This window comes from Triturus cristatus, chromosome 1_1 (assembly GCF_964204655.1).
Source record: "Triturus cristatus chromosome 1_1, aTriCri1.1, whole genome shotgun sequence".
Lineage (NCBI taxonomy): Eukaryota > Metazoa > Chordata > Amphibia > Caudata > Salamandridae > Triturus > Triturus cristatus.
In genome coordinates this window covers 1,228,137,827-1,228,209,915 of record NC_140579.1, presented here as the reverse complement: position 1 = coordinate 1,228,209,915, position 72,089 = coordinate 1,228,137,827, and positions in this window count along the sequence as shown.

The window sequence follows — 72,089 nt, the reverse complement described above, 5'->3', positions numbered from 1 at the left end:
GGCTGGACTGTTCCCATGAGGCACAGGGTCAAGACTGATTTGCATATGGCCATGTCTGAACTGGGGTGGCGTAGTGGGCAAAAGAACGATGGATTTAACCCAGATCTCTTGACTGGGGGAGAATGTCTGCATTGTCAGCATTCCGTCCATCATTTGTTTGTTGTAACGCTTTTCGCCCTAAGTGGGATGGGTATTCTCAGACGTGGGACCCGTGCTCACTACGCCACTGGAGTCAAGCTATCCTGGCTGATGACTGCTGATAGCCAGAAACCGGTCCTAGGATGCTTGATTCAGGTCCAGGGAAGACTTGGCTTGGCAGTCCGGGCTGGACTGTTCCCATGAGGCACAGGGTCAAGACTGATTTGCATATGGCCATGTCTGAACTGGGGTGGCGTAGTGGGCAAAAGAACAATGGATTTAACCCAGATCTCTTGACTGGGGGAGAATGTCTGCATTGTCAGCATTCCGTCCATCATTTGTTAGTTGTAACGCTTTTTGCCCTAAGTGGGATGGGTATTCTCAGACGTGGGACCCGTGCTCACTACGCCACTGGAGTCAAGCTATCCTGGCTGATGACGGCTGATAGCCAGAAACCGGTCCTAGGATTCTTGATTCCGGTCCAGGGAAGACTTGGCTTGGCAGTTCGGGCTGGACTGTTCCCATGAGGCACAGGGTCAAGACTGATTTGAATATGGCCATGTCTGAACTGGGGTGGCGTAGTGGGCAAAAGAACGATGGATTTAACCCAGATCTCTTGACTGGGGGAGAATGTCTGCATTGTCAGCATTTCGTCCATCATTTGTTTGTTGTAACGCTTTTCGCCCTAAGTGGGATGGGTATTCTCAGACGTGGGACCCGTGCTCACTACGCCACTGGAGTCAAGCTATCCTGGCTGATGACTGCTGATAGCCAGAAACCGGTCCTAGGATGCTTGATTCCAGTCCAGGGAAGACTTGGCTTGGCAGTTCGGGCTGGACTGTTCCCATGAGGCACAGGGTCAAGACTGATTTGCATATGGCCATGTCTGAACTGGGGTGGCGTAGTGGGCAAAAGAACGATGGATTTAACCCAGATCTCTTGACTGGGGGAGAATGTCTGCATTGTCAGCATTCCGTCCATCATTTGTTTGTTGTAACGCTTTTCACCCTAAGTGGGATGGGTATTCTCAGACGTGGGACCCGTGCTCACTACGCCACTGGAGTCAAGCTATCCTGGCTGATGACTGCTGATAGCCAGAAACCGGTCCTAGGATGCTTGATTCCGGTCCAGGGAAGACTTGGCTTGGCAGTTCGGGCTGGACTGTTCCCATGAGGCACAGGGTCAAGACTGATTTGCATATGGCCATGTCTGAACTAGGGTGGCGTAGTGGGCAAAAGAACGATGGATTTAACCCAGATCTCTTGACTGGGGGAGAATGTCTGCATTGTCAGCATTCCGTCCATCATTTGTTTGTTGTAACGCTTTTCGCCCTAAGTGGGATGGGTATTCTCAGACGGGGGACCCGTGCTCACTACGCCACTGGAGTCAAGCTATCCTGGCTAATGACGGCTGATAGCCAGAAACCGGTCCTAGGATGCTTGATTCCGGTCCAGGGAAGACTTGCCTTGGCAGTTCGGGCTGGACTGTTCCCATGAGGCACAGGGTCAAGACTGATTTGCATATGGCCATGTCTGAACTGGGGTGACGTAGTGGGCAAAAGAATGATGGATTTAACCCAGATCTCTTGACTGGGGGAGAATGTCTGCATTGTCAGCATTCCATCCATCATTTGTTTGTTGTAACGCTTTTCGCCCTAAGTGGGATCGGTATTCTCAGACGTGGGACCCGTGCTCACTACGCCACTGGAGTCAAGCTATCTTGGCTGATGACTGCTGATAGCCAGAAACCGGTCCTAGGATGCTTGATTCCGGTCCAGGGAAGACTTGGCTTGGCAGTTCGGGCTGGACTGTTCCCATGAGGCACAGGGTCAAGACTGATTTGCATATGGCCATGTCTGAACTGGGGTGGCGTAGTGGGCAAAAGAACGATGGATTTAACCCAGATCTCTTGACTGGGGGAGAATGTCTGCATTGTCAGCATTCCGTCCATCATTTGTTTGTTGTAACGCTTTTCGCCCTAAGTGGGATGGGTATTCTCAGACGTGGGACCCGTGCTCACTACGCCACTGGAGTCAAGCTATCCTGGCTGATGACGGCTGATAGCCAGAAACCGGTCCTAGGATGCTTGATTCCGGTCCAGGGAAGACTTGGCTTGGCAGTTCGGGCTGGACTGTTCCCATGAGGCACAGGGTTAAGACTGATTTGCATATGGCCATGTCTGAACTGGGGTGGCGTAGTGGGCAAAAGAACGATGAATTTAACCCAGATCTCTTGACTTGGGGAGAATGTCTGCATTGTCAGCATTCCGTCCATCATTTGTTTGTTGTAACGCTTTTTGCCCTAAGTGGGATGGGTATTCTCAGACGTGGGACCTGTGCTCACTACGCCACTGGAGTCAAGCTATCCTGGCTGATGACGGCTGATAGCCAGAAACCGGTCCTAGGATGCTTGATTCCAGTCCAGGGAAGACTTGGCTTGGCAGTTCGGGCTGGACTGTTCCCATGAGGCACAGGGTCAAGACTGATTTGCATATGGCCATGTCTGAACTGGGGTGGCGTAGTGGGCAAAAGAACGATGGATTTAACCCAGATCTCTTGACTGGGGGAGAATATCTGCATTGTCAGCATTCCGTCCATCATTTGTTTGTTGTAACGCTTTTCGCCCTAAGTGGGATGGGTATTCTCAGACGTGGGACCCGTGCTCACTACGCCACTGGAGTCAAGCTATCATGGCTGATGACGGCTGATAGCCAGAAACCGGTCCTAGGATGCTTGATTCCGGTCCAGGGAAGACTTGGCTTGGCAGTTCGGGCTGGACTGTTCCCATGAGGCACAGGGTCAAGACTGATTTGCATATGGCCATGTCTGAACTGGGGTGGCGTAGTGGGCAAAAGAACGATGGATTTAACCCAGATCTCTTGACTGGGGTAGAATGTCTGCGTTGTCAGCATTCTGTCCATCATTTGTTTGTTGTAACGCTTTTCACCCTAAGTGGGATGGGTATTCTCAGACGTGGGACCCGTGCTCACTACGCCACTGGAGTCAAGCTATCCTGGCTGATGACGGCTGATAGCCAGAAACCGGTCCTAGGATGCTTGATTCCGGTCCAGGGAAGACTTGGCTTGGCAGTTCGGGCTGGACTGTTCCCATGAGGCACAGGGTCAAGACTGATTTGCATATGGCCATGTCTGAACTGGGGTGGCGTAGTGGGCAAAAGAACGATGGATTTAACCCAGATCTCTTGACTGGCTGAGAATGTCTGCATTGTCAGCATTCCGTCCATCATTTGTTAGTTGTAACGCTTTTTGCCCTAAGTGGGATGGGTATTCTCAGACGTGGGACCCGTGCTCACTACGCCACTGGAGTCAAGCTATCCTGGCTTATGACGGCTGATAGCCAGAAACCGGTCCTAGGATGCTTGATTCCGGTCCAGGGAAGACTTGGCTTGGCAGTTCGGGCTGGACTGTTCCCATGAGGCACAGGGTCAAGACTGATTTGCATATGGCCATGTCTGAACTGGGGTGGCGTAGTGGGCAAAAGAACGATGGATTTAACCCAGATCTCTTGACTGGGGGAGAATGTCTGCATTGTCAGCATTCCGTCCATCATTTGTTTGTTGTAACGCTTTTCGCCCTAAGTGGGATGGGTATTCTCAGACGTGGGACCCGTGCTCACTACGCCACTGGAGTCAAGCTACCCTGGCTGATGACTGCTGATAGCCAGAAACCGGTCCTAGGATGCTTGATTCCGGTCCAGGGAAAACTTGGCTTGGCAGTTCGGGCTGGACTGTTCCCATGAGGCACAGGGTCAAGACTGATTTGCATATGGCCATGTCTGAACTGGGGTGGCGTAGTGGGCAAAAGAACGATGGATTTAACCCAGATCTCTTGACTGGGGGAGAATGTCTGCATTGTCAGCATTCCGTCCATCATTTGTTTGTTGTAACGCTTTTCGCCCTAAGTTGGATGGGTATTCTCAGACGTGGGACCCGTGCTCACTAAGCCAATGGAGTCAAGCTATCCTGGCTGATGACGACTGATAGCCAGAAACCGGTCCTAGGATGCTTGATTCCGGTCCAGGGAAGACTTGGCTTGGCAGTTCGGGCTGGACTGTTCCCATGAGGCACGTGGTCAAGACTGATTTGCATATGGCCATGTCTGAACTGGGGTGGCGTAGTGGGCAAAAGAACAATGGATTTAACCCAGATCTCTTGACTGGGGGAGAATGTCTGCATTGTCAGCATTCCATCCATCATTTGTTTGTTGTAACGCTTTTCGCCCTAAGTGGGATCGGTATTCTCAGACGTGGGACCCGTGCTCACTACGCCACTGGAGTCAAGCTATCCTGGCTGATGACTGCTGATAGCCAGAAACCGGTCCTAGGATGCTTGATTCCGGTCCAGGGAAGACTTGGCTTGGCAGTTCGGGCTGGACTGTTCCCATGAGGCACAGGGTCAAGACTGATTTGCATATGGCCATGTCTGAACTGGGGTGGCGTAGTGGGCAAAAGAACGATGGATTTAACCCAGATCTCTTGACTGGGGGAGAATGTCTGCATTGTCAGCATTCCGTCCATCATTTGTTTGTTGTAACGCTTTTCGCCCTAAGTGGGATGGGTATTCTCAGACGTGGGACCCGTGCTCACTACCCCACTGGAGTCAAGCTATCATGGCTGATGACGGCTGATAGCCAGAAACCGGTCCTAGGATGCTTGATTCCGGTCCAGGGAAGACTTGGCTTGGCAGTTCGGGCTGGACTGTTCCCATGAGGCACAGGGTCAAGACTGATTTGCATATGGCCATGTCTGAACTGGGGTGGCGTAGTGGGCAAAAGAACGATGGATTTAACCCAGATCTCTTGACTGGGGTAGAATGTCTGCATTGTCAGCATTCCGTCCATCATTTGTTTGTTGTAACGCTTTTCGCCCTAAGTGGGATGGGTATTCTCAGACGTGGGACCCGTGCTCACTACGCCAATGGAGTCAAGCTATCCTGGCTGATGACGGCTGATAGCCAGAAACCGGTCCTAGGATGCTTGATTCCGGTCCAGGGAAGACTTGGCTTGGCAGTTCGGGCTGGACTGTTCCCATGAGGCACAGGGTCAAGACTGATTTGCATATGGCCATGTCTGAACTGGGGTGGCGTAGTAGGCAAAAGAACGATGGATTTAACCCAGATCTCTTGACTGGGGGAGAATGTCTGCATTGTCAGCATTCCGTCCATCATTTGTTTGTTGTAACGCTTTTCGCCCTAAGTGGGATGGGTATTCTCAGACGGGGGACCCGTGCTCACTACGCCACTGGAGTCAAGCTATCCTGGCTGATGACGGCTGATAGCCAGAAACCGGTCCTAGGATGCTTGATTCCGGTCCAGGGAAGACTTGGCTTGGCAGTTCGGGCTGGACTGTTCCCATGAGGCACAGGGTCAAGACTGATTTGCATATGGCCATGTCTGAACTGGGGTGGCGTAGTGGGCAAAAGAACGATGGATTTAACCCAGATCTCTTGACTGGGGGAGAATGTCTGCATTGTCAGCATTCCGTCCATCATTTGTTTGTTGTAACGCTTTTCGCCCTAAGTGGGATGGGTATTCTCAGACGTGGGACCTGTGCTCACTACGCCACTGGAGTCAAGCTATCCTGGCTGATGACGGCTGATAGCCAGAAACCGGTCCTAGGATGCTTAATTCCGGTCCAGGGAAGACTTGGCTTGGCAGTTCGGGCTGGACTGTTCCCATGAGGCACAGGGTCAAGACTGATTTGCATATGGCCATGTCTGAACTGGGGTGGCGTAGTGGGCAAAAGAACGATGAATTTAACCCAGATCTCTTGACTTGGGGAGAATGTCTGCATTGTCAGCATTCCGTCCATCATTTGTTTGTTGTAACGCTTTTCGCCCTAAGTGGGATGGGTATTCTCAGACGTGGGACCTGTGCTCACTACGCCACTGGAGTCAAGCTATCCTGGCTGATGACGGCTGATAGCCAGAAACCGGTCCTAGGATGCTTGATTCCGGTCCAGGGAAGACTTGGCTTGGCAGTTCGGGCTGGACTGTTCCCATGAGGCACAGGGTCAAGACTGATTTGCATATGGCCATGTCTGAACTGGGGTGGCGTAGTGGGCAAAAGAACGATGGATTTAACCCAGATCTCTTGAGTGGGGGAGAATGTCTGCATTGTCAGCATTCCGTCCATCATTTGTTAGTTGTAACGCTTTTCGCCCTAAGTGGGATGGGTATTCTCAGACGTTGGACCCGTGCTCACTACGCCACTGGAGTCAAGCTATCCTGGCTGATGACGGCTGATAGCCAGAAACCGGTCCTAGGATGCTTGATTCCGGTCCAGGGAAGACTTGGCTTGGCAGTTCGGGCTGGACTGTTCCCATGAGGCACAGGGTCAAGACTGATTTGCATATGGCCATGTCTGAACTGGGGTGGCGTAGTGGGCAAAATAACGATGGATTTAACCCAGATCTCTTGACTGGGGGAGAATGTCTGCATTGTCAGCATTCCGTCCATCATTTGTTTGTTGTAACGCTTTTCGCCCTAAGTGGGATGGGTATTCTCAGACGTGGGACCCTTGCTCACTACGCCACTGGAGTCAAGCTATCCTGGCTGATGACTGCTGATAGCCAGAAACCGGTCCTAGGATGCTTGATTCAGGTCCAGGGAAGACTTGGCTTGGCAGTTCGGGCTGGACTGTTCCCATGAGGCACAGGGTCAAGACTGATTTGCATATGGCCATGTCTGAACTGGGGTGGCGTAGTGGGCAAAAGAACGAATGATTTAACCCAGATCTCTTGACTGGCTGAGAATGTCTGCATTGTCAGCATTCCGTCCATCATTTGTTAGTTGTAACGCTTTTTGCCCTAAGTGGGATGGGTATTCTCAGACGTGGGACCCGTGCTCACTACGCCACTGGAGTCAAGCTATCCTGGCTGATGACGGCTGATAGCCAGAAACCGGTCCTAGGATGCTTGATTCCGGTCCAGGGAAGACTTGGCTTGGCAGTTCGGGCTGGACTGTTCCCATGAGGCACAGGGTCAAGACTGATTTGCATATGGCCATGTCTGAACTGGGGTGGCGTAGTGGGCAAAAGAACGATGGATTTAACCCAGATCTCTTGACTGGGGGAGAATGTCTGCATTGTCAGCATTCCGTCCATCATTTGTTTGTTGTAATGCTTTTCGCCCTAAGTGGGATGGGTATTCTCAGACGTGGGACCCGTGCTCACTACGCCACTGGAGTCAAGCTATCCTGGCTGATGACTGCTGATAGCCAGAAACCGGTCCTAGGATGCTTGATTCCGGTCCAGGGAAGACTTGGCTTGGCAGTTCGGGCTGGACTGTTCCCATGAGGCACAGGGTCAAGACTGATTTGCATATGGCCATGTCTGAACTGGGGTGGCGTAGTGGGCAAAAGAACGATGGATTTAACCCAGATCTCTTGAGTGGGGGAGAATGTCTGCATTGTCAGCATTCCGTCCATCATTTGTTTGTTGTAACGCTTTTCGCCCTAAGTGGGATGGGTATTCTCAGACGTGGGACCCGTGCTCACTACGCCACTGGAGTCAAGCTATCCTGGCTGATGACTGCTGATAGCCAGAAACCGGTCCTAGGATGCTTGATGCCGGTCCAGGGAAAACTTGGCTTGGCAGTTCGGGCTGGACTGTTCCCATGAGGCACAGGGTCAAGACTTTTTTGCATATGGCCATGTCTGAACTGGGGTGGCGTAGTGGGCAAAAGAACGATGGATTTAACCCAGATCTCTTGACTGGGGGAGAATGTCTGCATTGTCAGCATTCCGTCCATCATTTGTTTGTTGTAACGCTTTTCGCCCTAAGTGGGATGGGTATTCTCAGACGTGGGACCCGTGCTCACTACGCCAATGGAGTCAAGCTATCCTGGCTGATGACGGCTGATAGCCAGAAACCGGTCCTAGGATGCTTGATTCCGGTCCAGGGAAGACTTGGCTTGGCAGTTCGGGCTGGACTGTTCCCATGAGGCACAGGGTCAAGACTGATTTGCATATGGCCATGTCTGAACTGGGGTGGCGTAGTAGGCAAAAGAACGATGGATTTAACCCAGATCTCTTGACTCGGGGGAGAATGTCTGCATTGTCAGCATTCCGTCCATCATTTGTTTGTTGTAACGCTTTTCGCCCTAAGTGGGATGGGTATTCTCAGACGGGGGACCCGTGCTCACTACGCCACTGGAGTCAAGCTATCCTGGCTGATAACGACTGATAGCCAGAAACCGGTCCTAGGATGCTTGATTCCGGTCCAGGGAAGACTTGGCTTGGCAGTTCGGGCTGGACTGTTCCCATGAGGCACAGGGTCAAGACTGATTTGCATATGGCCATGTCTGAACTGGGGTGGCGTAGTGGGCAAAAGAACAATGGATTTAACCCAGATCTCTTGACTGGGGGAGAATGTCTGCATTGTCAGCATTCCATCCATCATTTGTTTGTTGTAACGCTTTTCGCCCTAAGTGGGATCGGTATTCTCAGACGTGGGACCCGTGCTCACTACGCCACTGGAGTCAAGCTATCCTGGCTGATGACTGCTGATAGCCAGAAACCGGTCCTAGGATGCTTGATTCCGGTCCAGGGAAGACTTGGCTTGGCAGTTCGGGCTGGACTGTTCCCATGAGGCACAGGGTCAAGACTGATTTGCATATGGCCATGTCTGAACTGGGGTGGCGTAGTGGGCAAAAGAACGATGGATTTAACCCAGATCTCTTGACTGGGGTAGAATGTCTGCATTGTTAGCATTCCGTCCATCATTTGTTTGTTGTAACGCTTTTCGCCCTAAGTGGGATGGGTATTCTCACACGTGGGACCCGTGCTCACTACGCCACTGGAGTCAAGCTATCCTGGCTGATGACGGCTGATAGCCAGAAACCGGTCCTAGGATGCTTGATTCCGGTCTAGGGAAGACTTGGCTTGGCAGTTCGGGCTGGACTGTTCCCACGAGGCACAGGATCAAGACTGATTTGCATATGGCCATGTCTGAACTGGGGTGGCGTAGTGGGCAAAAGAACGATGGATTTAACCCAGATCTCTTGACTGGGGTAGAATGTCTGCATTGTCAGCATTCCGTCCATCATTTGTTTGTTGTAACGCTTTTCGCCCTAAGTGGGATGGGTATTCTCAGACGTTGGACCCGTGCTCACTACGCCACTGGAGTCAAGCTATCCTGGCTGATGACGGCTGATAGCCAGAAACCGGTCCTAGGACGCTTGATTCCGGTCCAGGAAAGACTTGGCTTGGCAGTTCGGGCTGGACTGTTCCCATGAGGCACAGGGTCAAGACTGATTTGCATATGGCCATGTCTGAACTGGGGTGGCGTAGTGGGCAAAAGAACGATGGATTTAACCCAGATCTCTTGACTGGGGGAGAATGTCTGCATTGTCAGCATTCCGTCCATCATTTGTTAGTTGTAACGCTTTTTGCCCTAAGTGGGATGGGTATTCTCAGACGTGGGACCCGTGCTCACTACGCCACTGGAGTCAAGCTATCCTGGCTGATGACGGCTGATAGCCAGAAACCGGTCCTAGGATGCTTGATTCCAGTCCAGGGAAGACTTGGCTTGGCAGTTCGGGCTGGACTGTTCCCATGAGGCACAGGGTCAAGACTGATTTGCATATGGCCATGTCTGAACTGGGGTGGCGTAGTGGGCAAAAGAACGATGGATTTAACCCAGATCTCTTGAGTGGGGGAGAATGTCTGCATTGTCAGCATTCCGTCCATCATTTGTTTGTTGTAACGCTTTTCGCCCTAAGTGGGATGGGTATTCTCAGACGTGGGACCCGTGCTCACTACGCCACTGGAGTCAAGCTATCCTGGCTGATGACTGCTGATAGCCAGAAACCGGTCCTAGGATGCTTGATTCCGGTCCAGGGAAGACTTGGCTTGGCAGTTCGGGCTGGACTGTTCCCATGAGGCACAGGGTCAAGACTGATTTGCATATGGCCATGTCTGAACTGGGGTGGCGTAGTGGGCAAAAGAACGATGGATTTAACCCAGATCTCTTGACTGGGGGAGAATGTCTGCATTGTCAGCATTCCGTCCATCATTTGTTTGTTGTAACGCTTTTCGCCCTAAGTGGGATGGGTATTCTCAGACGGGGGACTCGTGCTCACTACGCCACTGGAGTCAAGCTATCCTGGCTGATGACGGCTGATAGCCAGAAACCGGTCCTAGGATGCTTGATTCCGGTCCAGGGAAGACTTGGCTTGGCAGTTCGGGCTGGACTGTTCCCATGAGGCACAGGGTCAAGACTGATTTGCATATGGCCATGTCTGAACTGGGGTGGCGTAGTGGGCAAAAGAACGATGGATTTAACCCAGATCTCTTGACTGGGGGAGAATGTCTGCATTGTCAGCATTCCATCCATCATTTGTTTGTTGTAACGCTTTTCGCCCTAAGTGGGATCGGTATTCTCAGACGTGGGACCCGTGCTCACTACGCCACTGGAGTCAAGCTATCCTGGCTGATGACTGCTGATAGCCAGAAACCGGTCCTAGGATGCTTGATTCCGGTCCAGGGAAGACTTGGCTTGGCAGTTCGGGCTGGACTGCTCCCATGAGGCACAGGGTCAAGACTGATTTGCATATGGCCATGTCTGAACTGGGGTGGCGTAGTGGGCAAAAGAACGATGGATTTAACCCAGATCTCTTGACTGGGGGAGAATGTCTGCATTGTCAGCATTCCGTCCATCATTTGTTTGTTGTAACGCTTTTCGCCCTAAGTGGGATGGGTATTCTCAGACGTGGGACCCGTGCTCACTACGCCACTGGAGTCAAGCTATCCTGGCTGATGACGGCTGATAGCCAGAAACCGGTACTAGGATGCTTGATTCCGGTCCAGGGAAGACTTGGCTTGGCAGTTCGGGCTGGACTGTTCCCATGAGGCACAGGGTCAAGACTGATTTGCATATGGCCATGTCTGAACTGGGGTGGCGTAGTGGGCAAAAGAACGATGAATTTAACCCAGATCTCTTGACTTGGGGAGAATGTCTGCATTGTCAGCATTCCGTCCATCATTTGTTTGTTGTAACGCTTTTCGCCCTAAGTGGGATGGGTATTCTCAGACGTGGGACCTGTGCTCACTACGCCACTGGAGTCAAGCTATCCTGGCTGATGACGGCTGATAGCCAGAAACCGGTCCTAGGATGCTTGATTCCAGTCCAGGGAAGACTTGGCTTGGCAGTTCGGGCTGGACTGTTCCCATGAGGCACAGGGTCAAGACTGATTTGCATATGGCCATGTCTGAACTGGGGTGGCGTAGTGGGCAAAAGAACGATGGATTTAACCCAGATCTCTTGACTGGGGGAGAATGTCTGCATTGTCAGCATTCCGTCCATCATTTGTTTGTTGTAACGCTTTTCGCCCTAAGTGGGATGGGTATTCTCAGACGTGGGACCCGTGCTCACTACGCCACTGGAGTCAAGCTATCATGGCTGATGACGGCTGATAGCCAGAAACCGGTCCTAGGATGCTTGATTCCGGTCCAGGGAAGACTTGGCTTGGCAGTTCGGGCTGGACTGTTCCCATGAGGCACAGGGTCAAGACTGATTTGCATATGGCCATGTCTGAACTGGGGTGGCGTAGTGGGCAAAAGAACGATGGATTTAACCCAGATCTCTTGACTGGGGTAGAATGTCTGCATTGTTAGCATTCCGTCCATCATTTGTTTGTTGTAACGCTTTTCGCCCTAAGTGGGATGGGTATTCTCAGACGTGGGACCCGTGCTCACTACGCCACTGGAGTCAAGCTATCCTGGCTGATGACGGCTGATAGCCAGAAACCGGTCCTAGGATGCTTGATTCCGGTCTAGGGAAGACTTGGCTTGGCAGTTCGGGCTGGACTGTTCCCATGAGGCACAGGATCAAGACTGATTTGCATATGGCCATGTCTGAACTGGGGTGGCGTAGTGGGCAAAAGAACGATGGATTTAACCCAGATCTCTTGACTGGGGTAGAATGTCTGCATTGTCAGCATTCCGTCCATCATTTGTTTGTTGTAACGCTTTTCGCCGTAAGTGGGATGGGTATTCTCAGACGTTGGACCCGTGCTCACTACGCCACTGGAGTCAAGCTATCCTGGCTGATGACGGCTGATAGCCAGAAACCGGTCCTAGGACGCTTGATTCCGGTCCAGGGAAGACTTGGCTTGGCAGTTCGGGCTGGACTGTTCCCATGAGGCACAGGGTCAAGACTGATTTGCATATGGCCATGTCTGAACTGGGGTGGCGTAGTGGGCAAAAGAACGATGGATTTACCCCAGATCTCTTGACTGGGGGAGAATGTCTGCATTGTCAGCATTCCGTCCATCATTTGTTAGTTGTAACGCTTTTTGCCCTAAGTGGGATGGGTATTCTCAGACGTGGGACCCGTGCTCACTACGCCACTGGAGTCAAGCTATCCTGGCTGATGACGGCTGATAGCCAGAAACCGGTCCTAGGATGCTTGATTCCAGTCCAGGGAAGACTTGGCTTGGCAGTTCGGGCTGGACTGTTCCCATGAGGCACAGGGTCAAGACTGATTTGCATATGGCCATGTATGAACTGGGGTGGCGTAGTGGGCAAAAGAACGATGGATTTAACCCAGATCTCTTGACTGGGGGAGAATGTCTGCATTGTCAGCATTCCGTCCATCATTTGTTTGTTGTAACGCTTTTCGCCCTAAGTGGGATGGGTATTCTCAGACGTGGGACCCGTGCTCACTACGCCACTGGAGTCAAGCTATCCTGGCTGATGACTGCTGATAGCCAGAAACCGGTCCTAGGATGCTTGATTCCAGTCCAGGGAAGACTTGGCTTGGCAGTTCGGGCTGGACTGTTCCCATGAGGCACAGGGTCAAGACTGATTTGCATATGGCCATGTCTGAACTGGGGTGGCGTAGTGGGCAAAAGAACGATGGATTTAACCCAGATCTCTTGACTGGGGGAGAATGTCTGCATTGTCAGCATTCCGTCCATCATTTGTTTGTTGTAACGCTTTTCGCCCTAAGTGGGATGGGTATTCTCAGACGTGGGACCCATGCTCACTACGCCACTGGAGTCAAGCTATCATGGCTGATGACGGCTGATAGCCAGAAACCGGTCCTAGGATGCTTGATTCCGGTCCAGGGAAGACTTGGCTTGGCAGTTCGGGCTGGACTGTTCCCATGAGGCACAGGGTCAAGACTGATTTGCATATGGCCATGTCTGAACTGGGGTGGCGTAGTGGGCAAAAGAACGATGGATTTAACCCAGATCTCTTGACTGGGGTAGAATGTCTGCATTGTTAGCATTCCGTCCATCATTTGTTTGTTGTAACGCTTTTCGCCCTAAGTGGGATGGGTATTCTCACACGTGGGACCCGTGCTCACTACGCCACTGGAGTCAAGCTATCCTGGCTGATGACGGCTGATAGCCAGAAACCGGTCCTAGGATGCTTGATTCCGGTCTAGGGAAGACTTGGCTTGGCAGTTCGGGCTGGACTGTTCCCATGAGGCACAGGATCAAGACTGATTTGCATATGGCCATGTCTGAACTGGGGTGGCGTAGTGGGCAAAAGAACGATGGATTTAACCCAGATCTCTTGACTGGGGGAGAATGTCTGCATTGTCAGCATTCCGTCCATCATTTGTTTGTTGTAACGCTTTTCGCCCTAAGTGGGATGGGTATTCTCAGACGTGGGACCCGTGCTCACTACGCCACTGGAGTCAAGCTATCCTGGCTGATGACGGCTGATAGCCAGAAACCGGTACTAGGATGCTTGATTCCGGTCCAGGGAAGACTTGGCTTGGCAGTTCGGGCTGGACTGTTCCCATGAGGCACAGGGTCAAGACTGATTTGCATATGGCCATGTCTGAACTGGGGTGGCGTAGTGGGCAAAAGAACGATGAATTTAACCCAGATCTCTTGACTTGGGGAGAGTGTCTGCATTGTCAGCATTCCGTCCATCATTTGTTTGTTGTAACGCTTTTCGCCCTAAGTGGGATGGGTATTCTCAGACGTGGGACCTGTGCTCACTACGCCACTGGAGTCAAGCTATCCTGGCTGATGACGGCTGATAGCCAGAAACCGGTCCTAGGATGCTTGATTCCAGTCCAGGGAAGACTTGGCTTGGCAGTTCGGGCTGGACTGTTCCCATGAGGCACAGGGTCAAGACTGATTTGCATATGGCCATGTCTGAACTGGGGTGGCGTAGTGGGCAAAAGAACGATGGATTTAACCCAGATCTCTTGACTGGGGGAGAATGTCTGCATTGTCAGCATTCCGTCCATCATTTGTTTGTTGTAACGCTTTTCGCCCTAAGTGGGATGGGTATTCTCAGACGTGGGACCCGTGCTCACTACGCCACTGGAGTCAAGCTATCATGGCTGATGACGGCTGATAGCCAGAAACCGGTCCTAGGATGCTTGATTCCGGTCCAGGGAAGACTTGGCTTGGCAGTTCGGGCTGGACTGTTCCCATGAGGCACAGGGTCAAGACTGATTTGCATATGGCCATGTCTGAACTGGGGTGGCGTAGTGGGCAAAAGAACGATGGATTTAACCCAGATCTCTTGACTGGGGTAGAATGTCTGCATTGTTAGCATTCCGTCCATCATTTGTTTGTTGTAACGCTTTTCGCCCTAAGTGGGATGGGTATTCTCACACGTGGGACCCGTGCTCACTACGCCACTGGAGTCAAGCTATCCTGGCTGATGACGGCTGATAGCCAGAAACCGGTCCTAGGATGCTTGATTCCGGTCTAGAGAAGACTTGGCTTGGCAGTTCGGGCTGGACTGTTCCCATGAGGCACAGGATCAAGACTGATTTGCATATGGCCATGTCTGAACTGGGGTGGCGTAGTGGGCAAAAGAACGATGGATTTAACCCAGATCTCTTGACTGGGGTAGAATGTCTGCATTGTCAGCATTCCGTCCATCATTTGTTTGTTGTAACGCTTTTCGCCCTAAGTGGGATGGGTATTCTCAGACGTTGGACCCGTGCTCACTACGCCACTGGAGTCAAGCTATCCTGGCTGATGACGGCTGATAGCCAGAAACCGGTCCTAGGACGCTTGATTCCGGTCCAGGGAAGACTTGGCTTGGCAGTTCGGGCTGGACTGTTCCCATGAGGCACAGGGTCAAGACTGATTTGCATATGGCCATGTCTGAACTGGGGTGGCGTAGTGGGCAAAAGAACGATGGATTTAACCCAGATCTCTTGACTGGGGGAGAATGTCTGCATTGTCAGCATTCCGTCCATCATTTGTTAGTTGTAACGCTTTTTGCCCTAAGTGGGATGGGTATTCTCAGACGTGGGACCCGTGCTCACTACGCCACTGGAGTCAAGCTATCCTGGCTGATGACGGCTGATAGCCAGAAACCGGTCCTAGGATGCTTGATTCCAGTCCAGGGAAGACTTGGCTTGGCAGTTCGGGCTGGACTGTTCCCATGAGGCACAGGGTCAAGACTGATTTGCATATGGCCATGTCTGAACTGGGGTGGCGTAGTGGGCAAAAGAACGATGGATTTAACCCAGATCTCTTGAGTGGGGGAGAATGTCTGCATTGTCAGCATTCCGTCCATCATTTGTTTGTTGTAACGCTTTTCGCCCTAAGTGGGATGGGTATTCTCAGACGTGGGACCCGTGCTCACTACGCCACTGGAGTCAAGCTATCCTGGCTGATGACTGCTGATAGCCAGAAACCGGTCCTAGGATGCTTGATTCCGGTCCAGGGAAGACTTGGCTTGGCAGTTCGGGCTGGACTGTTCCCATGAGGCACAGGGTCAAGACTGATTTGCATATGGCCATGTCTGAACTGGAGTGGCGTAGTGGGCAAAAGAACGATGGATTTAACCCAGATCTCTTGACTGGGGGAGAATGTCTGCATTGTCAGCATTCCGTCCATCATTTGTTTGTTGTAACGCTTTTCGCCCTAAGTGGGATGGGTATTCTCAGACGGGGGACTCGTGCTCACTACGCCACTGGAGTCAAGCTATCCTGGCTGATGACGGCTGATAGCCAGAAACCGGTCCTAGGATGCTTGATTCCGGTCCAGGGAAGACTTGGCTTGGCAGTTCGGGCTGGACTGTTCCCATGAGGCACAGGGTCAAGACTGATTTGCATATGGCCATGTCTGAACTGGGGTGGCGTAGTGGGCAAAAGAACGATGGATTTAACCCAGATCTCTTGACTGGGGGAGAATGTCTGCATTGTCAGCATTCCATCCATCATTTGTTTGTTGTAACGCTTTTCGCCCTAAGTGGGATCGGTATTCTCAGACGTGGGACCCGTGCTCACTACGCCACTGGAGTCAAGCTATCATGGCTGATGACGGCTGATAGCCAGAAACCGGTCCTAGGATGCTTGATTCCGGTCCAGGGAAGACTTGGCTTGGCAGTTCGGGCTGGACTGTTCCCATGAGGCACAGGGTCAAGACTGATTTGCATATGGCCATGTCTGAACTGGGGTGGCGTAGTGGGCAAAAGAACGATGGATTTAAACCAGATCTCTTGACTGGGGTAGAATGTCTGCATTGTTAGCATTCCGTCCATCATTTGTTTGTTGTAACGCTTTTAGCCCTAAGTGGGATGGGTATTCTCAGACGTGGGACCCGTGCTCACTACGCCACTGGAGTCAAGCTATCCTGGCTGATGACGGCTGATAGCCAGAAACCGGTCCTAGGATGCTTGATTCCGGTCTAGGGAAGACTTGGCTTGGCAGTTCGGGCTGGACTGTTCCCATGAGGCACAGGATCAAGACTGATTTGCATATGGCCATGTCTGAACTGGGGTGGCGTAGTGGGCAAAAGAACGATGGATTTAACCCAGATCTCTTGACTGGGGTAGAATGTCTGCATTGTCAGCATTCCGTCCATCATTTGTTTGTTGTAACGCTTTTCGCCCTAAGTGGGATGGGTATTCTCAGACGTTGGACCCGTGCTCACTACGCCACTGGAGTCAAGCTATCCTGGCTGATGACGGCTGATAGCCAGAAACCGGTCCTAGGATGCTTGATTCCGGTCCAGGGAAGACTTGGCTTGGCAGTTCGGGCTGGACTGTTCCCATGAGGCACAGGGTCAAGACTGATTTGCATATGGCCATGTCTGAACTGGGGTGGCGTAGTGGGCAAAAGAACGATGGATTTAACCCAGATCTCTTGACTGGGGGAGAATGTCTGCAATGTCAGCATTCCGTCCATCATTTGTTTGTTGTAACGCTTTTCGCCCTAAGTGGGATGGGTATTCTCAGACGTGGGACCCGTGCTCACTACGCCACTGGAGTCAAGCTATCCTGGCTGATGACTGCTGATAGCCAGAAACCGGTCCTAGGATGCTTGATTCAGGTCCAGGGAAGACTTGGCTTGGCAGTTCGGGCTGGACTGTTCCCATGAGGCACAGGGTCAAGACTGATTTGCATATGGCCATGTCTGAACTGGGGTGGCGTAGTGGGCAAAAGAACAATGGATTTAACCCAGATCTCTTGACTGGGGGAGAATGTCTGCATTGTCAGCATTCCGTCCATCATTTGTTAGTTGTAACGCTTTTTGTCCTAAGTGGGATGGGTATTCTCAGACGTGGGACCCGTGCTCACTACGCCACTGGAGTCAAGCTATCCTGGCTGATGACGGCTGATAGCCAGAAACCGGTCCTAGGATGCTTGATTCCGGTCCAGGGAAGACTTGGCTTGGCAGTTCGGGCTGGACTGTTCCCATGAGGCACAGGGTCAAGACTGATTTGCATATGGCCATGTCTGAGCTGGGGTGGCGTAGTGGGCAAAAGAACGATGGATTTAACCCAGATCTCTTGACTGGGGTAGAATGTCTGCATTGTCAGCATTCCGTCCATCATTTGTTTGTTGTAACGCTTTTCGCCCTAAGTGGGATGGGTATTCTCAGACGTTGGACCCGTGCTCACTACGCCACTGGAGTCAAGCTATCCTGGCTGATGACGGCTGATAGCCAGAGACCGGTCCTAGGATGCTTGATTCCGGTCCAGGGAAGACTTGGCTTGGCAGTTCGGGCTTGACTGTTCCCATGAGGCACAGGGTCAAGACTGATTTGCATATGGCCATGTCTGAACTGGGGTGGCGTAGTGGGCAAAAGAACGATGGATTTAACCCAGATCTCTTGAGTGGGGGAGAATGTCTGCATTGTCAGCATTCCGACCATCATTTGTTTGTTGTAACGCTTTTCGCCCTAAGTGGGATGGGTATTCTCAGACGTGGGACCCGTGCTCACTACGCCACTGGAGTCAAGCTATCCTGGCTGATGACTGCTGATAGCCAGAAACCGGTCCTAGGATGCTTGATTCCGGTCCAGGGAAGACTTGGCTTGGCAGTTCGGGCTGGACTATTCCCATGAGGCACAGGGTCAAGACTGATTTGCATATGGCCATGTCTGAACTGGGGTGGCGTAGTGGGCAAAAGAACGATGGATTTAACCCAGATCTCTTGACTGGGGGAGAATGTCTGCATTGTCAGCATTCCTTCCATCATTTGTTTGTTGTAACGCTTTTTGCCCTAAGTGGGATGGGTATTCTCAGACGTGGGACCCGTGCTCACTACGCCAATGGAGTCAAGCTATCCTGGCTGATGACGGCTGATAGCCAGAAACCGGTCCTAGGATGCTTGATTCCGGTCCAGGGAAGACTTGGCTTGGCAGTTCGGGCTGGACTGTTCCCATGAGGCACAGGGTCAAGACTGATTTGCATATGGCCATGTCTGAACTGGGGTGGCGTAGTAGGCAAAAGAACGATGGATTTAACCCAGATCTCTTGACTGGGGGAGAATGTCTGCATTGTCAGCATTCTGTCCATCATTTGTTTGTTGTAACGCTTTTCGCCCTAAGTGGGATGGGTATTCTCAGACGGGGGACCCGTGCTCACTACGCCACTGGAGTCAAGCTATCCTGGCTGATGACGGCTGATAGCCAGAAACCGGTCCTAGGATGCTTGATTCGGGTCCAGGGAAGACTTGGCTTGGCAGTTCGGGCTGGACTGTTCCCATGAGGCACAGGGTCAAGACTGATTTGCATATGGCCATGTCTGAACTGGGGTGGCATAGTGGGCAAAAGAACGATGGATTTAACCCAGATCTCTTGACTGGGAGAGAATGTCTGCATTGTCAGCATTCCATCCATCATTTGTTTGTTGTAACGCTTTTCGCCCTAAGTGGGATCGGTATTCTCAGACGTGGGACCCGTGCTCACTACGCCACTGGAGTCAAGCTATCCTGGCTGATGACTGCTGATAGCCAGAAACCGGTCCTAGGATGCTTGATTCCGGTCCAGGGAAGACTTGGCTTGGCAGTTCGGGCTGGACTGTTCCCATGAGGCACAGGGTCAGGACTGATTTGCATATGGCCATGTCTGAACTGGGGTGGCGTAGTGGGCAAAAGAACGATGAATTTAACCCAGATCTCTTGACTTGGGGAGAATGTCTGCATTGTCAGCATTCCGTCCATCATTTGTTTGTTGTAACGCTTTTCGCCCTAAGTGGGATGGGTATTCTCAGACGTGGGACCTGTGCTCACTACGCCACTGGAGTCAAGCTATCCTGGCTGATGACGGCTGATAGCCAGAAACCGGTCCTAGGATGCTTGATTCCAGTCCAGGGAAGACTTGGCTTGGCAGTTCGGGCTGGACTGTTCCCATGAGGCACAGGGTCAAGACTGATTTGCATATGGCCATGTCTGAACTGGGGTGGCGTAGTGGGCATAAGAACGATGGATTTAACCCAGATCTCTTGACTGGGGGAGAATGTGTGCATTGTCAGCATTCCGTCCATCATTTGTTTGTTGTAACGCTTTTCGCCCTAAGTGGGATGGGTATTCTCAGACGTGGGACCCGTGCTCACTACGCCACTGGAGTCAAGCTATCCTGGCTGATGACGGCTGATAGCCAGAAACCGGTCCTAGGATGCTTGATTCCGGTCTAGGGAAGACTTGGCTTGGCAGTTCGGGCTGGACTGTTCCCATGAGGCACAGGATCAAGACTGATTTGCATATGGCCATGTCTGAACTGGGGTGGCGTAGTGGGCAAAAGAACGATGGATTTAACCCAGATCTCTTGACTGGGGTAGAATGTCTGCATTGTCAGCATTCCGTCCATCATTTGTTTGTTGTAACGCTTTTCGCCCTAAGTGGGATGGGTATTCTCAGACGTTGGACCCGTGCTCACTACGCCACTGGAGTCAAGCTATCCTGGCTGATGACGGCTGATAGCCAGAAACCGGTCCTAGGACGCTTGATTCCGGTCCAGGGAAGACTTGGCTTGGCAGTTCGGGCTGGACTGTTCCCATGAGGCACAGGGTCAAGACTGATTTGCATATGGCCATGTCTGAACTGGGGTGGCGTAGTGGGCAAAAGAACGATGGATTTAACCCAGATCTCTTGACTGGGGGAGAATGTCTGCATTGTCAGCATTCCGTCCATCATTTGTTTGTTGTAACGCTTTTCGCCCTAAGTGGGATGGGTATTCTCAGACGTGGGACCCGTGCTCACTACGCCACTGGAGTCAAGCTATCCTGGCTGATGACTGCTGATAGCCAGAAACCGGTCCTAGGATGCTTGATTCAGGTCCAGGGAAGACTTGGCTTGGCAGTCCGGGCTGGACTGTTCCCATGAGGCACAGGGTCAAGACTGATTTGCATATGGCCATGTCTGAACTGGGGTGGCGTAGTGGGCAAAAGAACAATGGATTTAACCCAGATCTCTTGACTGGGGGAGAATGTCTGCATTGTCAGCATTCCGTCCATCATTTGTTAGTTGTAACGCTTTTTGCCCTAAGTGGGATGGGTATTCTCAGACGTGGGACCCGTGCTCACTACGCCACTGGAGTCAAGCTATCCTGGCTGATGACGGCTGATAGCCAGAAACCGGTCCTAGGATGCTTGATTCCGGTCCAGGGAAGACTTGGCTTGGCAGTTCGGGCTGGACTGTTCCCATGAGGCACAGGGTCAAGACTGATTTGAATATGGCCATGTCTGAACTGGGGTGGCGTAGTGGGCAAAAGAACGATGGATTTAACCCAGATCTCTTGACTGGGGGAGAATGTCTGCATTGTCAGCATTTCGTCCATCATTTGTTTGTTGTAACGCTTTTCGCCCTAAGTGGGATGGGTATTCTCAGACGTGGGACCCGTGCTCACTACGCCACTGGAGTCAAGCTATCCTGGCTGATGACTGCTGATAGCCAGAAACCGGTCCTAGGATGCTTGATTCCAGTCCAGGGAAGACTTGGCTTGGCAGTTCGGGCTGGACTGTTCCCATGAGGCACAGGGTCAAGACTGATTTGCATATGGCCATGTCTGAACTGGGGTGGCGTAGTGGGCAAAAGAACGATGGATTTAACCCAGATCTCTTGACTGGGGGAGAATGTCTGCATTGTCAGCATTCCGTCCATCATTTGTTTGTTGTAACGCTTTTCACCCTAAGTGGGATGGGTATTCTCAGACGTGGGACCCGTGCTCACTACGCCACTGGAGTCAAGCTATCCTGGCTGATGACTGCTGATAGCCAGAAACCGGTCCTAGGATGCTTGATTCCGGTCCAGGGAAGACTTGGCTTGGCAGTTCGGGCTGGACTGTTCCCATGAGGCACAGGGTCAAGACTGATTTGCATATGGCCATGTCTGAACTAGGGTGGCGTAGTGGGCAAAAGAACGATGGATTTAACCCAGATCTCTTGACTGGGGGAGAATGTCTGCATTGTCAGCATTCCGTCCATCATTTGTTTGTTGTAACGCTTTTCGCCCTAAGTGGGATGGGTATTCTCAGACGGGGGACCCGTGCTCACTACGCCACTGGAGTCAAGCTATCCTGGCTAATGACGGCTGATAGCCAGAAACCGGTCCTAGGATGCTTGATTCCGGTCCAGGGAAGACTTGCCTTGGCAGTTCGGGCTGGACTGTTCCCATGAGGCACAGGGTCAAGACTGATTTGCATATGGCCATGTCTGAACTGGGGTGACGTAGTGGGCAAAAGAATGATGGATTTAACCCAGATCTCTTGACTGGGGGAGAATGTCTGCATTGTCAGCATTCCATCCATCATTTGTTTGTTGTAACGCTTTTCGCCCTAAGTGGGATCGGTATTCTCAGACGTGGGACCCGTGCTCACTACGCCACTGGAGTCAAGCTATCTTGGCTGATGACTGCTGATAGCCAGAAACCGGTCCTAGGATGCTTGATTCCGGTCCAGGGAAGACTTGGCTTGGCAGTTCGGGCTGGACTGTTCCCATGAGGCACAGGGTCAAGACTGATTTGCATATGGCCATGTCTGAACTGGGGTGGCGTAGTGGGCAAAAGAACGATGGATTTAACCCAGATCTCTTGACTGGGGGAGAATGTCTGCATTGTCAGCATTCCGTCCATCATTTGTTTGTTGTAACGCTTTTCGCCCTAAGTGGGATGGGTATTCTCAGACGTGGGACCCGTGCTCACTACGCCACTGGAGTCAAGCTATCCTGGCTGATGACGGCTGATAGCCAGAAACCGGTCCTAGGATGCTTGATTCCGGTCCAGGGAAGACTTGGCTTGGCAGTTCGGGCTGGACTGTTCCCATGAGGCACAGGGTTAAGACTGATTTGCATATGGCCATGTCTGAACTGGGGTGGCGTAGTGGGCAAAAGAACGATGAATTTAACCCAGATCTCTTGACTTGGGGAGAATGTCTGCATTGTCAGCATTCCGTCCATCATTTGTTTGTTGTAACGCTTTTCGCCCTAAGTGGGATGGGTATTCTCAGACGTGGGACCCGTGCTCACTACGCCACTGGAGTCAAGCTATCATGGCTGATGACGGCTGATAGCCAGAAACCGGTCCTAGGATGCTTGATTCCGGTCCAGGGAAGACTTGGCTTGGCAGTTCGGGCTGGACTGTTCCCATGAGGCACAGGGTCAAGACTGATTTGCATATGGCCATGTCTGAACTGGGGTGGCGTAGTGGGCAAAAGAACGATGGATTTAACCCAGATCTCTTGACTGGGGTAGAATGTCTGCGTTGTCAGCATTCTGTCCATCATTTGTTTGTTGTAACGCTTTTCACCCTAAGTGGGATGGGTATTCTCAGACGTGGGACCCGTGCTCACTACGCCACTGGAGTCAAGCTATCCTGGCTGATGACGGCTGATAGCCAGAAACCGGTCCTAGGATGCTTGATTCCGGTCCAGGGAAGACTTGGCTTGGCAGTTCGGGCTGGACTGTTCCCATGAGGCACAGGGTCAAGACTGATTTGCATATGGCCATGTCTGAACTGGGGTGGCGTAGTGGGCAAAAGAACGATGGATTTAACCCAGATCTCTTGACTGGCTGAGAATGTCTGCATTGTCAGCATTCCGTCCATCATTTGTTAGTTGTAACGCTTTTTGCCCTAAGTGGGATGGGTATTCTCAGACGTGGGACCCGTGCTCACTACGCCACTGGAGTCAAGCTATCCTGGCTTATGACGGCTGATAGCCAGAAACCGGTCCTAGGATGCTTGATTCCGGTCCAGGGAAGACTTGGCTTGGCAGTTCGGGCTGGACTGTTCCCATGAGGCACAGGGTCAAGACTGATTTGCATATGGCCATGTCTGAACTGGGGTGGCGTAGTGGGCAAAAGAACGATGGATTTAACCCAGATCTCTTGACTGGGGGAGAATGTCTGCATTGTCAGCATTCCGTCCATCATTTGTTTGTTGTAACGCTTTTCGCCCTAAGTGGGATGGGTATTCTCAGACGTGGGACCCGTGCTCACTACGCCACTGGAGTCAAGCTACCCTGGCTGATGACTGCTGATAGCCAGAAACCGGTCCTAGGATGCTTGATTCCGGTCCAGGGAAAACTTGGCTTGGCAGTTCGGGCTGGACTGTTCCCATGAGGCACAGGGTCAAGACTGATTTGCATATGGCCATGTCTGAACTGGGGTGGCGTAGTGGGCAAAAGAACGATGGATTTAACCCAGATCTCTTGACTGGGGGAGAATGTCTGCATTGTCAGCATTCCGTCCATCATTTGTTTGTTGTAACGCTTTTCGCCCTAAGTGGGATGGGTATTCTCAGACGTGGGACCCGTGCTCACTAAGCCAATGGAGTCAAGCTATCCTGGCTGATGACGACTGATAGCCAGAAACCGGTCCTAGGATGCTTGATTCCGGTCCAGGGAAGACTTGGCTTGGCAGTTCGGGCTGGACTGTTCCCATGAGGCACGTGGTCAAGACTGATTTGCATATGGCCATGTCTGAACTGGGGTGGCGTAGTGGGCAAAAGAACAATGGATTTAACCCAGATCTCTTGACTGGGGGAGAATGTCTGCATTGTCAGCATTCCATCCATCATTTGTTTGTTGTAACGCTTTTCGCCCTAAGTGGGATCGGTATTCTCAGACGTGGGACCCGTGCTCACTACGCCACTGGAGTCAAGCTATCCTGGCTGATGACTGCTGATAGCCAGAAACCGGTCCTAGGATGCTTGATTCCGGTCCAGGGAAGACTTGGCTTGGCAGTTCGGGCTGGACTGTTCCCATGAGGCACAGGGTCAAGACTGATTTGCATATGGCCATGTCTGAACTGGGGTGGCGTAGTGGGCAAAAGAACGATGGATTTAACCCAGATCTCTTGACTGGGGGAGAATGTCTGCATTGTCAGCATTCCGTCCATCATTTGTTTGTTGTAACGCTTTTCGCCCTAAGTGGGATGGGTATTCTCAGACGTGGGACCCGTGCTCACTACCCCACTGGAGTCAAGCTATCATGGCTGATGACGGCTGATAGCCAGAAACCGGTCCTAGGATGCTTGATTCCGGTCCAGGGAAGACTTGGCTTGGCAGTTCGGGCTGGACTGTTCCCATGAGGCACAGGGTCAAGACTGATTTGCATATGGCCATGTCTGAACTGGGGTGGCGTAGTGGGCAAAAGAACGATGGATTTAACCCAGATCTCTTGACTGGGGTAGAATGTCTGCATTGTCAGCATTCCGTCCATCATTTGTTTGTTGTAACGCTTTTCGCCCTAAGTGGGATGGGTATTCTCAGACGTGGGACCCGTGCTCACTACGCCAATGGAGTCAAGCTATCCTGGCTGATGACGGCTGATAGCCAGAAACCGGTCCTAGGATGCTTGATTCCGGTCCAGGGAAGACTTGGCTTGGCAGTTCGGGCTGGACTGTTCCCATGAGGCACAGGGTCAAGACTGATTTGCATATGGCCATGTCTGAACTGGGGTGGCGTAGTAGGCAAAAGAACGATGGATTTAACCCAGATCTCTTGACTGGGGGAGAATGTCTGCATTGTCAGCATTCCGTCCATCATTTGTTTGTTGTAACGCTTTTCGCCCTAAGTGGGATGGGTATTCTCAGACGGGGGACCCGTGCTCACTACGCCACTGGAGTCAAGCTATCCTGGCTGATGACGGCTGATAGCCAGAAACCGGTCCTAGGATGCTTGATTCCGGTCCAGGGAAGACTTGGCTTGGCAGTTCGGGCTGGACTGTTCCCATGAGGCACAGGGTCAAGACTGATTTGCATATGGCCATGTCTGAACTGGGGTGGCGTAGTGGGCAAAAGAACGATGGATTTAACCCAGATCTCTTGACTGGGGTAGAATGTCTGCATTGTCAGCATTCCGTCCATCATTTGTTTGTTGTAACGCTTTTCGCCCTAAGTGGGATGGGTATTCTCAGACGTGGGACCTGTGCTCACTACGCCACTGGAGTCAAGCTATCCTGGCTGATGACGGCTGATAGCCAGAAACCGGTCCTAGGATGCTTGATTCCGGTCCAGGGAAGACTTGGCTTGGCAGTTCGGGCTGGACTGTTCCCATGAGGCACAGGGTCAAGACTGATTTGCATATGGCCATGTCTGAACTGGGGTGGCGTAGTGGGCAAAAGAACGATGGATTTAACCCAGATCTCTTGAGTGGGGGAGAATGTCTGCATTGTCAGCATTCCGTCCATCATTTGTTAGTTGTAACGCTTTTCGCCCTAAGTGGGATGGGTATTCTCAGACGTTGGACCCGTGCTCACTACGCCACTGGAGTCAAGCTATCCTGGCTGATGACGGCTGATAGCCAGAAACCGGTCCTAGGATGCTTGATTCCGGTCCAGGGAAGACTTGGCTTGGCAGTTCGGGCTGGACTGTTCCCATGAGGCACAGGGTCAAGACTGATTTGCATATGGCCATGTCTGAACTGGGGTGGCGTAGTGGGCAAAATAACGATGGATTTAACCCAGATCTCTTGACTGGGGGAGAATGTCTGCATTGTCAGCATTCCGTCCATCATTTGTTTGTTGTAACGCTTTTCGCCCTAAGTGGGATGGGTATTCTCAGACGTGGGACCCTTGCTCACTACGCCACTGGAGTCAAGCTATCCTGGCTGATGACTGCTGATAGCCAGAAACCGGTCCTAGGATGCTTGATTCAGGTCCAGGGAAGACTTGGCTTGGCAGTTCGGGCTGGACTGTTCCCATGAGGCACAGGGTCAAGACTGATTTGCATATGGCCATGTCTGAACTGGGGTGGCGTAGTGGGCAAAAGAACGAATGATTTAACCCAGATCTCTTGACTGGCTGAGAATGTCTGCATTGTCAGCATTCCGTCCATCATTTGTTAGTTGTAACGCTTTTTGCCCTAAGTGGGATGGGTATTCTCAGACGTGGGACCCGTGCTCACTACGCCACTGGAGTCAAGCTATCCTGGCTGATGACGGCTGATAGCCAGAAACCGGTCCTAGGATGCTTGATTCCGGTCCAGGGAAGACTTGGCTTGGCAGTTCGGGCTGGACTGTTCCCATGAGGCACAGGGTCAAGACTGATTTGCATATGGCCATGTCTGAACTGGGGTGGCGTAGTGGGCAAAAGAACGATGGATTTAACCCAGATCTCTTGACTGGGGGAGAATGTCTGCATTGTCAGCATTCCGTCCATCATTTGTTTGTTGTAATGCTTTTCGCCCTAAGTGGGATGGGTATTCTCAGACGTGGGACCCGTGCTCACTACGCCACTGGAGTCAAGCTATCCTGGCTGATGACTGCTGATAGCCAGAAACCGGTCCTAGGATGCTTGATTCCGGTCCAGGGAAGACTTGGCTTGGCAGTTCGGGCTGGACTGTTCCCATGAGGCACAGGGTCAAGACTGATTTGCATATGGCCATGTCTGAACTGGGGTGGCGTAGTGGGCAAAAGAACGATGGATTTAACCCAGATCTCTTGAGTGGGGGAGAATGTCTGCATTGTCAGCATTCCGTCCATCATTTGTTTGTTGTAACGCTTTTCGCCCTAAGTGGGATGGGTATTCTCAGACGTGGGACCCGTGCTCACTACGCCACTGGAGTCAAGCTATCCTGGCTGATGACTGCTGATAGCCAGAAACCGGTCCTAGGATGCTTGATGCCGGTCCAGGGAAAACTTGGCTTGGCAGTTCGGGCTGGACTGTTCCCATGAGGCACAGGGTCAAGACTTTTTTGCATATGGCCATGTCTGAACTGGGGTGGCGTAGTGGGCAAAAGAACGATGGATTTAACCCAGATCTCTTGACTGGGGGAGAATGTCTGCATTGTCAGCATTCCGTCCATCATTTGTTTGTTGTAACGTTTTCGCCCTAAGTGGGATGGGTATTCTCAGACGTGGGACCCGTGCTCACTACGCCAATGGAGTCAAGCTATCCTGGCTGATGACGGCTGATAGCCAGAAACCGGTCCTAGGATGCTTGATTCCGGTCCAGGGAAGACTTGGCTTGGCAGTTCGGGCTGGACTGTTCCCATGAGGCACAGGGTCAAGACTGATTTGCATATGGCCATGTCTGAACTGGGGTGGCGTAGTAGGCAAAAGAACGATGGATTTAACCCAGATCTCTTGACTCGGGGGAGAATGTCTGCATTGTCAGCATTCCGTCCATCATTTGTTTGTTGTAACGCTTTTCGCCCTAAGTGGGATGGGTATTCTCAGACGGGGGACCCGTGCTCACTACGCCACTGGAGTCAAGCTATCCTGGCTGATAACGACTGATAGCCAGAAACCGGTCCTAGGATGCTTGATTCCGGTCCAGGGAAGACTTGGCTTGGCAGTTCGGGCTGGACTGTTCCCATGAGGCACAGGGTCAAGACTGATTTGCATATGGCCATGTCTGAACTGGGGTGGCGTAGTGGGCAAAAGAACAATGGATTTAACCCAGATCTCTTGACTGGGGGAGAATGTCTGCATTGTCAGCATTCCATCCATCATTTGTTTGTTGTAACGCTTTTCGCCCTAAGTGGGATCGGTATTCTCAGACGTGGGACCCGTGCTCACTACGCCACTGGAGTCAAGCTATCCTGGCTGATGACTGCTGATAGCCAGAAACCGGTCCTAGGATGCTTGATTCAGGTCCAGGGAAGACTTGGCTTGGCAGTCCGGGCTGGACTGTTCCCATGAGGCACAGGGTCAAGACTGATTTGCATATGGCCATGTCTGAACTGGGGTGGCGTAGTGGGCAAAAGAACAATGGATTTAACCCAGATCTCTTGACTGGGGGAGAATGTCTGCATTGTCAGCATTCCGTCCATCATTTGTTAGTTGTAACGCTTTTTGCCCTAAGTGGGATGGGTATTCTCAGACGTGGGACCCGTGCTCACTACGCCACTGGAGTCAAGCTATCCTGGCTGATGACGGCTGATAGCCAGAAACCGGTCCTAGGATGCTTGATTCCGGTCCAGGGAAGACTTGGCTTGGCAGTTCGGGCTGGACTGTTCCCATGAGGCACAGGGTCAAGACTGATTTGCATATGGCCATGTCTGAACTGGGGTGGCGTAGTGGGCAAAAGAACGATGGATTTAACCCAGATCTCTTGACTGGGGGAGAATGTCTGCATTGTCAGCATTTCGTCCATCATTTGTTTGTTGTAACGCTTTTCGCCCTAAGTGGGATGGGTATTCTCAGACGTGGGACCCGTGCTCACTACGCCACTGGAGTCAAGCTATCCTGGCTGATGACTGCTGATAGCCAGAAACCGGTCCTAGGATGCTTGATTCCAGTCCAGGGAAGACTTGGCTTGGCAGTTCGGGCTGGACTGTTCCCATGAGGCACAGGGTCAAGACTGATTTGCATATGGCCATGTCTGAACTGGGGTGGCGTAGTGGGCAAAAGAACGATGGATTTAACCCAGATCTCTTGAGTGGGGGAGAATGTCTGCATTGTCAGCATTCCGTCCATCATTTGTTTGTTGTAACGCTTTTCGCCCTAAGTGGGATGGGTATTCTCAGACGTGGGACCCGTGCTCACTACGCCACTGGAGTCAAGCTATCCTGGCTGATGACTGCTGATAGCCAGAAACCGGTCCTAGGATGCTTGATTCCGGTCCAGGGAAGACTTGGCTTGGCAGTTCGGGCTGGACTGTTCCCATGAGGCACAGGGTCAAGACTGATTTGCATATGGCCATGTCTGAACTGGGGTGGCGTAGTGGGCAAAAGAACGATGGATTTAACCCAGATCTCTTGACTGGGGGAGAATGTCTGCATTGTCAGCATTCCGTCCATCATTTGTTTGTTGTAACGCTTTTCGCCCTAAGTGGGATGGGTATTCTCAGACGTGGGACCCGTGCTCACTACGCCAATGGAGTCAAGCTATCCTGGCTGATGACGGCTGATAGCCAGAAACCGGTCCTAGGATGCTTGATTCCGGTCCAGGGAAGACTTGGCTTGGCAGTTCGGGCTGCACTGTTCCCATGAGGCACAGGGTCAAGACTGATTTGCATATGGCCATGTCTGAACTGGGGTGGCGTAGTAGGCAAAAGAACGATGGATTTAACCCAGATCTCTTGACTGGGGGAGAATGTCTGCATTGTCAGCATTCCGTCCATCATTTGTTTGTTGTAACGCTTTTCACCCTAAGTGGGATGGGTATTCTCAGACGGGGGACCCGTGCTCACTACGCCACTGGAGTCAAGCTATCCTGGCTGATGACGGCTGATAGCCAGAAACCGGTCCTAGGATGCTTGATTCCGGTCCAGGGAAGACTTGGCTTGGCAGTTCGGGCTGGACTGTTCCCATGAGGCACAGGGTCAAGACTGATTTGCATATGGCCATGTCTGAACTAGGGTGGCGTAGTGGGCAAAAGAACGATGGATTTAACCCAGATCTCTTGACTGGGGGAGAATGTCTGCATTGTCAGCATTCCGTCCGTCATTTGTTTGTTGTAACGCTTTTCGCCCTAAGTGGGATGGGTATTCTCAGACGGGGGACCCGTGCTCACTACGCCACTGGAGTCAAGCTATCCTGGCTAATGACGGCTGATAGCCAGAAACCGGTCCTAGGATGCTTGATTCCGGTCCAGGGAAGACTTGCCTTGGCAGTTCGGGCTGGACTGTTCCCATGAGGCACAGGGTCAAGACTGATTTGCATATGGCCATGTCTGAACTGGGGTGGCGTAGTGGGCAAAAGAATGATGGATTTAACCCAGATCTCTTGACTGGGGGAGAATGTCTGCATTGTCAGCATTCCATCCATCATTTGTTTGTTGTAACGCTTTTCGCCCTAAGTGGGATCGGTATTCTCAGACGTGGGACCCGTGCTCACTACGCCACTGGAGTCAAGCTATCTTGGCTGATGACTGCTGATAGCCAGAAACCGGTCCTAGGATGCTTGATTCCGGTCCAGGGAAGACTTGGCTTGGCAGTTCGGGCTGGACTGTTCCCATGAGGCACAGGGTCAAGACTGATTTGCATATGGCCATGTCTGAACTGGGGTGGCGTAGTGGGCAAAAGAACGATGGATTTAACCCAGATCTCTTGACTGGGGGAGAATGTCTGCATTGTCAGCATTCCGTCCATCATTTGTTTGTTGTAACGCTTTTCGCCCTAAGTGGGATGGGTATTCTCAGACGTGGGACCCGTGCTCACTACGCCACTGGAGTCAAGCTATCCTGGCTGATGACGGCTGATAGCCAGAAACCGGTCCTAGGATGCTTGATTCCGGTCCAGGGAAGACTTGGCTTGGCAGTTCGGGCTGGACTGTTCCCATGAGGCACAGGGTTAAGACTGATTTGCATATGGCCATGTCTGAACTGGGGTGGCGTAGTGGGCAAAAGAACGATGAATTTAACCCAGATCTCTTGACTTGGGGAGAATGTCTGCATTGTCAGCATTCCGTCCATCATTTGTTTGTTGTAACGCTTTTTGCCCTAAGTGGGATGGGTAGTCTCAGACGTGGGACCTGTGCTCACTACGCCACTGGAGTCAAGCTATCCTGGCTGATGACGGCTGATAGCCAGAAACCGGTCCTAGGATGCTTGATTCCAGTCCAGGGAAGACTTGGCTTGGCAGTTCGGGCTGGACTGTTCCCATGAGGCACAGGGTCAAGACTGATTTGCATATGGCCATGTCTGAACTGGGGTGGCGTAGTGGGCAAAAGAACGATGGATTTAACCCAGATCTCTTGACTGGGGGAGAATATCTGCATTGTCAGCATTCCGTCCATCATTTGTTTGTTGTAACGCTTTTCGCCCTAAGTGGGATGGGTATTCTCAGACGTGGGACCCGTGCTCACTACGCCACTGGAGTCAAGCTATCATGGCTGATGACGGCTGATAGCCAGAAACCGGTCCTAGGATGCTTGATTCCGGTCCAGGGAAGACTTGGCTTGGCAGTTCGGGCTGGACTGTTCCCATGAGGCACAGGGTCAAGACTGATTTGCATATGGCCATGTCTGAACTGGGGTGGCGTAGTGGGCAAAAGAACGATGGATTTAACCCAGATCTCTTGACTGGGGTAGAATGTCTGCATTGTCAGCATTCTGTCCATCATTTGTTTGTTGTAACGCTTTTCACCCTAAGTGGGATGGGTATTCTCAGACGTGGGACCCGTGCTCACTACGCCACTGGAGTCAAGCTATCCTGGCTGATGACGGCTGATAGCCAGAAACCGGTCCTAGGATGCTTGATTCCGGTCCAGGGAAGACTTGGCTTGGCAGTTCGGGCTGGACTGTTCCCATGAGGCACAGGGTCAAGACTGATTTGCATATGGCCATGTCTGAACTGGGGTGGCGTAGTGGGCAAAAGAACGATGGATTTAACCCAGATCTCTTGACTGGCTGAGAATGTCTGCATTGTCAGCATTCCGTCCATCATTTGTTAGTTGTAACGCTTTTTGCCCTAAGTGGGATGGGTATTCTCAGACGTGGGACCCGTGCTCACTACGCCACTGGAGTCAAGCTATCCTGGCTGATGACGGCTGATAGCCAGAAACCGGTCCTAGGATGCTTGATTCCGGTCCAGGGAAGACTTGGCTTGGCAGTTCGGGCTGGACTGTTCCCATGAGGCACAGGGTCAAGACTGATTTGCATATGGCCATGTCTGAACTGGGGTGGCGTAGTGGGCAAAAGAACGATGGATTTAACCCAGATCTCTTGACTGGGGGAGAATGTCTGCATTGTCAGCATTCCGTCCATCATTTGTTTGTTGTAACGCTTTTCGCCCTAAGTGGGATGGGTATTCTCAGACGTGGGACCCGTGCTCACTACGCCACTGGAGTCAAGCTACCCTGGCTGATGACTGCTGATAGCCAGAAACCGGTCCTAGGATGCTTGATTCCGGTCCAGGGAAAACTTGGCTTGGCAGTTCTGGCTGGACTGTTCCCATGAGGCACAGGGTCAAGACTGATTTGCATATGGCCATGTCTGAACTGGGGTGGCGTAGTGGGCAAAAGAACGATGGATTTAACCCAGATCTCTTGACTGGGGGAGAATGTCTGCATTGTCAGCATTCCGTCCATCATTTGTTTGTTGTAACGCTTTTCGCCCTAAGTGGGATGGGTATTCTCAGACGTGGGACCCGTGCTCACTAAGCCAATGGAGTCAAGCTATCCTGGCTGATGACGGCTGATAGCCAGAAACCGGTCCTAGGATGCTTGATTCCGGTCCAGGGAAGACTTGGCTTGGCAGTTCGGGCTGGACTGTTCCCATGAGGCACAGGGTCAAGACTGATTTGCATATGGCCATGTATGAACTGGGGTGGCGTAGTAGGCAAAAGAACGATGGATTTAACCCAGATCTCTTGACTGGGGGAGAATGTCTGCATTGTCAGCATTCCGTCCATCATTTGTTTGTTGTAACGCTTTTCGCCCTAAGTGGGATGGGTATTCTCAGACGGGGGACCCGTGCTCACTACGCCACTGGAGTCAAGCTATCCTGGCTGATGACGACTGATAGCCAGAAACCGGTCCTAGGATGCTTGATTCCGGTCCAGGGAAGACTTGGCTTGGCAGTTCGGGCTGGACTGTTCCCATGAGGCACAGGGTCAAGACTGATTTGCATATGGCCATGTCTGAACTGGGGTGGCGTAGTGGGCAAAAGAACAATGGATTTAACCCAGATCTCTTGACTGGGGGAGAATGTCTGCATTGTCAGCATTCCATCCATCATTTGTTTGTTGTAACGCTTTTCGCCCTAAGTGGGATCGGTATTCTCAGACGTGGGACCCGTGCTCACTACGCCACTGGAGTCAAGCTATCCTGGCTGATGACTGCTGATAGCCAGAAACCGGTCCTAGGATGCTTGATTCCGGTCCAGGGAAGACTTGGCTTGGCAGTTCGGGCTGGACTGTTCCCATGAGGCACAGGGTCAAGACTGATTTGCATATGGCCATGTCTGAACTGGGGTGGCGTAGTGGGCAAAAGAACGATGGATTTAACCCAGATCTCTTGACTGGGGGAGAATGTCTGCATTGTCAGCATTCCGTCCATCATTTGTTTGTTGTAACGCTTTTCGCCCTAAGTGGGATGGGTATTCTCAGACGTGGGACCCGTGCTCACTACCCCACTGGAGTCAAGCTATCATGGCTGATGACGGCTGATAGCCAGAAACCGGTCCTAGGATGCTTGATTCCGGTCCAGGGAAGACTTGGCTTGGCAGTTCGGGCTGGACTGTTCCCATGAGGCACAGGGTCAAGACTGATTTGCATATGGCCATGTCTGAACTGGGGTGGCGTAGTGGGCAAAAGAACGATGGATTTAACCCAGATCTCTTGACTGGGGTAGAATGTCTGCATTGTCAGCATTCCGTCCATCATTTGTTTGTTGTAACGCTTTTCGCCCTAAGTGGGATGGGTATTCTCAGACGTGGGACCCGTGCTCACTACGCCAATGGAGTCAAGCTATCCTGGCTGATGACGGCTGATAGCCAGAAACCGGTCCTAGGATGCTTGATTCCGGTCCAGGGAAGACTTGGCTTGGCAGTTCGGGCTGGACTGTTCCCATGAGGCACAGGGTCAAGACTGATTTGCATATGGCCATGTCTGAACTGGGGTGGCGTAGTAGGCAAAAGAACGATGGATTTAACCCAGATCTCTTGACTGGGGGAGAATGTCTGCATTGTCAGCATTCCGTCCATCATTTGTTTGTTGTAACGCTTTTCGCCCTAAGTGGGATGGGTATTCTCAGACGGGGGACCCGTGCTCACTACGCCACTGGAGTCAAGCTATCCTGGCTGATGACGGCTGATAGCCAGAAACCGGTCCTAGGATGCTTGATTCCGGTCCAGGGAAGACTTGGCTTGGCAGTTCGGGCTGGACTGTTCCCATGAGGCACAGGGTCAAGACTGATTTGCATATGGCCATGTCTGAACTGGGGTGGCGTAGTGGGCAAAAGAACGATGGATTTAACCCAGATCTCTTGACTGGGGGAGAATGTCTGCATTGTCAGCATTCCGTCCATCATTTGTTTGTTGTAACGCTTTTCGCCCTAAGTGGGATGGGTATTCTCAGACGTGGGACCTGTGCTCACTACGCCACTGGAGTCAAGCTATCCTGGCTGATGACGGCTGATAGCCAGAAACCGGTCCTAGGATGCTTAATTCCGGCCCAGGGAAGACTTGGCTTGGCAGTTCGGGCTGGACTGTTCCCATGAGGCACAGGGTCAAGACTGATTTGCATATGGCCATGTCTGAACTGGGGTGGCGTAGTGGGCAAAAGAACGATGAATTTAACCCAGATCTCTTGACTTGGGGAGAATGTCTGCATTGTCAGCATTCCGTCCATCATTTGTTTGTTGTAACGCTTTTCGCCCTAAGTGGGATGGGTATTCTCAGACGTGGGACCTGTGCTCACTACGCCACTGGAGTCAAGCTATCCTGGCTGATGACGGCTGATAGCCAGAAACCGGTCCTAGGATGCTTGATTCCGGTCCAGAGAAGACTTGGCTTGGCAGTTCGGGCTGGACTGTTCCCATGAGGCACAGGGTCAAGACTGATTTGCATATGGCCATGTCTGAACTGGGGTGGCGTAGTGGGCAAAAGAACGATGGATTTAACCCAGATCTCTTGACTGGGGGAGAATGTCTGTATTGTCAGCATTCCGTCCATCATTTGTTTGTTGTAACGCTTTTCGCCCTAAGTGGGATGGGTATTCTCAGACGTGGGACCCGTGCTCACTACGCCACTGGAGTCAAGCTATCCTGGCTGATGACTGCTGATAGCCAGAAACCGGTCCTAGGATGCTTGATTCAGGTCCAGGGAAGACTTGGCTTGGCAGTTCGGGCTGGACTGTTCCCATGAGGCACAGGGTCAAGACTGATTTGCATATGGCCATGTCTGAACTGGGGTGGCGTAGTGGGCAAAAGAACGATGGATTTAACCCAGATCTCTTGACTGGGGGAGAATGTCTGCATTGTCAGCATTCCGTCCATCATTTGTTAGTTGTAACGCTTTTTGCCCTAAGTGGGATGGGTATTCTCAGACGTGGGACCCGTGCTCACTACGCCACTGGAGTCAAGCTATCCTGGCTGATGACGGCTGATAGCCAGAAACCGGTCCTAGGATGCTTGATTCCGGTCCAGGGAAGACTTGGCTTGGCAGTTCGGGCTGGACTGTTCCCATGAGGCACAGGGTCAAGACTGATTTGCATATGGCCATGTCTGAACTGGGGTGGCGTAGTGGGCAAAAGAACGATGGATTTAACCCAGATCTCTTGACTGGGGGAGAATGTCTGCATTGTCAGCATTCCGTCCATCATTTGTTTGTTGTAACGCTTTTCGCCCTAAGTGGGATGGGTATTCTCAGACGTGGGACCCGTGCTCACTACGCCACTGGAGTCAAGCTATCCTGGCTGATGACTGCTGATAGCCAGAAACCGGTCCTAGGATGCTTGATTCCGGTCCAGGGAAGACTTTGCTTGGCAGTTCGGGCTGGACTGTTCCCATGAGGCACAGGGTCAAGACTGATTTGCATATGGCCATGTCTGAACTGGGGTGGCGTAGTGGGCAAAAGAACGATGGATTTAACCCAGATCTCTTGAGTGGGGGAGAATGTCTGCATTGTCAGCATTCCGTCCATCATTTGTTAGTTGTAACGCTTTTCGCCCTAAGTGGGATGGGTATTCTCAGACGTTGGACCCGTGCTCACTACGCCACTGGAGTCAAGCTATCCTGGCTGATGACGGCTGATAGCCAGAAACCGGTCCTTGGATGCTTGATTCCGGTCCAGGGAAGACTTGGCTTGGCAGTTCGGGCTGGACTGTTCCCATGAGGCACAGGGTCAAGACTGATTTGCATATGGCCATGTCTGAACTGGGGTGGCGTAGTGGGCAAAATAACGATGGATTTAACCCAGATCTCTTGACTGGGGGAGAATGTCTGCATTGTCAGCATTCCGTCCATCATTTGTTTGTTGTAACGCTTTTCGCCCTAAGTGGGATGGGTATTCTCAGACGTGGGACCCGTGCTCACTACGCCACTGGAGTCAAGCTATCCTGGCTGATGACTGCTGATAGCCAGAAACCGGTCCTAGGATGCTTGATTCAGGTCCAGGGAAGACTTGGCTTGGCAGTTCGGGCTGGACTGTTCCCATGAGGCACAGGGTCAAGACTGATTTGCATATGGCCATGTCTGAACTGGGGTGGCGTAGTGGGCAAAAGAACGAATGATTTAACCCAGATCTCTTGACTGGCTGAGAATGTCTGCATTGTCAGCATTCCGTCCATCATTTGTTAGTTGTAACGCTTTTTGCCCTAAGTGGGATGGGTATTCTCAGACGTGGGACCCGTGCTCACTACGCCACTGGAGTCAAGCTATCCTGGCTGATGACGGCTGATAGCCAGAAACCGGTCCTAGGATGCTTGATTCCGGTCCAGGGAAGACTTGGCTTGGCAGTTCGGGCTGGACTGTTCCCATGAGGCACAGGGTCAAGACTGATTTGCATATGGCCATGTCTGAACTGGGGTGGCGTAGTGGGCAAAAGAACGATGGATTTAACCCAGATCTCTTGACTGGGGGAGAATGTCTGCATTGTCAGCATTCCGTCCATCATTTGTTTGTTGTAATGCTTTTCGCCCTAAGTGGGATGGGTATTCTCAGACGTGGGACCCGTGCTCACTACGCCACTGGAGTCAAGCTATCCTGGCTGATGACTGCTGATAGCCAGAAACCGGTCCTAGGATGCTTGATTCCGGTCCAGGGAAGACTTGGCTTGGCAGTTCGGGCTGGACTGTTCCCATGAGGCACAGGGTCAAGACTGATTTGCATATGGCCATGTCTGAACTGGGGTGGCGTAGTGGGCAAAAGAACGATGGATTTAACCCAGATCTCTTGAGTGGGGGAGAATGTCTGCATTGTCAGCATTCCGTCCATCATTTGTTTGTTGTAACGCTTTTCGCCCTAAGTGGGATGGGTATTCTCAGACGTGGGACCCGTGCTCACTACGCCACTGGAGTCAAGCTATCCTGGCTGATGACTGCTGATAGCCAGAAACCGGTCCTAGGATGCTTGATGCCGGTCCAGGGAAAACTTGGCTTGGCAGTTCGGGCTGGACTGTTCCCATGAGGCACAGGGTCAAGACTTTTTTGCATATGGCCATGTCTGAACTGGGGTGGCGTAGTGGGCAAAAGAACGATGGATTTAACCCAGATCTCTTGACTGGGGGAGAATGTCTGCATTGTCAGCATTCCGTCCATCATTTGTTTGTTGTAACGCTTTTCGCCCTAAGTGGGATGGGTATTCTCAGACGTGGGACCCGTGCTCACTACGCCAATGGAGTCAAGCTATCCTGGCTGATGACGGCTGATAGCCAGAAACCGGTCCTAGGATGCTTGATTCCGGTCCAGGGAAGACTTGGCTTGGCAGTTCGGGCTGGACTGTTCCCATGAGGCACAGGGTCAAGACTGATTTGCATATGGCCATGTCTGAACTGGGGTGGCGTAGTAGGCAAAAGAACGATGGATTTAACCCAGATCTCTTGACTGGGGGAGAATGTCTGCATTGTCAGCATTCCGTCCATCATTTGTTTGTTGTAACGCTTTTCGCCCTAAGTGGGATGGGTATTCTCAGACGGGGGACCCGTGCTCACTACGCCACTGGAGTCAAGCTATCCTGGCTGATGACGACTGATAGCCAGAAACCGGTCCTAGGATGCTTGATTCCGGTCCAGGGAAGACTTGGCTTGGCAGTTCGGGCTGGACTGTTCCCATGAGGCACAGGGTCAAGACTGATTTGCATATGGCCATGTCTGAACTGGGGTGGCGTAGTGGGCAAAAGAACAATGGATTTAACCCAGATCTCTTGACTGGGGGAGAATGTCTGCATTGTCAGCATTCCATCCATCATTTGTTTGTTGTAACGCTTTTCGCCCTAAGTGGGATCGGTATTCTCAGACGTGGGACCCGTGCTCACTACGCCACTGGAGTCAAGCTATCCTGGCTGATGACTGCTGATAGCCAGAAACCGGTCCTAGGATGCTTGATTCCGGTCCAGGGAAGACTTGGCTTGGCAGTTCGGGCTGGACTGTTCCCATGAGGCACAGGGTCAAGACTGATTTGCATATGGCCATGTCTGAACTGGGGTGGCGTAGTAGGCAAAAGAACGATGGATTTAACCCAGATCTCTTGACTGGGGGAGAATGTCTGCATTGTCAGCATTCCGTCCATCATTTGTTTGTTGTAACGCTTTTCGCCCTAAGTGGGATGGGTATTCTCAGACGGGGGACCCGTGCTCACTACGCCACTGGAGTCAAGCTATCCTGGCTGATGACGGCTGATAGCCAGAAACCGGTCCTAGGATGCTTGATTCCGGTCCAGGGAAGACTTGGCTTGGCAGTTCGGGCTGGACTGTTCCCATGAGGCACAGGGTCAAGACTGATTTGCATATGGCCATGTCTGAACTGGGGTGGCGTAGTGGGCAAAAGAACGATGGATTTAACCCAGATCTCTTGACTGGGGGAGAATGTCTGCATTGTCAGCATTCCGTCCATCATTTGTTTGTTGTAACGCTTTTCGCCCTAAGTGGGATGGGTATTCTCAGACGTGGGACCTGTGCTCACTACGCCACTGGAGTCAAGCTATCCTGGCTGATGACGGCTGATAGCCAGAAACCGGTCCTAGGATGCTTAATTCCGGTCCAGGGAAGACTTGGCTTGGCAGTTCGGGCTGGACTGTTCCCATGAGGCACAGGGTCAAGACTGATTTGCATATGGCCATGTCTGAACTGGGGTGGCGTAGTGGGCAAAAGAACGATGAATTTAACCCAGATCTCTTGACTTGGGGAGAATGTCTGCATTGTCAGCATTCCGTCCATCATTTGTTTGTTGTAACGCTTTTCGCCCTAAGTGGGATGGGTATTCTCAGACGTGGGACCTGTGCTCACTACGCCACTGGAGTCAAGCTATCCTGGCTGATGACGGCTGATAGCCAGAAACCGGTCCTAGGATGCTTGATTCCGGTCCAGAGAAGACTTGGCTTGGCAGTTCGGGCTGGACTGTTCCCATGAGGCACAGGGTCAAGACTGATTTGCATATGGCCATGTCTGAACTGGGGTGGCGTAGTGGGCAAAAGAACGATGGATTTAACCCAGATCTCTTGACTGGGGGAGAATGTCTGTATTGTCAGCATTCCGTCCATCATTTGTTTGTTGTAACGCTTTTCGCCCTAAGTGGGATGGGTATTCTCAGACGTGGGACCCGTGCTCACTACGCCACTGGAGTCAAGCTATCCTGGCTGATGACTGCTGATAGCCAGAAACCGGTCCTAGGATGCTTGATTCAGGTCCAGGGAAGACTTGGCTTGGCAGTTCGGGCTGGACTGTTCCCATGAGGCACAGGGTCAAGACTGATTTGCATATGGCCATGTCTGAACTGGGGTGGCGTAGTGGGCAAAAGAACGATGGATTTAACCCAGATCTCTTGACTGGGGGAGAATGTCTGCATTGTCAGCATTCCGTCCATCATTTGTTAGTTGTAACGCTTTTTGCCCTAAGTGGGATGGGTATTCTCAGACGTGGGACCCGTGCTCACTACGCCACTGGAGTCAAGCTATCCTGGCTGATGACGGCTGATAGCCAGAAACCGGTCCTAGGATGCTTGATTCCGGTCAAGGGAAGACTTGGCTTGGCAGTTCGGGCTGGACTGTTCCCATGAGGCACAGGGTCAAGACTGATTTGCATATGGCCATGTCTGAACTGGGGTGGCGTAGTGGGCAAAAGAACGATGGATTTAACCCAGATCTCTTGACTGGGGGAGAATGTCTGCATTGTCAGCATTCCGTCCATCATTTGTTTGTTGTAACGCTTTTCGCCCTAAGTGGGATGGGTATTCTCAGACGTGGGACCCGTGCTCACTACGCCACTGGAGTCAAGCTATCCTGGCTGATGACTGCTGATAGCCAGAAACCGGTCCTAGGATGCTTGATTCCGGTCCAGGGAAGACTTTGCTTGGCAGTTCGGGCTGGACTGTTCCCATGAGGCACAGGGTCAAGACTGATTTGCATATGGCCATGTCTGAACTGGGGTGGCGTAGTGGGCAAAAGAACGATGGATTTAACCCAGATCTCTTGAGTGGGGGAGAATGTCTGCATTGTCAGCATTCCGTCCATCATTTGTTAGTTGTAACGCTTTTCGCCCTAAGTGGGATGGGTATTCTCAGACGTTGGACCCGTGCTCACTACGCCACTGGAGTCAAGCTATCCTGGCTGATGACGGCTGATAGCCAGAAACCGGTCCTTGGATGCTTGATTCCGGTCCAGGGAAGACTTGGCTTGGCAGTTCGGGCTGGACTGTTCCCATGAGGCACAGGGTCAAGACTGATTTGCATATGGCCATGTCTGAACTGGGGTGGCGTAGTGGGCAAAATAACGATGGATTTAACCCAGATCTCTTGACTGGGGGAGAATGTCTGCATTGTCAGCATTCCGTCCATCATTTGTTTGTTGTAACGCTTTTCGCCCTAAGTGGGATGGGTATTCTCAGACGTGGGACCCGTGCTCACTACGCCACTGGAGTCAAGCTATCCTGGCTGATGACTGCTGATAGCCAGAAACCGGTCCTAGGATGCTTGATTCAGGTCCAGGGAAGACTTGGCTTGGCAGTTCGGGCTGGACTGTTCCCATGAGGCACAGGGTCAAGACTGATTTGCATATGGCCATGTCTGAACTGGGGTGGCGTAGTGGGCAAAAGAACGAATGATTTAACCCAGATCTCTTGACTGGCTGAGAATGTCTGCATTGTCAGCATTCCGTCCATCATTTGTTAGTTGTAACGCTTTTTGCCCTAAGTGGGATGGGTATTCTCAGACGTGGGACCCGTGCTCACTACGCCACTGGAGTCAAGCTATCCTGGCTGATGACGGCTGATAGCCAGAAACCGGTCCTAGGATGCTTGATTCCGGTCCAGGGAAGACTTGGCTTGGCAGTTCGGGCTGGACTGTTCCCATGAGGCACAGGGTCAAGACTGATTTGCATATGGCCATGTCTGAACTGGGGTGGCGTAGTGGGCAAAAGAACGATGGATTTAACCCAGATCTCTTGACTGGGGGAGAATGTCTGCATTGTCAGCATTCCGTCCATCATTTGTTTGTTGTAATGCTTTTCGCCCTAAGTGGGATGGGTATTCTCAGACGTGGGACCCGTGCTCACTACGCCACTGGAGTCAAGCTATCCTGGCTGATGACTGCTGATAGCCAGAAACCGGTCCTAGGATGCTTGATTCCGGTCCAGGGAAGACTTGGCTTGGCAGTTCGGGCTGGACTGTTCCCATGAGGCACAGGGTCAAGACTGATTTGCATATGGCCATGTCTGAACTGGGGTGGCGTAGTGGGCAAAAGAACGATGGATTTAACCCAGATCTCTTGAGTGGGGGAGAATGTCTGCATTGTCAGCATTCCGTCCATCATTTGTTTGTTGTAACGCTTTTCGCCCTAAGTGGGATGGGTATTCTCAGACGTGGGACCCGTGCTCACTACGCCACTGGAGTCAAGCTATCCTGGCTGATGACTGCTGATAGCCAGAAACCGGTCCTAGGATGCTTGATGCCGGTCCAGGGAAAACTTGGCTTGGCAGTTCGGGCTGGACTGTTCCCATGAGGCACAGGGTCAAGACTTTTTTGCATATGGCCATGTCTGAACTGGGGTGGCGTAGTGGGCAAAAGAACGATGGATTTAACCCAGATCTCTTGACTGGGGGAGAATGTCTGCATTGTCAGCATTCCGTCCATCATTTGTTTGTTGTAACGCTTTTCGCCCTAAGTGGGATGGGTATTCTCAGACGTGGGACCCGTGCTCACTACGCCAATGGAGTCAAGCTATCCTGGCTGATGACGGCTGATAGCCAGAAACCGGTCCTAGGATGCTTGATTCCGGTCCAGGGAAGACTTGGCTTGGCAGTTCGGGCTGGACTGTTCCCATGAGGCACAGGGTCAAGACTGATTTGCATATGGCCATGTCTGAACTGGGGTGGCGTAGTAGGCAAAAGAACGATGGATTTAACCCAGATCTCTTGACTGGGGGAGAATGTCTGCATTGTCAGCATTCCGTCCATCATTTGTTTGTTGTAACGCTTTTCGCCCTAAGTGGGATGGGTATTCTCAGACGGGGGACCCGTGCTCACTACGCCACTGGAGTCAAGCTATCCTGGCTGATGACGACTGATAGCCAGAAACCGGTCCTAGGATGCTTGATTCCGGTCCAGGGAAGACTTGGCTTGGCAGTTCGGGCTGGACTGTTCCCATGAGGCACAGGGTCAAGACTGATTTGCATATGGCCATGTCTGAACTGGGGTGGCGTAGTGGGCAAAAGAACAATGGATTTAACCCAGATCTCTTGACTGGGGGAGAATGTCTGCATTGTCAGCATTCCATCCATCATTTGTTTGTTGTAACGCTTTTCGCCCTAAGTGGGATCGGTATTCTCAGACGTGGGACCCGTGCTCACTACGCCACTGGAGTCAAGCTATCCTGGCTGATGACTGCTGATAGCCAGAAACCGGTCCTAGGATGCTTGATTCCGGTCCAGGGAAGACTTGGCTTGGCAGTTCGGGCTGGACTGTTCCCATGAGGCACAGGGTCAAGACTGATTTGCATATGGCCATGTCTGAACTGGGGTGGCGTAGTGGGCAAAAGAACGATGGATTTAACCCAGATCTCTTGACTGGGGGAGAATGTCTGCATTGTCAGCATTCCGTCCATCATTTGTTTGTTGTAACGCTTTTCGCCCTAAGTGGGATGGGTATTCTCAGACATGGGACCCGTGCTCACTACGCCACTGGAGTCAAGCTATCCTGGCTGATGACGGCTGATAGCCAGAAACCGGTCCTAGGATGCTTGATTCCGGTCCAGGGAAGACTTGGCTTGGCAGTTCGGGCTGGACTGTTCCCATGAGGCACAGGGTCAAGACTGATTTGCATATGGCCATGTCTGAACTGGGGTGGCGTAGTGGGCAAAAGAACGATGAATTTAACCCAGATCTCTTGACTTGGGGAGAATGTCTGCATTGTCAGCATTCCGTCCATCATTTGTTTGTTGTAACGCTTTTCGCCCTAAGTGGGATGGGTATTCTCAGACGTGGGACCTGTGCTCACTACGCCACTGGAGTCAAGCTATCCTGGCTGATGACGGCTGATAGCCAGAAACCGGTCCTAGGATGCTTGATTCCAGTTCAGAGAAGACTTGGCTTGGCAGTTCGGGCTGGACTGTTCCCATGAGGCACAGGGTCAAGACTTTTTTGCATATGGCCATGTCTGAACTGGGGTGGCGTAGTGGGCAAAAGAACGATGGATTTAACCCAGATCTCTTGACTGGGGGAGAATGTCTGCATTGTCAGCATTCCGTCCATCATTTGTTTGTTGTAACGCTTTTCGCCCTAAGTGGGATGGGTATTCTCAGACGTGGGACCCGTGCTCACTACGCCAATGGAGTCAAGCTATCCTGGCTGATGACGGCTGATAGCCAGAAACCGGTCCTAGGATGCTTGATTCCGGTCCAGGGAAGACTTGGCTTGGCAGTTCGGGCTGGACTGTTCCCATGAGGCACAGGGTCAAGACTGATTTGCATATGGCCATGTCTGAACTGGGGTGGCGTAGTAGGCAAAAGAACGATGGATTTAACCCAGATCTCTTGACTGGGGGAGAATGTCTGCATTGTCAGCATTCCGTCCATCATTTGTTTGTTGTAACGCTTTTCGCCCTAAGTGGGATGGGTATTCTCAGAGCGGGGACCCGTGCTCACTACGCCACTGGAGTCAAGCTATCCTGGCTGATGACGACTGATAGCCAGAAACCGGTCCTAGGATGCTTGATTCCGGTCCAGGGAAGACTTGGCTTGGCAGTTCGGGCTGGACTGTTCCCATGAGGCACAGGGTCAAGACTGATTTGCATATGGCCATGTCTGAACTGGGGTGGCGTAGTGGGCAAAAGAACAATGGATTTAACCCAGATCTCTTGACTGGGGGAGAATGTCTGCATTGTCAGCATTCCATCCATCATTTGTTTGTTGTAACGCTTTTCGCCCTAAGTGGGATCGGTATTCTCAGACGTGGGACCCGTGCTCACTACGCCACTGGAGTCAAGCTATCCTGGCTGATGACTGCTGATAGCCAGAAACCGGTCCTAGGATGCTTGATTCCGGTCCAGGGAAGACTTGGCTTGGCAGTTCGGGCTGGACTGTTCCCATGAGGCACAGGGTCAAGACTGATTTGCATATGGCCATGTCTGAACTGGGGTGGCGTAGTGGGCAAAAGAACGATGGATTTAACCCAGATCTCTTGACTGGGGGAGAATGTCTGCATTGTCAGCATTCCGTCCATCATTTGTTTGTTGTAACGCTTTTCGCCCTAAGTGGGATGGGTATTCTCAGACATGGGACCCGTGCTCACTACGCCACTGGAGTCAAGCTATCCTGGCTGATGACGGCTGATAGCCAGAAACCGGTCCTAGGATGCTTGATTCCGGTCCAGGGAAGACTTGGCTTGGCAGTTCGGGCTGGACTGTTCCCATGAGGCACAGGGTCAAGACTGATTTGCATATGGCCATGTCTGAACTGGGGTGGCGTAGTGGGCAAAAGAACGATGAATTTAACCCAGATCTCTTGACTTGGGGAGAATGTCTGCATTGTCAGCATTCCGTCCATCATTTGTTTGTTGTAACGCTTTTCGCCCTAAGTGGGATGGGTATTCTCAGACGTGGGACCTGTGCTCACTACGCCACTGGAGTCAAGCTATCCTGGCTGATGACGGCTGATAGCCAGAAACCGGTCCTAGGATGCTTGATTCCAGTTCAGGGAAGACTTGGCTTGGCTTGGCAGTTCGGGCTGGACTGTTCCCATGAGGCACAGGGTCAAGACTGATTTGCATATGGCCATGTCTGAACTGAGGTGGCGTAGTGGGCAAAAGAACGATGGATTTAACCCAGATCTCTTGACTGGGGGAGAATGTCTGCATTGTCAGCATTCCGTCCATCATTTGTTTGTTGTAACGCTTTTCGCCCTAAGTGGGATGGGTATTCTCAGACGTGGGACCCGTGCTCACTACGCCACTGGAGTCAAGCTATCATGGCTGATGACGGCTGATAGCCAGAAACCGGTCCTAGGATGCTTGATTCCGGTCCAGGGAAGACTTGGCTTGGCAGTTCGGGCTGGACTGTTCCCATGAGGCACAGGGTCAAGACTGATTTGCATATGGCCATGTCTGAACTGGGGTGGCGTAGTGGGCAAAAGAACGATGGATTTAACCCAGATCTCTTGACTGGGGTAGAATGTCTGCATTGTCAGCATTCCGTCCATCATTTGTTTGTTGTAACGCTTTTCGCCCTAAGTGGGATGGGTATTCTCAGACGTGGGACCCGTGCTCACTACGCCAATGGAGTCAAGCTATCCTGGTTGATGACGGCTGATAGCCAGAAACTGGTCGTAGGATGCTTGATTCCGGTCCAGGGAAGACTTGGCTTGGCAGTTCGGGCTGGACTGTTCCCATGAGGCACAGGGTCAAGACTGATTTGCATATGGCCATGTCTGAACTGGGGTGGCGTAGTAGGCAAAAGAACAATGGATTTAACCCAGATCTCTTGACTGGGGGAGAATGTCTGCATTGTCAGCATTCCGTCCATCATTTGTTTGTTGTAACGCTTTTCGCCCTAAGTGGGATGGGTATTCTCAGACGGGAGACCCGTGCTCACTACGCCACTGGAGTCAAGCTATCCTGGCTGATGACGGCTGATAGCCAGAAACCGGTCCTAGGATGCTTGATTCCGGTCCAGGGAAGACTTGGCTTGGCAGTTCGGGCTGGACTGTTCCCATGAGGCACAGGGTCAAGACTGATTTGCATATGGCCATGTCTGAACTGGGGTGGCGTAGTGGGCAAAAGAACGATGGATTTAACCCAGATCTCTTGACTGGGGGAGAATGTCTGCATTGTCAGCATTCCATCCATCATTTGTTTGTTGTAACGCTTTTCGCCCTAAGTGGGATCGGTATTCTCAGACGTGGGACCCGTGCTCACTACGCCACTGGAGTCAAGCTATCCTGGCTGATGACTGCTGATAGCCAGAAACCGGTCCTAGGATGCTTGATTCCGGTCCAGGGAAGACTTGGCTTGGCAGTTCGGGCTGGACTGTTCCCATGAGGCACAGGGTCAAGACTGATTTGCATATGGCCATGTCTGAACTGGGGTGGCGTAGTGGGCAAAAGAACGATGGATTTAACCCAGATCTCTTGACTGGGGAGAATGTCTGCATTGCCAGCATTCCGTCCATCATTTGTTTGTTGTAACGCTTTTCGACCTAAGTGGGATGGGTATTCTCAGACGTGGGACCCGTGCTCACTACGCCACTGGAGTCAAGCTATCCTGGCTGATGACGGCTGATAGCCAGAAACCGGTCCTAGGATGCTTGATTCCGGTCCAGGGAAGACTTGGCTTGGCAGTTCGGGCTGGACTGTTCCCATGAGGCACAGGGTCAAGACTGATTTGCATATGGCCATGTCTGAACTGGGGTGGCGTAGTGGGCAAAAGAACGATGAATTTAACCCAGATCTCTTGACTTGGGGAGAATGTCTGCATTGTCAGCATTCCGTCCATCATTTGTTTGTTGTAACGCTTTTCGCCCTAAGTGGGATGGGTATTCTCAGACGTGGGACCTGTGCTCACTACGCCACTGGAGTCAAGCTATCCTGGCTGATGACGGCTGATAGCCAGAAACCGGTCCTAGGATGCTTGATTCCAGTCCAGGGAAGACTTGGCTTGGCAGTTCGGGCTGGACTGTTCCCATGAGGCACAGGGTCAAGACTGATTTGCATATGGCCATGTCTGAACTGGGGTGGCGTAGTGGGCAAAAGAACGATGGATTTAACCCAGATCTCTTGACTGGGGGAGAATGTCTGCATTGTCAGAATTCCGTCCATCATTTGTTTGTTGTAACGCTTTTCGCCCTAAGTGGGATGGGTATTCTCAGACGTGGGACCCGTGCTCACTACACCACTGGAGTCAAGCTATCATGGCTGATGACGGCTGATAGCCAGAAACCGGTCCTAGGATGCTTGATTCCGGTCCAGGGAAGACTTGGCTTGGCAGTTCGGGCTGGACTGTTCCCATGAGGCAAAGGGTCAAGACTGATTTGCACATGGCCATGTCTGAACTGGGGTGGCGTAGTGGGCAAAAGAACGATGGATTTAACCCAGATCTCTTGACTGGGGTAGAATGTCTGCATTGTCAGCATTCCGCCCATCATTTGTTTGTTGTAACGCTTTTCGCCCTAAGTGGGATGGGTATTCTCAGACGTGGGACCCGTGCTCACTACGCCACTGGAGTCAAGCTATCCTGGCTGATGACGGCTGATAGCCCGAAACCGGTCCTAGGATGCTTGATTCCGGTCTAGGGAAGACTTGGCTTGGCAGTTCGGGCTGGACTGTTCCCATGAGGCACAGGATCAAGACTGATTTGCATATGGCCATGTCTGAACTGGGGTGGCGTAGTGGGCAAAAGAACGATGGATTTAACCCAGATCTCTTGACTGGGGTAGAATGTCTGCATTGTCAGCATTCCGTCCATCATTTGTTTGTTGTAACGCTTTTCGCCCTAAGTGGGATGCGTATTCTCAGACGTTGGACCCGTGCTCACTACGCCACTGGAGTCAAGCTATCCTGGCTGATGACGGCTGATAGCCAGAAACCGGTCCTAGGATGCTTGATTCCGGTCCAGGCAAGACTTGGCTTGGCAGTTCGGGCTGGACTGTTCCCTTGAGGCACAGGGTCAAGACTGATTTGCATATGGCCATGTCTGAACTGGGGTGGCGTAGTGGGCAAAAGAACGATGGATTTAACCCAGATCTCTTGACTGGGGGAGAATGTCTGTATTGTCAGCATTCCGTCCATCATTTGTTTGTTGTAACGCTTTTCGCCCTAAGTGGGATGGGTATTCTCAGACGTGGGACCCGTGCTCACTACGCCACTGGAGTCAAGCTATCCTGGCTGATGACTGCTGATAGCCAGAAACCGGTCCTAGGATGCTTGATTCAGGTCCAGGGAAGACTTGGCTTGGCAGTTCGGGCTGGACTGTTCCCATGAGGCACAGGGTGAAGACTGATTTGCATATGGCCAAGTCTGAACTGGGGTGGCGTAGTGGGCAAAAGAACGATGGATTTAACCCAGATCTCTTGACTGGGGGAGAATGTCTGCATTGTCAGCATTCCGTCCATCATTTGTTAGTTGTAACGCTTTTTGCCCTAAGTGGGATGGGTATTCTCAGACGTGGGACCCGTGCTCACTACGCCACTGGAGTCAAGCTATCCTGGCTGATGACGGCTGATAGCCAGAAACCGGTCCTAGGATGCTTGATTCCGGTCCAGGGAAGACTTGGCTTGGCAGTTCGGGCTGGACTGTTCCCATGAGGCACAGGGTCAAGACTGATTTGCATATGGCCATGTCTGAACTGGGGTGGCGTAGTGGGCAAAAGAACGATGGATTTAACCCAGATCTCTTGACTGGGGGAGAATGTCTGCATTGTCAGCATTCCGTCCATCATTTGTTTGTTGTAACGCTTTTCGCCCTAAGTGGGATGGGTATTCTCAGACGTGGGACCCGTGCTCACTACGCCACTGGAGTCAAGCTATCCTGGCTGATGACTGCTGATAGCCAGAAACCGGTCCTAGGATGCTTGATTCCGGTCCAGGGAAGACTTTGCTTGGCAGTTCGGGCTGGACTGTTCCCATGAGGCACAGGGTCAAGACTGATTTGCATATGGCCATGTCTGAACTGGGGTGGCGTAGTGGGCAAAAGAACGATGGATTTAACCCAGATCTCTTGAGTGGGGGAGAATGTCTGCATTGTCAGCATTCCGTCCATCATTTGTTTGTTGTAACGCTTTTCGCCCTAAGTGGGATGGGTATTCTCAGACGTGGGACCCGTGCTCACTATGCCACTGGAGTCAAGCTATCCTGGCTGATGACTGCTGATAGCCAGAAACCGGTCCTAGGATGCTTGATTCCGGTCCAGGGAAGACTTGGCTTGGCAGTTCGGGCTGGACTGTTCCCATGAGGCACAGGGTCAAGACTGATTTGCATATGGCCATGTCTGAACTGGGGTGGCGTAGTGGGCAAAAGAACGATGGATTTAACCCAGATCTCTTGACTGGGGGAGAATGTCTGCATTGTCAGCATTCCGTCCATCATTTGTTTGTTGTAACGCTTTTCATCCTAAGTGGGATGGGTATTCTCAGACGTGGGACCCGTGCTCACTACGCCAATGGAGTCAAGCTATCCTGGCTGATGATGGCTGATAGCCAGAAACCGGTCCTAGGATGCTTGATGCCGGTCCAGGGAAAACTTGGCTTGGCAGTTCGGGCTGGACTGTTCCCATGAGGCACAGGGTCAAGACTTTTTTGCATATGGCCATGTCTGAACTGGGGTGGCGTAGTGGGCAAAAGAACGATGGATTTAACCCAGATCTCTTGACTGGGGGAGAATGTCTGCATTGTCAGCATTCCGTCCATCATTTGTTTGTTGTAACGCTTTTCGCCCTAAGTGGGATGGGTATTCTCAGACGTGGGACCCGTGCTCACTACGCCAATGGAGTCAAGCTATCCTGGCTGATGACGGCTGATAGCCAGAAACCGGTCCTAGGATGCTTGATTCCGGTCCAGGGAAGACTTGGCTTGGCAGTTCGGGCTGGACTGTTCCCATGAGGCACAGGGTCAAGACTGATTTGCATATGGCCATGTCTGAACTGGGGTGGCGTAGTAGGCAAAAGAACGATGGATTTAACCCAGATCTCTTGACTGGGGGAGAATGTCTGCATTGTCAGCATTCCGTCCATCATTTGTTTGTTGTAACGCTTTTCGCCCTAAGTGGGATGGGTATTCTCAGACGGGGGACCCGTGCTCACTACGCCACTGGAGTCAAGCTATCCTGGCTGATGACGACTGATAGCCAGAAACCGGTCCTAGGATGCTTGATTCCGGTCCAGGGAAGACTTGGCTTGGCAGTTCGGGCTGGACTGTTCCCATGAGGCACAGGGTCAAGACTGATTTGCATATGACCATGTCTGAACTGGGGTGGCGTAGTGGGCAAAAGAACAATGGATTTAACCCAGATCTCTTGACTGGGGGAGAATGTCTGCATTGTCAGCATTCCATCCATCATTTGTTTGTTGTAACGCTTTTCGCCCTAAGTGGGATCGGTATTCTCAGACGTGGGACCCGTGCTCACTACGCCACTGGAGTCAAGCTATCCTGGCTGATGACTGCTGATAGCCAGAAACCGGTCCTAGGATGCTTGATTCCGGTCCAGGGAAGACTTGGCTTGGCAGTTCGGGCTGGACTGTTCCCATGAGGCACAGGGTCAAGACTGATTTGCATATGGCCATGTCTGAACTGGGGTGGCGTAGTGGGCAAAAGAACGATGGATTTAACCCAGATCTCTTGACTGGGGGAGAATGTCTGCATTGTCAGCATTCCGTCCATCATTTGTTTGTTGTAACGCTTTTCGCCCTAAGTGGGATGGGTATTCTCAGACATGGGACCCGTGCTCACTACGCCACTGGAGTCAAGCTATCCTGGCTGATGACGGCTGATAGCCAGAAACCGGTCCTAGGATGCTTGATTCCGGTCCAGGGAAGACTTGGCTTGGCAGTTCGGGCTGGACTGTTCCCATGAGGCACAGGGTCAAGACTGATTTGCATATGGCCATGTCTGAACTGGGGTGGCGTAGTGGGCAAAAGAACGATGAATTTAACCCAGATCTCTTGACTTGGGGAGAATGTCTGCATTGTCAGCATTCCGTCCATCATTTGTTTGTTGTAACGCTTTTCGCCCTAAGTGGGATGGGTATTCTCAGACGTGGGACCTGTGCTCACTACGCCACTGGAGTCAAGCTATCCTGGCTGATGACGGCTGATAGCCAGAAACCGGTCCTAGGATGCTTGATTCCAGTTCAGAGAAGACTTGGCTTGGCAGTTCGGGCTGGACTGTTCCCATGAGGCACAGGGTCAAGACTTTTTTGCATATGGCCATGTCTGAACTGGGGTGGCGTAGTGGGCAAAAGAACGATGGATTTAACCCAGATCTCTTGACTGGGGGAGAATGTCTGCATTGTCAGCATTCCGTCCATCATTTGTTTGTTGTAACGCTTTTCGCCCTAAGTGGGATGGGTATTCTCAGACGTGGGACCCGTGCTCACTACGCCAATGGAGTCAAGCTATCCTGGCTGATGACGGCTGATAGCCAGAAACCGGTCCTAGGATGCTTGATTCCGGTCCAGGGAAGACTTGGCTTGGCAGTTCGGGCTGGACTGTTCCCATGAGGCACAGGGTCAAGACTGATTTGCATATGGCCATGTCTGAACTGGGGTGGCGTAGTAGGCAAAAGAACGATGGATTTAACCCAGATCTCTTGACTGGGGGAGAATGTCTGCATTGTCAGCATTCCGTCCATCATTTGTTTGTTGTAACGCTTTTCGCCCTAAGTGGGATGGGTATTCTCAGACGGGGGACCCGTGCTCACTACGCCACTGGAGTCAAGCTATCCTGGCTGATGACGACTGATAGCCAGAAACCGGTCCTAGGATGCTTGATTCCGGTCCAGGGAAGACTTGGCTTGGCAGTTCGGGCTGGACTGTTCCCATGAGGCACAGGGTCAAGACTGATTTGCATATGGCCATGTCTGAACTGGGGTGGCGTAGTGGGCAAAAGAACAATGGATTTAACCCAGATCTCTTGACTGGGGGAGAATGTCTGCATTGTCAGCATTCCATCCATCATTTGTTTGTTGTAACGCTTTTCGCCCTAAGTGGGATCGGTATTCTCAGACGTGGGACCCGTGCTCACTACGCCACTGGAGTCAAGCTATCCTGGCTGATGACTGCTGATAGCCAGAAACCGGTCCTAGGATGCTTGATTCCGGTCCAGGGAAGACTTGGCTTGGCAGTTCGGGCTGGACTGTTCCCATGAGGCACAGGGTCAAGACTGATTTGCATATGGCCATGTCTGAACTGGGGTGGCGTAGTGGGCAAAAGAACGATGGATTTAACCCAGATCTCTTGACTGGGGGAGAATGTCTGCATTGTCAGCATTCCGTCCATCATTTGTTTGTTGTAACGCTTTTCGCCCTAAGTGGGATGGGTATTCTCAGACATGGGACCCGTGCTCACTACGCCACTGGAGTCAAGCTATCCTGGCTGATGACGGCTGATAGCCAGAAACCGGTCCTAGGATGCTTGATTCCGGTCCAGGGAAGACTTGGCTTGGCAGTTCGGGCTGGACTGTTCCCATGAGGCACAGGGTCAAGACTGATTTGCATATGGCCATGTCTGAACTGGGGTGGCGTAGTGGGCAAAAGAACGATGAATTTAACCCAGATCTCTTGACTTGGGGAGAATGTCTGCATTGTCAGCATTCTGTCCATCATTTGTTTGTTGTAACGCTTTTCGCCCTAAGTGGGATGGGTATTCTCAGACGTGGGACCTGTGCTCACTACGCCACTGGAGTCAAGCTATCCTGGCTGATGACGGCTGATAGCCAGAAACCGGTCCTAGGATGCTTGATTCCAGTTCAGGGAAGACTTGGCTTGGCTTGGCAGTTCGGGCTGGACTGTTCCCATGAGGCACAGGGTCAAGACTGATTTGCATATGGCCATGTCTGAACTGAGGTGGCGTAGTGGGCAAAAGAACGATGGATTTAACCCAGATCTCTTGACTGGGGGAGAATGTCTGCATTGTCAGCATTCCGTCCATCATTTGTTTGTTGTAACGCTTTTCGCCCTAAGTGGGATGGGTATTCTCAGACGTGGGACCCGTGCTCACTACGCCACTGGAGTCAAGCTATCATGGCTGATGACGGCTGATAGCCAGAAACCGGTCCTAGGATGCTTGATTCCGGTCCAGGGAAGACTTGGCTTGGGAGTTCGGGCTGGACTGTTCCCATGAGGCACAGGGTCAAGACTGATTTGCATATGGCCATGTCTGAACTGGGGTGGCGTAGTGGGCAAAAGAACGATGGATTTAACCCAGATCTCTTGACTGGGGTAGAATGTCTGCATTGTCAGCATTCCGTCCATCATTTGTTTGTTGTAACGCTTTTCGCCCTAAGTGGGATGGGTATTCTCAGACGTGGGACCCGTGCTCACTACGCCAATGGAGTCAAGCTATCCTGGTTGATGACGGCTGATAGCCAGAAACTGGTCGTAGGATGCTTGATTCCGGTCCAGGGAAGACTTGGCTTGGCAGTTCGGGCTGGACTGTTCCCATGAGGCACAGGGTCAAGACTGATTTGCATATGGCCATGTCTGAACTGGGGTGGCGTAGTAGGCAAAAGAACAATGGATTTAACCCAGATCTCTTGACTGGGGGAGAATGTCTGCATTGTCAGCATTCCGTCCATCATTTGTTTGTTGTAACGCTTTTCGCCCTAAGTGGGATGGGTATTCTCAGACGGGAGACCCGTGCTCACTACGCCACTGGAGTCAAGCTATCCTGGCTGATGACGGCTGATAGCCAGAAACCGGTCCTAGGATGCTTGATTCCGGTCCAGGGAAGACTTGGCTTGGCAGTTCGGGCTGGACTGTTCCCATGAGGCACAGGGTCAAGACTGATTTGCATATGGCCATGTCTGAACTGGGGTGGCGTAGTGGGCAAAAGAACGATGGATTTAACCCAGATCTCTTGACTGGGGGAGAATGTCTGCATTGTCAGCATTCCATCCATCATTTGTTTGTTGTAACGCTTTTCGCCCTAAGTGGGATCGGTATTCTCAGACGTGGGACCCGTGCTCACTACGCCACTGGAGTCAAGCTATCCTGGCTGATGACTGCTGATAGCCAGAAACCGGTCCTAGGATGCTTGATTCCGGTCCAGGGAAGACTTGGCTTGGCAGTTCGGGCTGGACTGTTCCCATGAGGCACAGGGTCAAGACTGATTTGCATATGGCCATGTCTGAACTGGGGTGGCGTAGTGGGCAAAAGAACGATGGATTTAACCCAGATCTCTTGACTGGGGAGAATGTCTGCATTGCCAGCATTCCGTCCATCATTTGTTTGTTGTAACGCTTTTCGCCCTAAGTGGGATGGGTATTCTCAGACGTGGGACCCGTGCTCACTACGCCACTGGAGTCAAGCTATCCTGGCTGATGACGGCTGATAGCCAGAAACCGGTCCTAGGATGCTTGATTCCGGTCCAGGGAAGACTTGGCTTGGCAGTTCGGGCTGGACTGTTCCCATGAGGCACAGGGTCAAGACTGATTTGCATATGGCCATGTCTGAACTGGGGTGGCGTAGTGGGCAAAAGAACGATGAATTTAACCCAGATCTCTTGACTTGGGGAGAATGTCTGCATTGTCAGCATTCCGTCCATCATTTGTTTGTTGTAACGCTTTTCGCCCTAAGTGGGATGGGTATTCTCAGACGTGGGACCTGTGCTCACTACGCCACTGGAGTCAAGCTATCCTGGCTGATGACGGCTGATAGCCAGAAACCGGTCCTAGGATGCTTGATTCCAGTCCAGGGAAGACTTGGCTTGGCAGTTCGGGCTGGACTGTTCCCATGAGGCACAGGGTCAAGACTGATTTGCATATGGCCATGTCTGAACTGGGGTGGCGTAGTGGGCAAAAGAACGATGGATTTAACCCAGATCTCTTGACTGGGGGAGAATGTCTGCATTGTCAGAATTCCGTCCATCATTTGTTTGTTGTAACGCTTTTCGCCCTAAGTGGGATGGGTATTCTCAGACGTGGGACCCGTGCTCACTACACCACTGGAGTCAAGCTATCATGGCTGATGACGGCTGATAGCCAGAAACCGGTCCTAGGATGCTTGATTCCGGTCCAGGGAAGACTTGGCTTGGCAGTTCGGGCTGGACTGTTCCCATGAGGCAAAGGGTCAAGACTGATTTGCACATGGCCATGTCTGAACTGGGGTGGCGTAGTGGGCAAAAGAACGATGGATTTAACCCAGATCTCTTGACTGGGGTAGAATGTCTGCATTGTCAGCATTCCGCCCATCATTTGTTTGTTGTAACGCTTTTCGCCCTAAGTGGGATGGGTATTCTCAGACGTGGGACCCGTGCTCACTACGCCACTGGAGTCAAGCTATCCTGGCTGATGACGGCTGATAGCCCGAAACCGGTCCTAGGATGCTTGATTCCGGTCTAGGGAAGACTTGGCTTGGCAGTTCGGGCTGGACTGTTCCCATGAGGCACAGGATCAAGACTGATTTGCATATGGCCATGTCTGAACTGGGGTGGCGTAGTGGGCAAAAGAACGATGGATTTAACCCAGATCTCTTGACTGGGGTAGAATGTCTGCATTGTCAGCATTCCGTCCATCATTTGTTTGTTGTAACGCTTTTCGCCCTAAGTGGGATGCGTATTCTCAGACGTTGGACCCGTGCTCACTACGCCACTGGAGTCAAGCTATCCTGGCTGATGACGGCTGATAGCCAGAAACCGGTCCTAGGATGCTTGATTCCGGTCCAGGGAAGACTTGGCTTGGCAGTTCGGGCTGGACTGTTCCCTTGAGGCACAGGGTCAAGACTGATTTGCATATGGCCATGTCTGAACTGGGGTGGCGTAGTGGGCAAAAGAACGATGGATTTAACCCAGATCTCTTGACTGGGGGAGAATGTCTGTATTGTCAGCATTCCGTCCATCATTTGTTTGTTGTAACGCTTTTCGCCCTAAGTGGGATGGGTATTCTCAGACGTGGGACCCGTGCTCACTACGCCACTGGAGTCAAGCTATCCTGGCTGATGACTGCTGATAGCCAGAAACCGGTCCTAGGATGCTTGATTCAGGTCCAGGGAAGACTTGGCTTGGCAGTTCGGGCTGGACTGTTCCCATGAGGCACAGGGTGAAGACTGATTTGCATATGGCCAAGTCTGAACTGGGGTGGCGTAGTGGGCAAAAGAACGATGGATTTAACCCAGATCTCTTGACTGGGGGAGAATGTCTGCATTGTCAGCATTCCGTCCATCATTTGTTAGTTGTAACGCTTTTTGCCCTAAGTGGGATGGGTATTCTCAGACGTGGGACCCGTGCTCACTACGCCACTGGAGTCAAGCTATCCTGGCTGATGACGGCTGATAGCCAGAAACCGGTCCTAGGATGCTTGATTCCGGTCCAGGGAAGACTTGGCTTGGCAGTTCGGGCTGGACTGTTCCCATGAGGCACAGGGTCAAGACTGATTTGCATATGGCCATGTCTGAACTGGGGTGGCGTAGTGGGCAAAAGAACGATGGATTTAACCCAGATCTCTTGACTGGGGGAGAATGTCTGCATTGTCAGCATTCCGTCCATCATTTGTTTGTTGTAACGCTTTTCGCCCTAAGTGGGATGGGTATTCTCAGACGTGGGACCCGTGCTCGCTACGCCACTGGAGTCAAGCTATCCTGGCTGATGACTGCTGATAGCCAGAAACCGGTCCTAGGATGCTTGATTCCGGTCCAGGGAAGACTTTGCTTGGCAGTTCGGGCTGGACTGTTCCCATGAGGCACAGGGTCAAGACTGATTTGCATATGGCCATGTCTGAACTGGGGTGGCGTAGTGGGCAAAAGAACGATGGATTTAACCCAGATCTCTTGAGTGGGGGAGAATGTCTGCATTGTCAGCATTCCGTCCATCATTTGTTTGTTGTAACGCTTTTCGCCCTAAGTGGGATGGGTATTCTCAGACGTGGGACCCGTGCTCACTATGCCACTGGAGTCAAGCTATCCTGGCTGATGACTGCTGATAGCCAGAAACCGGTCCTAGGATGCTTGATTCCGGTCCAGGGAAGACTTGGCTTGGCAGTTCGGGCTGGACTGTTCCCATGAGGCACAGGGTCAAGACTGATTTGCATATGGCCATGTCTGAACTGGGGTGGCGTAGTGGGCAAAAGAACGATGGATTTAACCCAGATCTCTTGACTGGGGGAGAATGTCTGCATTGTCAGCATTCCGTCCATCATTTGTTTGTTGTAACGCTTTTCATCCTAAGTGGGATGGGTATTCTCAGACGTGGGACCCGTGCTCACTACGCCAATGGAGTCAAGCTATCCTGGCTGATGATGGCTGATAGCCAGAAACCGGTCCTAGGATGCTTGATTCCGGTCCAGGGAAGACTTGGCTTGGCAGTTCGGGCTGGACTGTTCCCATGAGGCACAGGGTCAAGACTGATTTGCATATGGCCATGTCTGAACTGGGGTGGCGTAGTAGGCAAAAGAACGATGGATTTAACCCAGATCTCTTGACTGGGGGAGAATGTCTGCATTGTCAGCATTCCGTCCATCATTTGTTTGTTGTAACGCTTTTCGCCCTAAGTGGGATGGGTATTCTCAGACGGGGGACCCGTGCTCACTACGCCACTGGAGTCAAGCTATCCTGGCTGATGACGGCTGATAGCCAGAAACCGGTCCTAGGATGCTTGATTCCGGTCCAGGGAAGACTTGGCTTGGCAGTTCGGGCTGGACTGTTCCCATGAGGCACAGGGTCAAGACTGATTTGCATATGGCCATGTCTGAACTGGGGTGGCGTAGTGGGCAAAAGAACGATGGATTTAACCCAGATCTCTTGACTGGGGGAGAATGTCTGCATTGTCAGCATTCCATCCATCATTTGTTTGTTGTAACGCTTTTCGCCCTAAGTGGGATCGGTATTCTCAGACGTGGGACCCGTGCTCACTACGCCACTGGAGTCAAGCTATCCTGGCTGATGACTGCTGATAGCCAGAAACCGGTCCTAGGATGCTTGATTCCGGTCCAGGGAAGACTTGGCTTGGCAGTTCGGGCTGGACTGTTCCCATGAGGCACAGGGTCAAGACTGATTTGCATATGGCCATGTCTGAACTGGGGTGGCGTAGTGGGCAAAAGAACGATGGATTTAACCCAGATCTCTTGACTGGGGGAGAATGTCTGCATTGTCAGCATTCCGTCCATCATTTGTTTGTTGTAACGCTTTTCGCCCTAAGTGGGATGGGTATTCTCAGACGTGGGACCCGTGCTCACTACGCCACTGGAGTCAAGCTATCCTGGCTGATGACGGCTGATAGCCAGAAACCGGTCCTAGGATGCTTGATTCTGGTCCAGGGAAGACTTGGCTTGGCAGTTCGGGCTGGACTGTTCCCATGAGGCACAGGGTCAAGACTGATTTGCATATGGCCATGTCTGAACTTGGGTGGCGTAGTGGGCAAAAGAACGATGAATTTAACCCAGATCTCTTGACTTGGGGAGAATGTCTGCATTGTCAGCATTCCGTCCATCATTTGTTTGTTGTAACGCTTTTCGCCCTAAGTGGGATGGGTATTCTCAGACGTGGGACCTGTGCTCACTACGCCACTGGAGTCAAGCTATCCTGGCTGATGACGGCTGATAGCCAGAAACCGGTCCTAGGATGCTTGATTCCAGTCCAGGGAAGACTTGGCTTGGCAGTTCGGGCTGGACTGTTCCCATGAGGCACAGGGTCAAGACTGATTTGCATATGGCCATGTCTGAACTGGGGTGGCGTAGTGGGCAAAAGAACGATGGATTTAACCCAGATCTCTTGACTGGGGGAGAATGTCTGCATTGTCAGCATTCCGTCCATCATTTGTTTGTTGTAACGCTTTTCGCCCTAAGTGGGATGGGTATTCTCAGACGTGGGACCCGTGCTCACTACGCCACTGGAGTCAAGCTATCATGGGTGATGACGGCTGATAGCCAGAAACCGGTCCTAGGATGCTTGATTCCGGTCCAGGGAAGACTTGGCTTGGCAGTTCGGGCTGGACTGTTCCCATGAGGCACAGGGTCAAGACTGATTTGCATATGGCCATGTCTGAACTGGGGTGGCGTAGTGGGCAAAAGAACGATGGATTTAACCCAGATCTCTTGACTGGGGGAGAATGTCTGCATTGTCAGCATTCCGTCCATCATTTGTTTGTTGTAACGCTTTTCATCCTAAGTGGGATGGGTATTCTCAGACGTGGGACCCGTGCTCACTACGCCAATGGAGTCAAGCTATCCTGGCTGATGATGGCTGATAGCCAGAAACCGGTCCTAGGATGCTTGATTCCGGTCCAGGGAAGACTTGGCTTGGCAGTTCGGGCTGGACTGTTCCCATGAGGCACAGGGTCAAGACTGATTTGCATATGGCCATGTCTGAACTGGGGTGGCGTAGTAGGCAAAAGAACGATGGATTTAACCCAGATCTCTTGACTGGGGGAGAATGTCTGCATTGTCAGCATTCCGTCCATCATTTGTTTGTTGTAACGCTTTTCGCCCTAAGTGGGATGGGTATTCTCAGACGGGGGACCCGTGCTCACTACGCCACTGGAGTCAAGCTATCCTGGCTGATGACGGCTGATAGCCAGAAACCGGTCCTAGGATGCTTGATTCCGGTCCAGGGAAGACTTGGCTTGGCAGTTCGGGCTGGACTGTTCCCATGAGGCACAGGGTCAAGACTGATTTGCATATGGCCATGTCTGAACTGGGGTGGCGTAGTGGGCAAAAGAACGATGGATTTAACCCAGATCTCTTGACTGGGGGAGAATGTCTGCATTGTCATCATTCCATCCATCATTTGTTTGTTGTAACGCTTTTCGCCCTAAGTGGGATCGGTATTCTCAGACGTGGGACCCGTGCTCACTACGCCACTGGAGTCAAGCTATCCTGGCTGATGACTGCTGATAGCCCGAAACCGGTCCTAGGATGCTTGATTCCGGTCCAGGGAAGACTTGGCTTGGCAGTTCGGGCTGGACTGTTCCCATGAGGCACAGGGTCAAGACTGATTTGCATATGGCCATGTCTGAACTGGGGTGGCGTAGTGGGCAAAAGAACGATGGATTTAACCCAGATCTCTTGACTGGGGGAGAATGTCTGCATTGTCAGCATTCCGTCCATCATTTGTTTGTTGTAACGCTTTTCGCCCTAAGTGGGATGGGTATTCTCAGACGTGGGACCCGTGCTCACTACGCCACTGGAGTCAAGCTATCCTGGCTGATGACGGCTGATAGCCAGAAACCGGTCCTAGGATGCTTGATTCTGGTCCAGGGAAGACTTGGCTTGGCAGTTCGGGCTGGACTGTTCCCATGAGGCACAGGGTCAAGACTGATTTGCATATGGCCATGTCTGAACTGGGGTGGCGTAGTGGGCAAAAGAACGATGAATTTAACCCAGATCTCTTGACTTGGGGAGAATGTCTGCATTGTCAGCATTCCGTCCATCATTTGTTTGTTGTAACGCTTTTCGCCCTAAGTGGGATGGGTATTCTCAGACGTGGGACCTGTGCTCACTACGCCACTGGAGTCAAGCTATCCTGGCTGATGACGGCTGATAGCCAGAAACCGGTCCTAGGATGCTTGATTCCAGTCCAGGGAAGACTTGGCTTGGCAGTTCGGGCTGGACTGTTCCCATGAGGCACAGGGTCAAGACTGATTTGCATATGGCCATGTCTGAACTGGGGTGGCGTAGTGGGCAAAAGAACGATGGATTTAACCCAGATCTCTTGACTGGGGGAGAATGTCTGCATTGTCAGCATTCCGTCCATCATTTGTTTGTTGTAACGCTTTTCGCCCTAAGTGGGATGGGTATTCTCAAACGTGGGACCCGTGCTCACTACGCCACTGGAGTCAAGCTATCATGGGTGATGACGGCTGATAGCCAGAAACCGGTCCTAGGATGCTTGATTCCGGTCCAGGGAAGACTTGGCTTGGCAGTTCGGGCTGGACTGTTCCCATGAGGCACAGGGTCAAGACTGATTTGCATATGGCCATGTCTGAACTGGGGTGGCGTAGTGGGCAAAAGAACGATGGATTTAACCCAGATCTCTTGACTGGGGTAGAATGTCTGCATTGTCAGCATTCCGTCCATCATTTGTTTGTTGTAACGCTTTTCGCCCTAAGTGGGATGGGTATTCTCAGACGTGGGACCTGTGCTCACTACGCCACTGGAGTCAAGCTATCCTGGCTGATGACGGCTGATAGCCCGAAACCGGTCCTAGGATGCTTGATTCCGGTCTAGGGAAGACTTGGCTTGGCAGTTCGGGCTGGACTGTTCCCATGAGGCACAGGATCAAGACTGATTTGCATATGGCCATGTCTGAACTGGGGTGGCGTAGTGGGCAAAAGAACGATGGATTTAACCCAGATCTCTTGACTGGGGTAGAATGTCTGCATTGTCAGCATTCCGTCCATCATTTGTTTGTTGTAACGCTTTTCGCCCTAAGTGGGATGGGTATTCTCAGACGTTGGACCCGTGCTCACTACGCCACTGGAGTCAAGCTATCCTGGCTGATGACTGCTGATAGCCAGAAACCGGTCCTAGGATGCTTGATTCAGGTCCAGGGAAGACTTGGCTTGGCAGTTCGGGCTGGACTGTTCCCATGAGGCACAGGGTCAAGACTGATTTGCATATGGCCATGTCTGAACTGGGGTGGCGTAGTGGGCAAAAGAACGATGGATTTAACCCAGATCTCTTGACTGGGGGAGAATGTCTGCATTGTCAGCATTCCGTCCATCATTTGTTAGTTGTAACGCTTTTTGCCCTAAGTGGGATGGGTATTCTCAGACGTGGGACCCGTGCTCACTACGCCACTGGAGTCAAGCTATCCTGGCTGATGACGGCTGATAGCCAGAAACCGGTCCTAGGATGCTTGATTCCGGTCCAGGGAAGACTTGGCTTGGCAGTTCGGGCTGGACTGTTCCCATGAGGCACAGGGTCAAGACTGATTTGCATATGGCCATGTCTGAACTGGGGTGGCGTAGTGGGCAAAAGAACGATGGATTTAACCCAGATCTCTTGACTGGGGGAGAATGTCTGCATTGTCAGCATTCCGTCCATCATTTGTTTGTTGTAACGCTTTTCGCCCTAAGTGGGATGGGTATTCTCAGACGTGGGACCCGTGCTCACTACGCCACTGGAGTCAAGCTATCCTGGCTGATGACTGCTGATAGCCAGAAACCGGTCCTAGGATGCTTGATTCCGGTCCAGGGAAGACTTTGCTTGGCAGTTCGGGCTGGACTGTTCCCATGAGGCACAGGGTCAAGACTGATTTGCATATGGCCATGTCTGAACTGGGGTGGCGTAGTGGGCAAAAGAACGATGGATTTAACCCAGATCTCTTGAGTGGGGGAGAATGTCTGCATTGTCAGCATTCCGTCCATCATTTGTTAGTTGTAACGCTTTTCGCCCTAAGTGGGATGGGTATTCTCAGACGTTGGACCCGTGCTCACTACGCCACTGGAGTCAAGCTATCCTGGCTGATGACGGCTGATAGCCAGAAACCGGTCCTAGGATGCTTGATTCCGGTCCAGGGAAGACTTGGCTTGGCAGTTCGGGCTGGACTGTTCCCATGAGGCACAGGGTCAAGACTGATTTGCATATGGCCATGTCTGAACTGGGGTGGCGTAGTGGGCAAAATAACGATGGATTTAACCCAGATCTCTTGACTGGGGGAGAATGTCTGCATTGTCAGCATTCCGTCCATCATTTGTTAGTTGTAACGCTTTTTGCCCTAAGTGGGATGGGTATTCTCAGACGTGGGACCCGTGCTCACTACGCCACTGGAGTCAAGCTATCCTGGCTGATGACGGCTGATAGCCAGAAACCGGTCCTAGGATGCTTGATTCCGGTCCAGGGAAGACTTGGCTTGGCAGTTCGGGCTGGACTGTTCCCATGAGGCACAGGGTCAAGACTGATTTGCATATGGCCATGTCTGAACTGGGGTGGCGTAGTGGGCAAAAGAACGATGGATTTAACCCAGATCTCTTGACTGGGGGAGAATGTCTGCATTGTCAGCATTCCGTCCATCATTTGTTTGTTGTAACGCTTTTCGCCCTAAGTGGGATGGGTATTCTCAGACGTGGGACCCGTGCTCACTACGCCACTGGAGTCAAGCTATCCTGGCTGATGACTGCTGATAGCCAGAAACCGGTCCTAGGATGCTTGATTCCGGTCCAGGGAAGACTTTGCTTGGCAGTTCGGGCTGGACTGTTCCCATGAGGCACAGGGTCAAGACTGATTTGCATATGGCCATGTCTGAACTGGGGTGGCGTAGTGGGCAAAAGAACGATGGATTTAACCCAGATCTCTTGAGTGGGGGAGAATGTCTGCATTGTCAGCATTCCGTCCATCATTTGTTTGTTGTAACGCTTTTCGCCCTAAGTGGGATGGGTATTCTCAGACGTGGGACCCGTGCTCACTATGCCACTGGAGTCAAGCTATCCTGGCTGATGACTGCTGATAGCCAGAAACCGGTCCTAGGATGCTTGATTCCGGTCCAGGGAAGACTTGGCTTGGCAGTTCGGGCTGGACTGTTCCCATGAGGCACAGGGTCAAGACTGATTTGCATATGGCCATGTCTGAACTGGGGTGGCGTAGTGGGCAAAAGAACGATGGATTTAACCCAGATCTCTTGACTGGGGGAGAATGTCTGCATTGTCAGCATTCCGTCCATCATTTGTTTGTTGTAACGCTTTTCATCCTAAGTGGGATGGGTATTCTCAGACGTGGGACCCGTGCTCACTACGCCAATGGAGTCAAGCTATCCTGGCTGATGATGGCTGATAGCCAGAAACCGGTCCTAGGATGCTTGATTCCGGTCCAGGGAAGACTTGGCTTGGCAGTTCGGGCTGGACTGTTCCCATGAGGCACAGGGTCAAGACTGATTTGCATATGGCCATGTCTGAACTGGGGTGGCGTAGTAGGCAAAAGAACGATGGATTTAACCCAGATCTCTTGACTGGGGGAGAATGTCTGCATTGTCAGCATTCCGTCCATCATTTGTTTGTTGTAACGCTTTTCGCCCTAAGTGGGATGGGTATTCTCAGACGGGGGACCCGTGCTCACTACGCCACTGGAGTCAAGCTATCCTGGCTGATGACGGCTGATAGCCAGAAACCGGTCCTAGGATGCTTGATTCCGGTCCAGGGAAGACTTGGCTTGGCAGTTCGGGCTGGACTGTTCCCATGAGGCACAGGGTCAAGACTGATTTGCATATGGCCATGTCTGAACTGGGGTGGCGTAGTGGGCAAAAGAACGATGGATTTAACCCAGATCTCTTGACTGGGGGAGAATGTCTGCATTGTCAGCATTCCATCCATCATTTGTTTGTTGTAACGCTTTTCGCCCTAAGTGGGATCGGTATTCTCAGACGTGGGACCCGTGCTCACTACGCCACTGGAGTCAAGCTATCCTGGCTGATGACTGCTGATAGCCAGAAACCGGTCCTAGGATGCTTGATTCCGGTCCAGGGAAGACTTGGCTTGGCAGTTCGGGCTGGACTGTTCCCATGAGGCACAGGGTCAAGACTGATTTGCATATGGCCATGTCTGAACTGGGGTGGCGTAGTGGGCAAAAGAACGATGGATTTAACCCAGATCTCTTGACTGGGGGAGAATGTCTGCATTGTCAGCATTCCGTCCATCATTTGTTTGTTGTAACGCTTTTCGCCCTAAGTGGGATGGGTATTCTCAGACGTGGGACCCGTGCTCACTACGCCACTGGAGTCAAGCTATCCTGGCTGATGACGGCTGATAGCCAGAAACCGGTCCTAGGATGCTTGATTCTGGTCCAGGGAAGACTTGGCTTGGCAGTTCGGGCTGGACTGTTCCCATGAGGCACAGGGTCAAGACTGATTTGCATATGGCCATGTCTGAACTTGGGTGGCGTAGTGGGCAAAAGAACGATGAATTTAACCCAGATCTCTTGACTTGGGGAGAATGTCTGCATTGTCAGCATTCCGTCCATCATTTGTTTGTTGTAACGCTTTTCGCCCTAAGTGGGATGGGTATTCTCAGACGTGGGACCTGTGCTCACTACGCCACTGGAGTCAAGCTATCCTGGCTGATGACGGCTGATAGCCAGAAACCGGTCCTAGGATGCTTGATTCCAGTCCAGGGAAGACTTGGCTTGGCAGTTCGGGCTGGACTGTTCCCATGAGGCACAGGGTCAAGACTGATTTGCATATGGCCATGTCTGAACTGGGGTGGCGTAGTGGGCAAAAGAACGATGGATTTAACCCAGATCTCTTGACTGGGGGAGAATGTCTGCATTGTCAGCATTCCGTCCATCATTTGTTTGTTGTAACGCTTTTCGCCCTAAGTGGGATGGGTATTCTCAGACGTGGGACCCGTGCTCACTACGCCACTGGAGTCAAGCTATCATGGGTGATGACGGCTGATAGCCAGAAACCGGTCCTAGGATGCTTGATTCCGGTCCAGGGAAGACTTGGCTTGGCAGTTCGGGCTGGACTGTTCCCATGAGGCACAGGGTCAAGACTGATTTGCATATGGCCATGTCTGAACTGGGGTGGCGTAGTGGGCAAAAGAACGATGGATTTAACCCAGATCTCTTGACTGGGGGAGAATGTCTGCATTGTCAGCATTCCGTCCATCATTTGTTTGTTGTAACGCTTTTCATCCTAAGTGGGATGGGTATTCTCAGACGTGGGACCCGTGCTCACTACGCCAATGGAGTCAAGCTATCCTGGCTGATGATGGCTGATAGCCAGAAACCGGTCCTAGGATGCTTGATTCCGGTCCAGGGAAGACTTGGCTTGGCAGTTCGGGCTGGACTGTTCCCATGAGGCACAGGGTCAAGACTGATTTGCATATGGCCATGTCTGAACTGGGGTGGCGTAGTAGGCAAAAGAACGATGGATTTAACCCAGATCTCTTGACTGGGGGAGAATGTCTGCATTGTCAGCATTCCGTCCATCATTTGTTTGTTGTAACGCTTTTCGCCCTAAGTGGGATGGGTATTCTCAGACGGGGGACCCGTGCTCACTACGCCACTGGAGTCAAGCTATCCTGGCTGATGACGGCTGATAGCCAGAAACCGGTCCTAGGATGCTTGATTCCGGTCCAGGGAAGACTTGGCTTGGCAGTTCGGGCTGGACTGTTCCCATGAGGCACAGGGTCAAGACTGATTTGCATATGGCCATGTCTGAACTGGGGTGGCGTAGTGGGCAAAAGAACGATGGATTTAACCCAGATCTCTTGACTGGGGGAGAATGTCTGCATTGTCATCATTCCATCCATCATTTGTTTGTTGTAACGCTTTTCGCCCTAAGTGGAATCGGTATTCTCAGACGTGGGACCCGTGCTCACTACGCCACTGGAGTCAAGCTATCCTGGCTGATGACTGCTGATAGCCAGAAACCGGTCCTAGGATGCTTGATTCCGGTCCAGGGAAGACTTGGCTTGGCAGTTCGGGCTGGACTGTTCCCATGAGGCACAGGGTCAAGACTGATTTGCATATGGCCATGTCTGAACTGGGGTGGCGTAGTGGGCAAAAGAACGATGGATTTAACCCAGATCTCTTGACTGGGGGAGAATGTCTGCATTGTCAGCATTCCGTCCATCATTTGTTTGTTGTAACGCTTTTCGCCCTAAGTGGGATGGGTATTCTCAGACGTGGGACCCGTGCTCACTACGCCACTGGAGTCAAGCTATCCTGGCTGATGACGGCTGATAGCCAGAAACCGGTCCTAGGATGCTTGATTCTGGTCCAGGGAAGACTTGGCTTGGCAGTTCGGGCTGGACTGTTCCCATGAGGCACAGGGTCAAGACTGATTTGCATATGGCCATGTCTGAACTGGGGTGGCGTAGTGGGCAAAAGAACGATGAATTTAACCCAGATCTCTTGACTTGGGGAGAATGTCTGCATTGTCAGCATTCCGTCCATCATTTGTTTGTTGTAACGCTTTTCGCCCTAAGTGGGATGGGTATTCTCAGACGTGGGACCTGTGCTCACTACGCCACTGGAGTCAAGCTATCCTGGCTGATGACGGCTGATAGCCAGAAACCGGTCCTAGGATGCTTGATTCCAGTCCAGGGAAGACTTGGCTTGGCAGTTCGGGCTGGACTGTTCCCATGAGGCACAGGGTCAAGACTGATTTGCATATGGCCATGTCTGAACTGGGGTGGCGTAGTGGGCAAAAGAACGATGGATTTAACCCAGATCTCTTGACTGGGGGAGAATGTCTGCATTGTCAGCATTCCGTCCATCATTTGTTTGTTGTAACGCTTTTCGCCCTAAGTGGGATGGGTATTCTCAGACGTGGGACCCGTGCTCACTACGCCACTGGAGTCAAGCTATCATGGGTGATGACGGCTGATAGCCAGAAACCGGTCCTAGGATGCTTGATTCCGGTCCAGGGAAGACTTGGCTTGGCAGTTCGGGCTGGACTGTTCCCATGAGGCACAGGGTCAAGACTGATTTGCATATGGCCATGTCTGAACTGGGGTGGCGTAGTGGGCAAAAGAACGATGGATTTAACCCAGATCTCTTGACTGGGGTAGAATGTCTGCATTGTCAGCATTCCGTCCATCATTTGTTTGTTGTAACGCTTTTCCCCCTAAGTGGGATGGGTATTCTCAGACGTGGGACCTGTGCTCACTACGCCACTGGAGTCAAGCTATCCTGGCTGATGACGGCTGATAGCCCGAAACCGGTCCTAGGATGCTTGATTCCGGTCTAGGGAAGACTTGGCTTGGCAGTTCGGGCTGGACTGTTCCCATGAGGCACAGGATCAAGACTGATTTGCATATGGCCATGTCTGAACTGGGGTGGCGTAGTGGGCAAAAGAACGATGGATTTAACCCAGATCTCTTGACTGGGGTAGAATGTCTGCATTGTCAGCATTCCGTCCATCATTTGTTTGTTGTAACGCTTTTCGCCCTAAGTGGGATGGGTATTCTCAGACGTTGGACCCGTGCTCACTACGCCACTGGAGTCAAGCTATCCTGGCTGATGACTGCTGATAGCCAGAAACCGGTCCTAGGATGCTTGATTCAGGTCCAGGGAAGACTTGGCTTGGCAGTTCGGGCTGGACTGTTCCCATGAGGCACAGGGTCAAGACTGATTTGCATATGGCCATGTCTGAACTGGGGTGGCGTAGTGGGCAAAAGAACGATGGATTTAACCCAGATCTCTTGACTGGGGGAGAATGTCTGCATTGTCAGCATTCCGTCCATCATTTGTTAGTTGTAACGCTTTTTGCCCTAAGTGGGATGGGTATTCTCAGACGTGGGACCCGTGCTCACTACGCCACTGGAGTCAAGCTATCCTGGCTGATGACGGCTGATAGCCAGAAACCGGTCCTAGGATGCTTGATTCCGGTCCAGGGAAGACTTGGCTTGGCAGTTCGGGCTGGACTGTTCCCATGAGGCACAGGGTCAAGACTGATTTGCATATGGCCATGTCTGAACTGGGGTGGCGTAGTGGGCAAAAGAACGATGGATTTAACCCAGATCTCTTGACTGGGGGAGAATGTCTGCATTGTCAGCATTCCGTCCATCATTTGTTTGTTGTAACGCTTTTCGCCCTAAGTGGGATGGGTATTCTCAGACGTGGGACCCGTGCTCACTACGCCACTGGAGTCAAGCTATCCTGGCTGATGACTGCTGATAGCCAGAAACCGGTCCTAGGATGCTTGATTCCGGTCCAGGGAAGACTTTGCTTGGCAGTTCGGGCTGGACTGTTCCCATGAGGCACAGGGTCAAGACTGATTTGCATATGGCCATGTCTGAACTGGGGTGGCGTAGTGGGCAAAAGAACGATGGATTTAACCCAGATCTCTTGAGTGGGGGAGAATGTCTGCATTGTCAGCATTCCGTCCATCATTTGTTAGTTGTAACGCTTTTCGCCCTAAGTGGGATGGGTATTCTCAGACGTTGGACCCGTGCTCACTACGCCACTGGAGTCAAGCTATCCTGGCTGATGACGGCTGATAGCCAGAAACCGGTCCTAGGATGCTTGATTCCGGTCCAGGGAAGACTTGGCTTGGCAGTTCGGGCTGGACTGTTCCCATGAGGCACAGGGTCAAGACTGATTTGCATATGGCCATGTCTGAACTGGGGTGGCGTAGTGGGCAAAATAACGATGGATTTAACCCAGATCTCTTGACTGGGGGAGAATGTCTGCATTGTCAGCATTCCGTCCATCATTTGTTTGTTGTAACGCTTTTCGCCCTAAGTGGGATGGGTATTCTCAGACGTGGGACCCGTGCTCACTACGCCACTGGAGTCAAGCTATCCTGGCTGATGACTGCTGATAGCCAGAAACCGGTCCTAGGATGCTTGATTCAGGTCCAGGGAAGACTTGGCTTGGCAGTTCGGGCTGGACTGTTCCCATGAGGCACAGGGTCAAGACTGATTTGCATATGGCCATGTCTGAACTGGGGTGGCGTAGTGGGCAAAAGAACGAATGATTTAACCCAGATCTCTTGACTGGCTGAGAATGTCTGCATTGTCAGCATTCCGTCCATCATTTGTTAGTTGTAACGCTTTTTGCCCTAAGTGGGATGGGTATTCTCAGACGTGGGACCCGTGCTCACTACGCCACTGGAGTCAAGCTATCCTGGCTGATGACGGCTGATAGCCAGAAACCGGTCCTAGGATGCTTGATTCCGGTCCAGGGAAGACTTGGCTTGGCAGTTCGGGCTGGACTGTTCCCATGAGGCACAGGGTCAAGACTGATTTGCATATGGCCATGTCTGAACTGGGGTGGCGTAGTGGGCAAAAGAACGATGGATTTAACCCAGATCTCTTGACTGGGGGAGAATGTCTGCATTGTCAGCATTCCGTCCATCATTTGTTTGTTGTAATGCTTTTCGCCCTAAGTGGGATGGGTATTCTCAGACGTGGGACCCGTGCTCACTACGCCACTGGAGTCAAGCTATCCTGGCTGATGACTGCTGATAGCCAGAAACCGGTCCTAGGATGCTTGATTCCGGTCCAGGGAAGACTTGGCTTGGCAGTTCGGGCTGGACTGTTCCCATGAGGCACAGGGTCAAGACTGATTTGCATATGGCCATGTCTGAACTGGGGTGGCGTAGTGGGCAAAAGAACGATGGATTTAACCCAGATCTCTTGAGTGGGGGAGAATGTCTGCATTGTCAGCATTCCGTCCATCATTTGTTTGTTGTAACGCTTTTCGCCCTAAGTGGGATGGGTATTCTCAGACGTGGGACCCGTGCTCACTACGCCACTGGAGTCAAGCTATCCTGGCTGATGACTGCTGATAGCCAGAAACCGGTCCTAGGATGCTTGATGCCGGTCCAGGGAAAACTTGGCTTGGCAGTTCGGGCTGGACTGTTCCCATGAGGCACAGGGTCAAGACTTTTTTGCATATGGCCATGTCTGAACTGGGGTGGCGTAGTGGGCAAAAGAACGATGGATTTAACCCAGATCTCTTGACTGGGGGAGAATGTCTGCATTGTCAGCATTCCGTCCATCATTTGTTTGTTGTAACGCTTTTCGCCCTAAGTGGGATGGGTATTCTCAGACGTGGGACCCGTGCTCACTACGCCAATGGAGTCAAGCTATCCTGGCTGATGACGGCTGATAGCCAGAAACCGGTCCTAGGATGCTTGATTCCGGTCCAGGGAAGACTTGGCTTGGCAGTTCGGGCTGGACTGTTCCCATGAGGCACAGGGTCAAGACTGATTTGCATATGGCCATGTCTGAACTGGGGTGGCGTAGTAGGCAAAAGAACGATGGATTTAACCCAGATCTCTTGACTGGGGGAGAATGTCTGCATTGTCAGCATTCCGTCCATCATTTGTTTGTTGTAACGCTTTTCGCCCTAAGTGGGATGGGTATTCTCAGACGGGGGACCCGTGCTCACTACGCCACTGGAGTCAAGCTATCCTGGCTGATGACGACTGATAGCCAGAAACCGGTCCTAGGATGCTTGATTCCGGTCCAGGGAAGACTTGGCTTGGCAGTTCGGGCTGGACTGTTCCCATGAGGCACAGGGTCAAGACTGATTTGCATATGGCCATGTCTGAACTGGGGTGGCGTAGTGGGCAAAAGAACAATGGATTTAACCCAGATCTCTTGACTGGGGGAGAATGTCTGCATTGTCAGCATTCCATCCATCATTTGTTTGTTGTAACGCTTTTCGCCCTAAGTGGGATCGGTATTCTCAGACGTGGGACCCGTGCTCACTACGCCACTGGAGTCAAGCTATCCTGGCTGATGACTGCTGATAGCCAGAAACCGGTCCTAGGATGCTTGATTCAGGTCCAGGGAAGACTTGGCTTGGCAGTCCGGGCTGGACTGTTCCCATGAGGCACAGGGTCAAGACTGATTTGCATATGGCCATGTCTGAACTGGGGTGGCGTAGTGGGCAAAAGAACAATGGATTTAACCCAGATCTCTTGACTGGGGGAGAATGTCTGCATTGTCAGCATTCCGTCCATCATTTGTTAGTTGTAACGCTTTTTGCCCTAAGTGGGATGGGTATTCTCAGACGTGGGACCCGTGCTCACTACGCCACTGGAGTCAAGCTATCCTGGCTGATGACGGCTGATAGCCAGAAACCGGTCCTAGGATGCTTGATTCCGGTCCAGGGAAGACTTGGCTTGGCAGTTCGGGCTGGACTGTTCCCATGAGGCACAGGGTCAAGACTGATTTGCATATGGCC